The sequence below is a fragment of the Nicotiana attenuata genome, unplaced genomic scaffold, assembly GCF_001879085.1.
Source record: "Nicotiana attenuata strain UT unplaced genomic scaffold, NIATTr2, whole genome shotgun sequence".
Classification (NCBI taxonomy): domain Eukaryota; kingdom Viridiplantae; phylum Streptophyta; class Magnoliopsida; order Solanales; family Solanaceae; genus Nicotiana; species Nicotiana attenuata.
In genome coordinates this window covers 6163-78251 of record NW_017674500.1, presented here as the reverse complement: position 1 = coordinate 78251, position 72089 = coordinate 6163, and the positions used below count along the sequence as shown (strand labels likewise).

Genomic DNA, 72089 nt, shown 5'->3' with positions numbered 1-72089 from the left:
AAAGACAATCGGACTGAGAATGGTCAGATGTGGGCTGGTGGAGTAATGAGACTTGGTATTTGCGAGCGTGGTGGAGTGTTCTTCTATGATGAGGTGTCGTTGTCCTAATTGAATGTACTAAGTTCACCGGTGTTACGATCTTCTACAATTCGCCTTTGGGGTAAGATATCGTGTAATAGTATTGAAGATGCAGCAGTCAGATATCACGGGGTGCGGTGGTTCAGGATTGAATCGGTGTTTCTAATATCGACGGCTCGAGAAAGATGATCTACGGAAAGGTTTAAAGTTAGTAGCGATTTGTGGGTTCAAGTGCTACGAAGATAGATTTTATTTAAGGCAACAACTGAGCAGCAACGGACGAGGAAGGACATGTGGGGCCGTACGACCTCGGCATGAGTTGCGCATGTTTGAATTGCTTGTCTTGAGATCTATTGATATTTGTGATGACCCAACCCGTCGTCTCATGTATTACAGCCCCGTTTTCCCCATTTATTGCTCTTTCATGTTTTATTATCGGCAACGGGTGAGTTAGAGTTGAATTGAATTGGTTTGGGTAGGAAATGAGACACTTAGTCTCTTTAAGGAAGGTTTGGTTCGGAAAAGTCAACCGAACGTTGACTTATTAGTTAGAAGGCTCGGATGTGAATTCCGGTGATTCGGTTAGCTTCGGGAGGTGATTTTTGACTCAGGAGTGCGATCGGAAGTGATTTTGGAGGTCCGGAGTAGAATTAGGCTTGAACTGGCAAAGTTGGCATTTTGGCGAATTCCGGTGGATAGGTGAGATTTTGATCCGAGGGTCGGAATGGAATTCCTACAGTTGCAGTAGCTCCGTTAGGTGATTTTGGATATGTGTGCAAAATTTCAGGTCATTCGGAGGTGTTCTGGTCGGGTTTTTGATCGAATGCGTAATTCGGAAGTTTTTAAGAAACTTAGGCTTGAATTCGATGTGATTTGATGGTTTTAGCGTTGTTTGATGTGTTTTAAGGATGAGAACAAGTTTGAATGAGGTTTTAGGATGTATTGGTATTTTTGGTTGAGGTCCCGGGGGCCTCGGGGTGAATTCGGGTGGTTGAACGAGAGGTTTTGAGGTGTGTTGCAGGTCTGTTGCTGCTGTCATCTGGTATTTCCGCTTTTGCGGAAATGGACCGCAGAAGCGGTTCCGCAGAAGCGGGCTCGATCGCAGAAGCGGTCCTTGAGGGCTTGGCAATTTCCGCAGAAGCGGACGTGGATCCGCTAATGCGGCGACCGCAGAAGCGGTTCTAGACCGCATAAGCGGTCCGGAGAAATTTAAGTGAGATCGCAGAAGCGATCGTTTGGTCGCATATGCGGTGACCGCAGGTGCGGCATGACAACCGCAGAAGCGGAAAACAGTCTGGTTTTAAGTGAACAGTGTTTTCACGATTTTGAAAGAGAAGAAAAATATTTTGGACTTCGGCTTAGGCGGTTTCTTGGGCGATTTTGAAGAGAATTCGAAGGGACTTCATCAGCTATGAACTATTGGACTCGGATTATGTTTATATAGTGAAAAATCATGGATTGAACACTGAAATTTAAGGGATTAAATGCTAAAAATGGAGGTTAGGGCTTGAAACTTAAGAGAGCTTAAATTAATGATTTGAGGGGTCAAATGGACTCCGATTTTGGTGAATTTTATATGTATGGACTCGTGGCGAGACGAGGAATCCGGTGATGTGAATTTTGTAATTTTTCGAGCAGTGGGCCCGGGGCTCGGGTTTTGCCAACTTCGTGAATTTTGGTGTTTTTCGAGTCTTTTCGATTGGGTTATGTTTCTTTAGCCTATTGTAATGTATTCGTTGTGGTTTTAATCAGATTCGGCGTGCGAAGAGGTTGATTCTAAAGGCAAAGGCATAGCGAGCTAGACTTGTGGCCGGCTTGAGGTGAGTAATAGATGTAGATGATGACCTGAGGGTTTGAAACCCCGGTATATCACACTGTGACGCTATATCGAGGCGAGACACGTACTCTATGACGAGTGCAGGGTCGATTGTGATTGGGGATTGTGACCTAGTCCGTTCCGATTGATATTCGTACTGTGTTCTTGACTAGAAATTGTTTTGGTAATCATCCTACTTGGATTTTATGAATTTGTTTGGGGCTTTGTGCCTATCATGTGCATCCTTCAGGGATCCTTATCACTGTTTCCATGATGCTTAGCATATTTCATGATATCAGTCCTGAGTTAGACACTGCCTCGAAATGTTTAGTAAATAAATAAAGGTTTAAACACTTAGCTCTATAATTCTTAATAATTGAAACTAAAATGAACAATTTGACTGTGCCCGAGTGGCTTGCATGCATATATATCTAGACTGAGTGTGGATCGGGCTGCACGCCGCAGCGAATGTTACTATGATATTGCGCTTGGGCTGTAGGAGCCCCTCCGGAGTCTGAACCCCCACAGTGAGCGCGGGTACCCAAATGGATCGGGCTGCGCACCGCAACGGTCATGTGCATTGCATTGCATTCATGCATTTATATCTGTTGGTCTTAATTGTCATTGTCTGCTGTTGTTTCATCATTTAACGTGCTGAATCGTTGATTATAGCTTTATATTGTAATATTTTTCGGATTTTTTTACTTTCAGCCATTATATATGTTTATTACTCACTGAGTTGGAAGTACTCACTTTACTCCTTGCACCATGTGTCCAGATTCAGGTGCTATGGAGACTTAGTGGAGCTGTTTGCTGTTTTCGTGAAGTTTATTTTCAGGAGTTGTTGAGGTAGCCGCATGACGTCCGCAGGACCGGACTCCTCCCCTTTATTTCATTTATCTTTCCATATCCTAGACTTCTTTATTACTATGGATATATTACTCAGTTTCATCTAGAGGCTCTAGACTCGTGACTCCAGATCTATTGGGGACTGTTTGGATATTCGTTATTATTTTCCGTACTATTTTATTTAGATTCGGATTGGAACCTTGACATTTGATATTTTAATCGTATTATTTGTTAACGGATTGCGTATTTGGGTTGAGAGTATTTAATTGGTCGGGCTTGCCTAGCATTAGTGTTGGGTGCCATCACGATCGGGATTGGGGTCGTGACAATATTGTTGTCTGCTCTCCTGACTTGAGATAATTTTTAATTAATGGATTATGAATCCGGAGACTTTAAATAAAAAGGAACTTTCACCTGTTTAGTGCTCATTTAAATTTTACTGTTGTTCTTAATAAATCCGTGAGTCGTCGCATTAATAATATTATTACTGGACCTTTAGTGAGTGTCGAAGTTGCCATCTCGTCTCTACTTCTTCGAGATTAGGCGGGATACTTACTGAATACACGTTGTTTTTGTACTCATACTACACTTCTGTGCATTTTTGTTACACAGGCACATGCACCTCTAGTGGCCTAGTGGGCGTAGCAGCATGGTTGACATGGACACTAGGTGAGTGGTATTTCCTCGAGGCAACCCGCAGCTAGTATAGTCTCTCTCAGGATTCTATTTATTTTCTGTCCAATTGTATTCCGGACAGCTGTTGTACTTTATTCGATTTTTCTTAGAAATTGCTCATGCACTTGTGACACCGGGTTCTGGAATGGTTATGAAGTATTTTGTATTAATTGCTTATAATTTAATTTGAATTGAAGTGATTATCTTTTTTATTGGTAATTGTGAAGGAAAATCATAGATTTCAAGAGTATTAAAACGAAAATTTAATTAAGTATTTTTGGTTGGCTTGCTTCACAGTGGTGTCCGGCACCATCACGACCCTTAGTGGATTTGGGGTCGTGACAATGTGGTATCAGAGCACTAGGTTCCCGTAGAGTCATGAGCAAGTCCAGTAGAGTCTCGCAGATCGGTACGGAGACGTCTGTACTTATCTTCGGAAGGCTGCAGGACTGTTAGGAGTACTTCCCTTCTTGATTCCTCATCGTGCAATTTGATTCCTGGAGGTTGGTGCCCCTGATTCCTTCCTACTCAATCTTACGCGACGCAAACCGCCTGTTATAAATCGAGAATTGAAGAATTGTAATGGTACTACCGATGTGGTGCGGGATATTTCTCCCTGCATAGTTGTCTGGGCTATTATCTCCGCCTTGTGAAAGGGTATTCTGTCGTTCAGGCTCAGTAGCGGTGCTTCTAAGAGCTCGGAGGCTAGGCACAAGTTGCCATGATGCTATGAACGATTGTTCCGCAGTATTGATATGATGGTAGAATGTTTGCCTACGTGTCGGGGCAGTGAATGACTTGAAGGGAGGTTTACTCAGTGCGCGATCTAGAGGTTCCGTAATTTATTCCCGGCAGGGGAAGGGCAATCGGACTAAGAATGGTCAGATGTGGGCTGAGGGAGTAACGACACTTGGTATTGGCGAGCGTGGTGGAGTTTTCTTCTATGATGAGGTGTCGTTGTCCTAATTGAACGTACTAAGTTTGCCGGTGTTATGATCTTCTACAATTCGCCTTTGGGGGTATTTTGAAATAGTATTGAAGATGCGGGTGTCAGGTGTCGCGGGGTGCGGTAGTGCAGGATTTAATCAGTGTTCCTAATGTCGACAGTTCGAGGAAGATGATCTTCGGAAAGGTTTAAAGTTAGCAACAATTGTGGGTTCAAGTGCCACGAAGATAGATTTTATTTAAGGCAACAACTGAGCAGCAAAGGATGAGGAAGGACATGTGGGGAGTGTCAGGCGGTGGTTAAAATTTCTAGAAGGCCAGGTATAAGAAGCAAAGGTCGAGTAGTCGACTAAGGGGGTGAGTTTTGCCAAAGTGGGAGAGTTTGGAGTGATTTGAGAATTTTAGTGATTGGTGATTAGGGCCTACGGATTAATTTGGAGTATGGGCTATTAGGTAGCAGGAGATTTGATATAACGGAAAGGAGCTGCTAGAAATGGAGAAGGATACAACCTAACTTTAAATTGGAAGGATGTTGCCCCGCACTTAATTGATATCCACGAGGGGCGAATGGACTTGTGCAGCTAGAGAGTGAGCTCGGACTCAGGATGGGTCATTAATATCGTGGTGTTTGCACCCCGTGTAACACCGTTGGAAGACGTTGGCACGTAAATCCCACAGGTGGATTATCTCTAGTGAGCGGTGATCGAGGCCAACCCTGCACTACTATTGAGTAGCGAGAGAGGTCGAAGCAGCTTTTACCCGATTTAGGGTCGGGATCGATTTCCACAGGGAGCTAGATATTGGAGTTGGGTGTCTATCTAAAGTGGAGTTGTGTATTTGCTCCAAATTACACTTCTACACATTTTTGGTTTTAATTATGATTCTGATTTTATAAACTACAATGCTCAATTAGACTACTATAAGCTAGGATTAAACTATTGCGAGTTGTTCAAATGATTAAAAGGCACTAGGGTAGTGACTTTCGCCTAGGTGGTCAATTGACGGATTCTTGAGTCTAAAGCTAGATTGACACATTTGGGGAGTATGATATAACTATTGCTCGATTCTACTCACTCTATACCTCTCGGTAGTTCGAGTGATTTTGCCCGAATTGGCTTTCTCAAGACCAATTGGGTATGCAAATTTGCACAAGCAATTAAGGTTCAAGTCGGGTATTACGATCTCTTGGTTTAACCCTTTAATTGGGGCTATCAATTCTCTTGAGTACGCCCCAATTCCTTGTTAGACTAATTTTAGAGATTTAGGCTCTCTTTCTCAAGAAGAGCAAAAGTCAACTAAACACAAACTAGTGTTTGCAACCACTAATTTAGCAATAAAACATGAAATTAGCCCAAATATCGAACATCCATAGTCAATCAAGCCCTAAAATACAAGACTCATCAATTACCCACACTAGGGTCGAGCCACAACCTTAGCTGATGGGTCTAGCTACTCATAATTAGAGACCAAAACAAAGAAATAGATGAAGAAAAACTCATATTAATTAATTGCTAAATTAAACTTGAAGATTCAATGTTGAAAATGAAGCTTAAATTACTCAAAACAGCTAAAATATTCAAACCCACGAGCGCAACTTTCAGTACTAACTATCTGCTTAACCTAAAAATGGAAAAGAAGCTATTTATATTAAGCTGACAAATCTGGATAAAAATACCCCTGCGCAGTTAGTGCGGACCGCACAAAATCACGTGCGGCCGCACTAGGGCTTTGATTTGACAAAACTGCTCTCTGAACTTAGGCAATGCGGACCGCACAGAATCGAGTGCGGCCACGGTGGCTTCTAGTGCGGTCCGCATGAAATGGAGCGCGGACCGCATTGGTCTTAAACCCTGGACTTGGCAACTCTCTGAATTATCTCTCCGCGGACCGCACTAAATCGAGTGCGGCCGCATTGATCCTAGTGCAGACCGCACAAAACCTCGTGCGGCCGCATTGCCTTTTAGCCTGAATGTCAGCCTCTCTGAACCTCACTTGTGCCGACCGCACAGAATGGTGTGCGGCCGCACTGGCCCTGTTTTGCCTGAGCTTTGTCTTTGTCTTGGTACTTGTGCAAGTTTCACTCCTTTTTGAGAGACACCTTGTCACCTTGTTGATCAAACCTACAATCAAGCACAACTTGTGAGCCTTTTGGGACTATTTTGTACACATTTCTAATCAAAAATTGAGCATGAAGGAGTGTAAAATGCATCATATTCCCTAGTTATCAAGCGGATCGACGGTTGCATGGTTGGCGAAGCTTCTGCGGAAATTCTAGTGGCTATACAGCAAGAGAACGTGGTTGATCATTCAGAGTATAACAAGAAGGTTTTACAGAAAGATTCCGAGAATTTTGGCGGTTGATTGCGCAAGGTTATGTCAACAAGAGATAAAGGATCCCGGTGAATTCCAGAATTTGTGTTATAATGGCTTCAGGCTGGGAGAGTCCCACCGCCTATGATTAAGGATTGCCTATTTAACGAATTGCGAGGTTTTTGATATTTAGCATATTGATGGGTTATTCAGCTGCAGGAAAGGAACATAAGTGGTAAATTGAGCAAAAGAATTGTTAAAGGTGTACTATGGTTGGCCTTACTGGCCCATGTTCAGACTTGGGGAAGGATTCAGGATTTATGCCTTGTATAGATGTGGGTTTCAAGGGAAGTGATTCTGCCGGGTGCTTCGCCGAGAGGGTATTCATGTGCTAGAAGATTTATGGAGTTGATTATATTCGGGGCCAAGTCAGAGCGGGTGGCTCTCAACAACGGTCCTAGTTGATTCAGAGGGGTAAAGTGTGGTGCCTAATGGCTTCGAGCCTATAGATACAAATAAGAATCGAGCCTTGTAGCAGCTCATGAGGAGGTGCCTAGAAGGTTCTAGATGTTTTGACCTGCAGGGTAGCAATTAGGAGGTATGAAATGGGTCGTGATATTTGAGACAGCATGATCTCGTGAGTCAAGGTCACTCGAGATGAGTGCGGATGGAGTATGCTATGTGTTTAATGGAGTTATTATTATTATTTCTAAGGCAATCAAGGATAAATTGGAAGAGGATAGATTGACTAGCCATAGTAGAATTGGCATATTGGTGGCAGTGATCGGTCCCTTCAGCGTGATCAAGTTATGCAAGTGATTTGTAGCGGTACATGTGAGGCTTGTCAGCCGCCGTAATTGATGTTATTCAGAGTTATTCTACTGTTATGGCATGTCATGTGTAGGCGGGTCCCAGAAGGGCTATGGTGGCTTAATACCACTACTTAGAGATTTGGCGTATTCTACGGTTATGAGAATTTACCTGTGTGTCGCAATGGTTCTCCTGAAGTGAGTTAAGTGAAAAGTTTTTATATGATGAAGTGTTAATCTATTGGTGGTTCCGGAGTTATGATGAAAATCGTGTTCTGTCATATATTGGTGTGTTGGGTGCAGAAAATGGTATGGAATTTGAAGTGAAGATCAAGGTTACAATTCAGTGTTGACGGGAATGTCACGAGCTCGGATGAGCAGGAAAGTAGTTTCGATGTTTAAAGTAAGTTGGTATTGTCTTCAGCGTTACCTGGGATCGGCATTTGTGAAAGAGGTTTTGCATCCTGATTATGTATTCTTGATCGCTTTTTCAGCATTAGTGCAGCCGGTGGTATGGATATACAGACTTGTTATCTGTTATGAAAGGTCATGGGGGCGTGTTCTACGGGAAGATTGTACAAGTGTGGCATGTAGTCACTGATTGATTGGAGAATGAAACCAAGTATGGAGATTGTGGTGGTATCGTTAATTTGAGAAGTTATGCCTAGAGGGCACTCGGTTTATTGGGGTTGTGGACTATGGATGATTACTCCGGTTATGAAGGTTGTTCTTATGTGTTATGAGAGAAAGGGGAGTAATTATGGACCTTTGAAAGGTTATTAGCCTAGTTCGGTGCGATCAGAATCAGCTTGAGATCTATGGATGGATTTAAATGTGAATATGGGCTTTATATCATGCCAGACGTGTTCATTTCAGTAATGCGCTCCTTATGGAGGAGTAGTCAGGGTGTCATTTTGTCGTCAAATATTTCATGTAATGATACATTGCACCGTGTGAGTTGTGATACGGCTTGGGAAATGGCTTATGTGTTGAGGTTCTGGTAGAGATGATGTTATGTGAGCAGGAGGGCTCTCGAGATTCGGATCGTATGTCGCACCTCAGTTGTGCTTGAGTTTTGTAGCCTATGGCACTATATGTCTCCCCAGGGATGGTATTATGCACTTAGCGTGCTTGTGACCATTATTCAGTATCTTGTTGTAATGAGCAATTCAGCTCGATGTGTATCTCCTTACGTGAGTTTTATGTGCGGATCGGGTTGCACGCCGCAACAGTGTGATGATAACTAAAGTCCCTTATATTCTATTCTATGTGTTTTGTTTCTCCATTTTCTAAGGAAAGTTCATATTAGTTGCGTGATTTTAGTAGTCCCTTCCAGAGTTCATTTTCCTTATGTATCGCGTTCGAGTTGGTAGCCTATTGGCACGTTGTGGCATCATATGAGACTTTTGGTCATGTCAGGGGTGACTTGCTGCCTGAGCAGTTCGTACAGAGTAAGACAAGGTTACTGGATCTAGGTTCAGTGCGATCGGATTTATATGAAGTACATTAACGAGCTAAGGCCATTATTTGGTTCAAGATGAGGTGATGGTTCCTGGCAGGAGTATAGACCCAATTATTCGTTGGTTCGGCAATTGGTTATGAATTTCTATGCATCTCTTCCGTCGTGGCGGTATTGTAAGAGTTAGAGCAAGACCTATGTAGGTCATGAGGTGCAATGGGAGCATCAGATTCGTGGAATTTCGATTTATTTGATCAGAGAATGCTATTGTGGTCCTATGAGTAAAGTGGTGCAAGGTGTGAATTCAGCTAAGATATGCAGTCATGTTTTGGTGCTGCGTATAGTTATTGATACGGTGAGCGTATGTTAGAACAGGCCTGGCAGAGAATTTCGGATATTGAAACTGGGCTCCGAGGCTTGTTTGCCTAAATGAAAGAGGTTATCCTTAGATTTGATCGAGCTGATGTGCCCAACTGAGTTGTGGTAGCATGGGTAGGTGCATGAGGTATTAGCAGTGATTCCGGACAACCCCGGCACAGTTCCAAGCACATTCGAGGGCGAACGTATATTTAAGTCGGAGAGGATGTAACGAACCGGCCGGTCGTTTTGAGCCCTAGCGCGCCGTTCAGCAGTTCAAGGCCATGAGCAGCTTCAATTCATGCATTATGACTTGCACGCGTGGTCAGAATTAAATTTCGGGAAGTTCAGAGTTGACTTGGAGAGGAAATTCTCATTTCGGAAGCTTTAAGATGAGAGAATTGACTAGGATTGGATTTCAGAGTAAACGACATCGGAACCGGGATCTGAAGGTTCCAACAGGTTCATATGATGATTTCGGACTTGGGCATATGCCCGGATCGGGTTTTGGATGACCTGGGAGTGTTTTGGCGCCTATTGTGGAAGTTAGCATTTTGGAGGAAATTTCATAAGTTTGGTTTGTAGTGCATTTTAGTGTTATTGATGTCCGTTTGGGATTCCGAATCTGGGAGTAGCTCCGTATGGTTATTCTGGAGTTGGGAGCGCGATCGGAAGTGAATTCGGATGCCCGTGGGTCATTTTGGGGTCATTTGGCTAAAGATAGAAATTTGAATGTTTTTGAGAAGTTTGACCGGAGGTGGACTTTTTGATATCGGGGTCGGAATACGATTCCGAAGGTTAGAGTAGGTCCGTAATGTCGAATATGACTTGTGCGCAAAATTTGAAGTCAATCGGACGTGATTTGAAACGCTTAAACATTGAAAGTAGAAGTTTGAAATTCTAAAGTTCATAAAGCTGTGGAGGTCGTTTCGTGGTTTTAGCGTTGTTTGATATGATTTGAGGCCTCGAGCAAGTCCGTAATGTGTTTTGGGACTGTTCGGTATGATTGGTTGGGGTCCCGGGGGCCTCGGGTGGATTCCGGGTAGTTAACGGATTGAATTCAGAGTTTGAAGAAGAGCTGAAGTTGCTGGTTGCTGGTGTAACCACACCTGCGAGACTAGGGCCGCAGGTGCGGAGCCGCAGAAGCGGCCTTATGGTCGCAGATGTGGAATTTGGTGGAAGAGAGCTGGGACCGCAAATGCGGTCGTTTTGCCGCAGATGCGAGACCGCAGATGCGGAAGAGAGGGCGCAGATGCGGAATGGACTGAGGAGCCCCAGACCGCAGAAGCGGCAATTGATCTCGCACCTGCGGAACCGCATAAGCGGTCAAGTGACCGCAGGTGCGGAAAGTGCTGGAGGCAGAGTGTTTTAAAAATCGAGATTTGGCCATTTTCTCTCATATTTTCTTGGCTTGGGCGATTCTTGCAGGGTTTCAAGAGGGAATTTTCATCATCAACTATAAGGTAAGCTATCCCCACCTATCTTGAGTTAAATACATTGATTATGTATGGATTTTAGCATGTAAATTGGTAGAAGTTTGGGGGTTTGAGAAAAAAACCTAGAAAATTGATATTCTTGGAATTTGACCATGATTTTGGGTATGGACTTGAGAGTAAATTATATATTTGAGTTCGTGAGGCTATGGGTAAACTTATTCTTCAAAAATTTTGGAAATTCGGGCACGTGGGCCCGAGGGCGTTTTTGCCAACCTTTCGATTGGGGTTAGGAATTGTTATAAATTGGATTGTAATGAGTAATTGAGCATATATTAGTGGATTTGCATAATTATTGGCTGGTTTTGGAGCGTTGTGCATCAATTTGAGTTTTCGGAAGGGCGTGGAAGGCCGGTTATGGATCTTCGGAGCGAGGTGAGTCTCCTTTCTAACCTTGTATGAGGGAATTGTCCCCATAGGTGAAATAATTTGTTATGTGCTCCTATTTGTGGGGGCGCACGAGGTGACGAGAGTCCGTGCGTAGCTGCTAATATGTGTAAGTCTGGGTAGTCTAGGACCCAAAAAGCATGCTATACTTGGAATATCTATGATCTTATTGACAATTAATTTTCTTAAATCCTATCGAATTGGTAAATAAATTTCTAAGAGGATTAAACTTTATTTTCTTGAATTGTTAAAAGAGAATTTGGCTTTTCCTTGGATAATTGTTCCCTGATAAATTCATGATTGACTGATTGTCGTGTTTATTTATATTTGACCGCGTCGCATGTATGATTCGCGAGCGGGGTAATAGATGCATCTATGGTTCGGGCCGCTCGACCCTCGGCAGTGCACATTTTACATTTATGTTGGATCGGACCGTACGACCTCGGCATGAGTTGCGCATGTTTGAATTGCTTGTCTTGAGATCTATTGATATTGTTGTCTGCTCTCCCGACTTGAGATAATTGTTAATTAATGGATTATGAATCCGGAGACTTTAAATAAAAAGGAACTTTCACCTGTTTAGTGACTCATTTAAATTTTACTATTATTTTTAATAAATCCGTGAGTCATCGCATTAATAATATTATTACTGGACCTTTAGTAAGTGTCGAAGTTGCCATCTCGTCTCTACTTCTTCGAGATTAAGCGGGATACTTACTGAGTACACGTTGTATTTGTACTCATACTACACTTCTGTGCATTTTTGTTGCACTGGCACATGCACCTCTAGTGGCCTAGTGGGCGTAGCAGCATGGTTGACACGGAGACTAGGTGACCTCTATTTCCTCTAGGCGACCCGCAGCTAGTATAGTCTCTCTCAGGATTCTATTTATTTTCTGTCCAATTATATTCCGGCCAGCTGTTGTACTTTATTCGATTTTTCTTAGAAATTGCTCATGCACTTGTGACATCGGATTCTGGGATGGTTATGAAGTATTCTGTATTAATTGCTTATCATTTAATTTGAATTGAAGCGATTATCTTTTTAATTGGTAAATGTGAAGGAAAATCATAGATTTCAAGAGTATTAAAACGAAAATTTAATTAAGTATTTTTGGTTGGCTTGCCTGACAGTGGTGTCCGACGCCGTCACGACCCTTAGTGGATTTGGGGTCGTGACACGCGGACACTAACCATGCTAAATATTTGAGTTATTTGGATTATATATAAATGATCTTAAAATTTAAACCTTCTCGATAAATATAGATAATCATTGCATATTAATTAAGAAACACTACATAAAAATGATTAAACATTTAATTCTATTTTTCTTTTTTAGTACCATTCTTGCCAGTGTCACTGGATCCAAAAAATAGTCAGGAAGCAAAATAATAACTCATATTTATGGCAAAAGAATCAAAGGTTGAGACTATGAAGGACTCTTTGGATACGACTTGACTCTTTTACTGCTGGTTGAACTCTTATTTGGTGTGTTGATATTTTCTATAAATTATGTCTATTTTAAATTTTCAGTTTCTAAAACTTTATTTTTCAATAATAATTATTTCTATAACAATGTGAGTGAAAATACTATCCTTAATTCAAAACTTATTTTAGTCGGCTATTTAAAATTTAAATTTTTTTTTTGGCCAATGATTTTCTTTCTAGTATGACTCCATTTTGATATTTGACATTAACCATGTTAAGTATGTGAGTTATTTGAATTATATTTACATAATCTTAAAATTTAAACCTTATAGATAATTATAGATAATCATTTGATATTGATTAAGAAACACTACATGAAAAAGGCTAACATTTTCTCAAATCTCGTAGTGATAATTTTATTTTTGCACCATTCTTATTGGTGCCATTGGAACCTAAAATTAGTCACAAAGCGAAATAATAGCTCGTATTATGAGCTATGGCAAAGCACAATGTTGGCATAATATGAACGATTCTTTGGTTACGATGTGACTCTTTTACTACGACTTGAATTCTTTTTTGGTATGCTATTACGTTCAAAAAAATATTTCTATTTTGAAGTTTCAATTTCTACAACATTATATATATTTAAATAATGATTATCTTTATAATGATGCAAGTAAAGATATTATCCTTAATTTAAATCTAATTTAATCGGCTATCTAAGAATTTAAATGGTTCTTTGGCCGGTGAAATTTTATTTTAGTATGACTCCATTTTGAGTTTATCGATATCTCTAGCCACAGATTTTAAATTTTGAATACCCTACATACATATATAGATTTTTGTTCTTTGAATCATTAAATGTTAGATTAATTGCTTGTTATTATATAACATTGCATATATTGTCTTAATATTGTCAAGTAGTTTTTTCTCGACACCTTACTTGGCTTAACCACAATGCAAACTACTTAAATTACAATTAAATTCAAATTCAAATTCAGTTTGTTGGTAATAGTGATTTTCTTAAAAACGACACAATGTAAATAAAAAAAATATATTTTAAGATATCCTTATCTTATAATCTATGTATTTGAGTTGAAACAACATCTAAAATCGATGAGATCGGCTTCCAATTTTTTTTTTTCACTCAACAATGATGAAACAGAAGAAGAAATACATTGTCATCTCTTATTTCTGGTTTTCAGATTTTTCATACATTTTTTCTATATTTATTTTCTTTTATCTTATTATTATGTCTTTCTTTCTTTTGTTACACAAAATTAATTTATTTCGTAATAAAAGGATGAAGTTTAATAGAAATTGTCTACATAAGAACTTTATTTATATATTTAGTCTTTGGTTGAAATTCTGTCATTTTTTTTTTGGCTTTATCTTATCAACCTAAACAGGTGCTCACCCAAACACTTCAATTAAAAAATTGAGGATGTGCAATTTATATATAATTCATATATAACAGGTGTATAATCGTGTGTAATCGGTATATCATCTATGTATATTAGCTAGAAAAAGTAAACAATAAAGCTAGCCGGATATTTATGTAATAATCCATAAGATTTCGGTTTTTGATTTTATCCATGATGTGACTTCTATTATAATTATTTTAAAAACTCTCTACTAAAATTTAATAATATCTTATCTTTTGTTTAATAATTACATTATATTTTAAAAAATATTCTCATTTCGAAATAATTTGTTAACATTTTAAAAATAACTATTTCATGTTACACCAACTTTTAAATATACTTTATGTTATACTTGAATATCGCTACAAAAACTGCTAATTAGAAACCGATATCCCTCTTTTTGACTTCGAGAAAAAAATCTTTCACATAATTTAATGATTCAAAACTAATATTCTTCAATAAAAAAAATACTATACCCTTGCAATGTTGGTTTAACTGCAGCTAAATAAGAGGTTTCGGCTTATACCCTTCAATTGCTAGAACGTGTTAATAGAAATTAATGATAGAAATTATATAGCCAAAGTTTTGTTATTTGTTTGATCCATTTATATAAATTGACTTTTCAAACAAATATTTTTCAAAAACAAAAAAACAACTTGTGTTGAATATTGACTGATTTTTGTAATGTTTCTTTCTCCAGCATGTAGGTTTACTTTATTATACATGTAAGCAAATTTTTATCAACTTTTAAACTTTTTTTTTGTTCTCTTAATAAACATAGACGTGTACCCTATATATTTGTGATGACCCAAAAGGTCATCACTTGATTTACGAGTAAATTCTGTGTTTCAAGGCCTTAGAAGCCTCCTTTTTCCTCACCTCGATTTGCGTGCGCGGTCCGGACGTATATCCGGAACGCTTTTATCTGGAAATGTGATGATTATGTTAATTTGGCCATTAAAATTGAATTTAAGTTGACTTCGGTCAATATTTTGGGTAAACGGATCCGGACCTGTGATTTGATGGTCCCCGAGGGTCCGTAGGAAAATATGGGACTTGGGCGTATGCCCGGAATCGTATTCCGAGGTCCCAAGCCCGAGAAATGAATTTTTGAAAGAAATCGTTTTATTGAAAATATAAGAGTTTTTGGAATTTGATTATATTTGAAATTTATGGTATTGGACCCGTATTTTGGTTCAGGAGCCCGGTACAAGTCCAATATCACATTTAAGATGCGTCTGTGAAATTTTGTAAGAAACGGAAGTCGTTTGATGTGATTCGGACCCGTAGTTGTGAAATTTGATACTTTGAAAGTTTTGAGATTTTTCTTAGATTTCTATACTAAATTCGTTGTTTAAGATGTTATTTTGGCGATTTGATCGCACGAGAAAGTCCGTATGATATTTTTAGACTTGCGTGCATGTCTGGTTTATAGCCCCGAGGGCTCGGGTGAGTTTCGGATAGGCGCCGGGGCGATTCGAACTTAGAAAATCTGGTGTAGTTTGCTGGTGTCCAGGTTTTTGTTCTATGCGATTGCATAGGTAGGTTCGCAATCGCATAGTGTAGTCTTTGGGGGTCATCATTTGTTCTACGCGATTGCATAGGTAGATCCGCGATAGCATAGAGTTAATTCTGGGGGTCATCATTTGTTCTATGTGATTGCATAGGTAGGTCCGCGATAGCATAGAGTTAATTCTGGGGGTCACCATTTGTTCTATACGATCGCATAGGTACGTCCGCGATAGCATAGAGTTAATTCTGGGGGTCACCATTTGTTCTATGCGAACGCATCCAATCGTGGGCGAACGCATAGTTTCCCTGTCCAGTTATTTTAAAACAGTAGCAAAACGGGTAGAACTTCTTCTTCACCATATTTTCGAGGTTTACAGCCCTAAGAACGATTTTCTTCAACAATTATCATCCCCAAGTCATAGGTAATCAATTCTAAACTTTGTTCTTTCAATTCCTTACTGTTTTTCATCACTTTTAAATCAAAAATCAAGGGTTTTGATGGTAGAAATTAGTAATTTGGGTAGAGTTAGGGCTTTTTGAATAATTGGGATTTAGACCTCGATTTGCGGTCCGATTTCAAAATAAATTATATATTCGGGCTCGTGGGTGAATGAAAAATCGGGTTTTGGTCCGAACCTCGTGTTTTGACCAAGCGGGCCCGGGGTCGGTTTTTGGCTTTTTGGGGAAAATAATAGAAAACCTATAAATTAGCATTGGATTGAATTATTTAGCATTTATTGATGTTGTTAAATTAATTTGGACTAGATACAAGTAATTTGGAGGCGAATTCTACAGGAGAAACGGTGTTTGAGGCTTGAGTTGGCCATGGAAGTTTGAGGTAAGTGTTTGGTCTAATCTTAGCTTGAGGGATTATGAGTTGTGTCTTATTTTCTATGTGTTAGCTGTAGAGTACAACGTATAGGCATGGTGACAAGTATCTATACGTCGGTGTCAAGCATGCCCGTGAGTCTTGTATTGTAATTGTTATGACTCCGTTGTGGTTTATTCGTGCTTCATATGAGGATTATCATTATTGTTCCCTTGCCGGGATGTTGTTGCTATATTATTGTTCCCTTGCCGGGATGTTGTTGTTATGTAATTGTTCCCTTGCCGGGATGTTGTTGTTATGTTATTATTCCCTTGCCGGGATGTTGTTATTATATTATTGTTCCCTTGCCGGGATTCGTTTATGATTGGTGTTGATATGTGAAATGGGAGCGGGTTGCACGCCTGCAACGGTAATATATGAAATGGAAGCGGGTTGCACGCCTGCAACGGTAATACATGAAATGGGAGTGGGTTGCACGCCTGCAACGGTAATACATGAAATGGGAGCGGGTTGCACGCCCGCAATGGTAATATATGAAATGGGAGCGGGTTGGACGCCTGCAATGGTATTATATGAAATGGGAGCGGGTTGCACGCCTGCAACGGTACTATGTGATTTGGGATCGGGTTGCACACCTGCAATGGTATTACATGTACACTTGTTTCTTATTTCCTTATCTTTTGCTGGTATTTGATTTATGGCGTTCTTTATATTTTTCTACTATTATTCTGTTGTTACCTGTTACTCCCCGCAGCATGTTTCCCCCGCCCAACTTTAGTTGCAATTATTTAATTTTATTCCTGATGTATATGATTTAACTGTATAGGTTTATTTGATAGTCTGGTCCTAGCCTCGTCACTATTTCGCCGAGGTTAGGCTAGGCACTTACCAGCACATGGGGTCGGTTGTGCTGATACTACACTCTGCACTGTGTGCAGATACTGATACCGGAGCGTTTCGAACGCAGTGAGGGTGCTGTATTCAGTCCATTCCGGCGACCCCGAGGTAGTCCTGCAGTCGTCCGCAGGCCTTGGCGTCTCCTCCTATCATTTCCCTTTCTGTTTTTACTTATTTAGAGACAGATTCGTATATTTCTATTCAGACCTTATTTGTAGTATTCTTAGATAGTCCGTGACTTGTGACACTAAATTCTGGTAGAGTTGTATTTAGACTTCCGCAGTTTGTATTAAGTTAAATTATCAGATTCGTCTTCCGCTTGTTTAATGATATTATTATTTCTGCTATTATATATATATATATATATATATATATATATATATATATATATATATATATATATATTGTTTTTCGAAATTATAAGGACTAAAGGCTTGAAAAGGGTAATTAAATTAGAATGGTTGGCTTGCTTAGCTTTCACTAGTAGGCGCCATCACGACTCCCGAGGGTGGAAAATCCGGGTCGTGACAAGTTGGTATCAGAGCTCTAGGTTAATTCACGGACAAGCTTATTAGAGTCTGAGGGATCGGTACGGAGACGTTGTATTTATTCCCAGAGGGTACAGAGTTAGGGAAAAACTTCACATCTATTCTTTCCTGTCGTGCGTTTGGTTTCTCAATGCTAATTGAATTTCTACTCTGTTTTCCACGAATGGCGAGGTCACGTACCGCTTCTTCAGCCGAGCGGCAGCTCAGACCAGTGATGGATCAACTACATCTTCAGATGCCTTTGTGGAGGTTGGACAGGTTCACTAAGCTCTTCACTATCACTTTTTGCGGTGCATCTTTTGAGGATCCCCAGGATTATTTAGACAGCTGTCATGAGGTTCTCAGGAACATGGGGATAGTGGAGACCAGTGGGGTCGACTTTGCTACTTTTCGCTTATCCGGATCCGCCAAGACTTGGTGGAGGGATTATTTTGGCTAGACCAGTTGGGTCACCAGCTTTGACTTGGGACCAGTTTTCTCAGCTATTTCTGGAGAAGTTTCTTCCTATCACTCGGAGAGAATCTATCAGAGGCAGTTTGAGCGTCTCTAACAGGGTTCTATGATTGTTACTCAGTACGAGACCAGATTTATTGACTTGGCTCGTCATGCTCTTCTTATACTTCCCACTGAGAAGAGAGAGAGAGAGTGAGGAGGTTCATTGAGGGACTCATTCAGCCTATTCGACTTCAGATGGCTAAGGAGACGGGGAGTGAGATTTCCTTTCAGGATGCAGCCAATGTGGCCAGGAGGGTTGAGATGGTTCTATCACAGGGAGGTGGTTAGGGGTCTGACAAGAGGCCTCGTCATTCAAGCAGATTCAGTGGTGCCTCGTCTGGAGGCAGGGATTTATATGGTAGAGGCCATCCTCTTAGGCCTTTTCAGTCGGCACTTCAGGCTTCTCATGGTGCCCTAGGTGGCCGTGGTTCTCACATGCAGTATTCTGCTCAGCAGTCTTATAGTGCATCGCTAGCTCCTATCAATGCACCTCCGCTTCAGAGTTTTCAGGGTCGTCAGCCCCAGCAGCCGAGGGCTTGTTTTACTTATGGCGACACGAGGCACATTGCTAGATATTTCCCTCGAGCACCGAGCAGTTCTCAGCACCAGGGTTCCCGTGCCATGGTTCAGGCACCGAGTATTCCACCGCCCGCTCAGCCAGCTAGAGGTGGGGGTAGAGGTGCTAGAGGTGGAGGTAGAGGTATTAGAGGTGGAGGTCAGGCCGCTAGAGGTGGAGGCCAGCCAGCAGCAGGCCATCTCAGAGATGTAGTTCAGAGTGGTAAGGCCCAGCCCCGATGTTACGCTCTTCCAGCCAGGCCAGAGGCTGAGGCTTCCGATGCAGTTATCACAGGTATTGTTCTGGTTTGTAGTAGGGATGCTTCAGTTCTATTTGATCCAGGATCTACGTACTCCTATGTGTCATCTTATTTTGCACCATATCTGGTCATGCCTAGTGATTCCTTGAGTGCTCCTGTATATATGTCTACACCGGTGGGTGATTCTATTGTGGTAGATCGTGTCCATCGTTCTTGTATAGTTGTGATTGGGGGTCTTGAGACCCGAGTAGACTTATTACTTCTGGACATGGTTAATTTTGATGTCATATTGGGGACAGACTGGTTATCACCTTACCACGCGATCTTGGACTGTCATGCCAAGACTATGACCTTAGCCTTGTCAGGGTTGCCTCATTTAACGTGGATAGGGACTCCTGGTTATTATACCCGTAGTGTTATCTCATATATGAAGGCTCGGCGCATGGTCGAGAAGGGCTATTTGGCCTATTTGGTATATGTTCGTGATTCTAGTGCTGAGGTTCCTTATATGGATTCTCTGCCTGTTGTTCTTGAGTTACCTGAGGTATTTCCTTCAGACCTCCCGGGTATGCCACCCGACAGGGATATTGACTTCTGCATTGATTTGGCTCCGGGCACTCAGCCCATTTCTATCTCGTCGTATCGTATAGCCCCACCTAAGTTGAAAGAGTTGAAGGAGCAGTTGCAAGACTTGCTTGAAAAAGGCTTCATTAGACCTAGTGTCTCGCCTTGGGGTGCGTCGGTGTTGTTTGTTAAGAAGAAGGACGGATCAATGAGGATGTGTATAGATTACCGGCAGTTGAACAAGGTTAAAATCAAGAATAAGTATCATTGCCGAGGATTGATGATTTGTTTGATCAGCTTCAGGGTGCCAAGGTATTTTCAAAGATTGACTTGAGATCTGGCTACCATCAATTGAGGATTAGGGCATCGATGTCCCTAAGATAACTTTCCGCACTCGGTACGGGCATTATGAGTTCTTGGTGATGTCATTCGGATTGACAAATGCCCCAGCAGCTTTTATGGATTTGATGATATTTTGATTTATTCCAGCAGCTGGGAGGAGCATGAGCAGCATCTGAGAGTTGTTCTTCAGACTTAGAGAGATAGTTAGTTGTATGCTAAATTTTCGAAGTGCGAGTTTTGGTTAGGGTCAGTTGCTTTCTTGGGTCATGTTGTTTCAGCAGAGGGTATTCAGGTGGATCCAAAGAAGATAGAGGCAGTTAAGGATTGGCCTAGACCCGCATCAGCTACAGAGATCCGGAGTTTCCTGGGTTTGGCAGGCTATTATAGTCGATTTGTGGAGTGGTTTTCATCTATTCCAGCCCCGATGACCAGGTTGACCCAGAAGGGTGCCCAATTCAGGTGGTCGGGCGAGTGTGAGGCGAGTTTTCAGAAGCTCAAGACAGCTTTGGCTGCAGCACCGGTATTGGTGTTGCCCACAGGTTCAAGGACATATATGGTTTATTGTGATGTATCTCGTATTGGACTTGGTGCGTGTTGATGCAGGATGGCAAGGTCATTGCTTATGCTTCACGTCAGTTGAAGATTCATGTGAAGAACTATCCGGTCCATGATTTGGAGTTAGTAGCCATTGTTGACGCGCTGAAGATTTGGAGGCACTATTTATATGGTGTGTCATGTGCGGTGTTCACAGATCACAAGAGTTTGCAATACTTGTTCAAGCAGAAGGAGTTAAATTTGAGGTAGAGGAGGTAGTTGGAGATATTGAAAAACTATGATATCACCATCTTATATCATCCGGGGAAGGACAATGTGGTGGCCGATCTTTGAGTAGGAAGTCAACCAGTATGGGCAATCTTGCGTATATTCCGGTCGGTGAGAGGCCGCTTGCTTTGGATGTTCAGGCTTTGGCCAATCAGTTCGTGAGATTGGATGTTTCTGAGCCCAGCCGTGTATTAGCTTGCACAGTTGCTTGTTCTTCTTTATTGGAGCGTATCCGAGATCGGCAGTATGATGATCCTCATTTGTGTGTCCTTAGAGACACGGTGCAGCACGGTGGTGCCAAGCAGGTTACATTAGGAGATGATGGAGATTTGAGGCTTCAAGGTCGAGTTTGTGTGCCTAATGTGGATGGACTCCGAGAGTTGATTTTAGAGGAGGCCCATAGTTCCCGATACTCTATTCATCCGGGCGCCGCTAAGATGTATCAGGATTTGCGGCAGCATTATTGGTGGAGGAGGATGAAGAAAGATATTGTTGCGTATGTGGCTCGGTGTTTGAATTGTCAGCAGGTAAAGTACGAGCATCAGAGACCTGGTGGTTTGTTTCAGAGGATTGAGCTGCCCGAGTGGAAGTGGGAGCGTATTACTATGGACTTTGTTGTTGGACTCCCACGGACTCAGAAGGAGTTCAATGCAGTGTGGGTTATTCTTGATAGGCTGACCAAGTCAGCACATTTCATTCCTGTGGCAGTCTCCTATTCTTCTGAGAGGTTAGCTGAGATCTACATCCGGGAGATTATTCGTCTTCATGGTGTGCCCGTGTCTATCATTTCTGATCGAGGTACACAGTTTACCTCACATTTCTAGCGGGCAGTTCATCGTGAGTTGGGCACACGGGTCGAGTTGAGCACATCATTTCATCCTCAGACGGACGGGCAGTCTGAGCGTACTATTCGGATTTTGGAAGATATGCTCCGAGCTTGTGTTATTGACTTTGGAGGCTCGTGGGATCAGATTTTGCCTTTAGCGGAGTTTGCCTACAACAACAGTTACCAATCGAGCATTCAGATGGCTCCTTATGAGGCTTTACATGGTAGGCGGTGTCGGTCGCTGGTTGGATAGTTTGAGCCGGGAGAGGCTCGGTTGTTGGGTAAAGATCTAGTACATGATGCCTTGGACAAGGTCAGGATCATTCAGGATAGGCTTCATACAGCTCAGTCCAGGCAAAAGAGTTATGCCGACCGTAAGGTTCGTGATGTGGCATTCATGGTTGGCGAGCGGGTATTGCTTCGAGTCTTGCCTATGAAGGGCGTGATGAGATTTGGAAAGAAGGGCAAGCCTACCCCTAGGTTCATCGTGATGTGGCATTAATGGTTGGCGAGCGGGTATTGCTTCGAGTGTCGCCTATGAAGGGCGTGATGAGATTTGGAAAGAAGGGCAAGCCTACCCCTAGGTTCATTGGCCCGTTTGAGCTTCTTGATCGAGTGGGAGAGGTGGCTTACAGACTTGCGTTGCCGTCGAGTTTATCAGCCGTGCATCCAGTGTTTCATGTGTCCATGCTTCGAAATTATCACGGCGATCCATCCCACGTGTTAGACTTCAACACTGTCCAGTTGGACAAGGACATGTCATATGAGGAGGAGCCGGTAGCTATTCTAGACCGGGAGGTTCGTCAGTTGAGATCGAAGAGTTTCCCTTCTGTTCATGTTAAGTGGTGAGGTCAGCCTGTTGAGGCATCAACCTAGGAGTCCGAGTCCGATATGCGGAGCCGTTATCCCCATCTTTTCCCCGACTCAGGTACTTCCTTCTTATGTCCGTTCGAGGACGAACGGTTGTTTTAGAGGTGGAGGATGTGATGACCCAAAAGGTCATCACTTGATTTACGAGTAAATTCTGTGTTCCAAGACCTTAGAATCCTCCTTTTTCCTCACCTCGATTTGCGTGCGCGGTCCGAGCGTATATCCGAAACGCTTTTATGTATAAATGTGATGAAAATGTTAATTTGGCCTTTAAAATTAAATTTAAGTTGACTTCGGTCAATATTTTGGGTAAATGGACCCGGACCTGTGATTCGACGGTCCTGGAGGGTTCGTAGGAAAATATGGGACTTGGGCGTATGCCCGGAATCGAATTCCGAGGTCCCAAGCCCAAGAAATGAATTTTTGAAAGAAATTGGTTTACTAAAAATATAAGAGTTTTTGGAAATTTGATTATATTTAAAATTTATGGTATCGGGCCCGTATTTTGGTTCCGGAGCTCGGTACAGGTTCAATATCACATTTAAGATGCGTCTGTGAAATTTGGCAAGAAACGGAAGTCGTTTGATGTGATTCGGACCCGTAGTTGTGAAATTTGATACTTTGAAAGTTTTGAGATTTTTCTTAGATTTCTATGCTAAATTCGTTGTTTAAGATGTTATTTTGGCGATTTGATCGCATGAGCAAGTCCGTATGATATTTTTAGACTTGCGTGCATGTTTGGTTTAGAGCCTCGAGGGCTCGGGTGAGTTTCGAATAGGCGTCGGGGTGATTTGAACTTAGAAAATCTGGTGTAGTTTGCTGGTGTCCGGGTTTTTGTTCTACGCGATCACATAGGTACGTTCGCGATCGCATAGTGTAGTCTCTGGGGGTCATCATTTGTTCTACGCGATTGCATAGGTAGGTCCGCAATAGCATAGAGTTAATTCTGGGGGTCATCATTTGTTCTATGCGATTGCATAGGTAGGTCCGCGATAGCATAGAGTTAATTCTGGGGGTCACCATTTGTTCTATGCGAACACATCCAATCGTGTGCGAACACATATGTTCCCTGTCCAGTTATTTTAAAATAGTAGCAAAACGGACAGATCTTCTTCTTCACCATATTTTCGAGGTTTATAGCCCTAAGAACGATTTTCTTCAACAATTATCATGCCCAAGTCATAGGTAATCAATTCTAAACTTTGTTCTTTCAATTCCTTACTGTTTTTCATCACTTTTAAATAAAAAATCAGGGGGTTTCATGGTAGAAATTAGGAATTTGGGTAGAGTTAGGGCTTTTTGAATAATTGGGATTTGGACCTCGATTTGCGGTCCGATTTCAAAATAAATTATATATTCGGGCTCGTGGGTGAATGGGAGATCGGGTTTTGGTCCGAACCTTGTGTTTTGACCAAGCGGGCCCGGAGTCAGTTTTTGGCTTTTTGGGGAAAATGATAGAAAACCTATAATTTAGCATTGGGATTGAATTATTCAGCATTTATTGATGTTGTTAAATTAATTTGGACTAGATACAAGTAATTTGGAGGCGAATTCTAAAGGAAAAGCGGTGTTTGAGGCTTGAGTTGGCCGTGGAAGTTTGAGGTAAGTGTTTGGTCTAACCTTAGCTTGAGGGATTAGGAGTTGTGTCTTATTTGCTATGTGTTAGCTCTAGAGTACGACGTATAGGCATGATGATGAGTATCTATACGTCGGTGTCAAGCATGCTCGTGAGTCTTGTATTGTAATTGTTGTGGTTTATTCGTGCTTCATATGAGGATTATCATTATTGTTCCCTTGCCGGGATGTTGTTGCTATATTATTGTTCCCTTGCCGGGATGTTGTTGTTATGTAATTGTTCCCTTGTCGGGATATTGTTGTTATATTATTGTTTACTTGCCGGGATGTTGTTGTTATGTAATTGTTCTCTTACCGGGATGTTGTCGTTATGTTATTGTTCCCTTGCCGGAATTCTTTTATGATTGGTGTTGATATATAAAATGGGAGCGGGTTGCACGCCTGCAACGGTAATATATGAAATGGGAGCGGGTTGCACGCCTGCAACGGGACTATATGAAATGGGAGCGAGTTGCACGCCTGCAGCGGTAATACATGAAATGGGAGCGGGTTGCACGCCTGCAACGGTATGAAATGGGAGCGGGTTGCACGCCTGCAATGGTATTATATGAAATGGGAGCGGGTTGCACGCCTGTAACGGTACTATGTAATTTGAGATCGGGTTGCACGCCTGCAACGGTATTACATGTACACTTGTTTCTTATTTCCTTATCTTTTGCTGGTATATGATTTATGGCGTTCTTTTCATTTTCTACTGTTATTCTGTTGTTACCTGTTACTCCCCGCACCATGTTTCCCCCGCCTAACTTTAGTTGTAATTATTTGCTTTTATTTCCGTTGTATATGATTTAACTGCACAGGTTTATTTGGTAGTCTGTTCCTAGCCTCGTCACTACTTCGCCGAGGTTAGGCTAGCCACTTACCAACACATGGGGTAGGTTGTGCTGATACTACACTCTGCATTGTGTGCAGATACTAATACCGGAGCGTTTGGACCGCACCGGGGGTGCTGTCTTCAGTTCATTCAGGCGACCCGAGGTAGTCCTGCAGACGTCCGCAGGCCTTGGCGTCTCCTCCTATCATTTCCCTTTCTGTTTTTACTTATTCAGAGACAGATTTGTGTATTTCTGTTCAGACCTTATTTGTAGTATTCTTAGATAGTTCGTGACTTGTGACACTAAATTCTGGGTAGAGTTGTATTTAGACTTCCGCAGTTTGTATTAAGTTAAATTATCAAATTTGTCTTCCGTTGTTTAATGATATTATTATTTCCGCTGTTTTATATATATTGTTTCGAAATTATAAGGACTTAAAGACTTGAAAAGGGTAACTAAATTGGAATGGTTGGCTTGCCTAGCTTTCACTAGTAGGCGCCATCACGACTCCCGAGGGTGGGAAATCCGGGTCGTGACAATATTACATTTATTTTAAAAAAATTGCTTTATTCAAGTCTAGCTATAGTGTTTAAAGAACTATAATTATAGGATTTTAAACGTAAAAGAGTTTATAGTTATATGAAGTACTTTTTTTTTGCAAGAGGCGAAGCAGTATTTAAATAATTTGAATTAAGATAACAAAAGTTCCTGATATGATTACATAAGATCATTAACCGAATTAAGTATGATAACATGGTAACAAAAGATAAATTTCTTTTTTATTTTAATTCAAATTTATAAACTTTATCTATAAATTCAAAATTATCCTTTAGTATATATGATTTGTATTTGACTAACATAGTCAAATATAAAATAAAGTTACCATATACTATTGACATTTATTAGCTTGCCACTTGGCCTAACCATAATTTCAATTATATATGGTAACTTTATAGCTCTAATATATATATAGATTCCCCAATCAAAATCAAAAGAAAAGTGTGGGAAAGAGTTAAGGCTTTAAAAGGTTTTTGTCATTGCTTAAAATCAAAAGTACCAACTAGTCATATTTTTCTTCAAGGTTCATCCCTGCTATTTTATCTTGTTTTCTTCTTTTATTTTATTTGTTTGCCTTTCTTTTATCTTTTGATTTTTTAAGAAAATGTTACTTGATTTTAAATTTTTTGATTCCAAAGGTTGAATTTTTCATTTTGCTTTTTATATTTGTATTTGTCTGCATCCCGTTAAATTTTAGACCATCTCTTAAACTTTTCTCAGATTTGTCACGTGAATATGATTTGTGTATTAATTGGAGGGTCGACCATAGATTTGTTCTTTTTCATTTATAAATAATAATATTTATATATGTCTTCAAAAGTTTCACTGACAAACACTAAGTGATTTAAATCTTTAATTATTTTATTTTTATTTATTTTATTGTGCAAAATTAAATTAAAGTGAGATGTTCAATTTGTAACAGTTGACTACAAACTAGTTTTTTCAAAATAAAAAAAAATATTTTTATAGCAATATTTGTTTAGGCAAGAAAGGATGTGGCCATTAAGCCGGTGATGGAACTTTGCATCATCTGATAACCTTCTATTAGCAAATAGAAAAAAAGAAAAACAGAAAAGCTTTTCTATGCATCTAGTATTGATTATCTAGTGAACTTTGAAAACAAATATTCACGAGATATGGAAACTTGTTTATTTGTTTAAATTTGATATTTTTTTGGGTTACTGCAATGGTGGAAAGAACTTTTATTTTTATAAAATTTTGCATTGGTGATAACTGATAACTTTTTGAATGATTGTTTAGTTTGATATACATAGAATAAAATGTTGAAACTTAAAGACCTGCCTACTGATGTGATATTTTTTGTTTTTAAAACATGACGAGTCGTCAATTGCAATTATAATGATAATATTTATAGTCATATATTGTGTTAAGTGATCGTTACTTTTTATATATATATATATATATATATATATATATATATATATATTTCTTAGTATCACAATTGTGTATATTAGCTTGAGGTCGCGGTTCTGTCTTAAAATTCAGAACCCATACACTTAAAATCCTGGCTCCGCCTCTGCTTCTGCTGAAGTTTTTGAAAAAGCTTGATCCAGGACAAAAAAACTTCAGCTATTTAAGTGCTGAAGTTTTTACAAATGAGCTAAATAACTTCAACATCTTATCCAAGACAAAAAAACTTCAGCCCCGTATACTAGAATGCTGAAGTTTTGCGTGATTGCCTTTGCTACTTCAGCCCCATATGCTGAAGTTACGCGAAAAAGTGGGTACGCTGGCCATTTTTTTTGCAAAGCGAGCACAAGTTAAAACGTGACCCAAAAAGCGGGTATAGATGCAAACTCCCCAATCACGTTGGGCAATAACTAAAAGTCAAAACATGCTTCTGTAATTGAAGGTTTAATATCTTTAGTTAATAGCTCTTTTTATTTTCTATTTTAAACTACTACATATTTAAATTCAAATTAAATTAGTTTATTGGTCCACGGGCTGGCCCAGACCCAATCTTGGTCAAGCCCCAAGGGCTGCATGATGATTTGGGCCGGGTTTGTAAGCCTCATTTTTCAAGCGGGCTTGAAAAATTTTAGCCCAATCCTATCCAAGTAGCGGGCTGGTTGGGCTGGCTCACAGGCCAAGCCCATTTTGATGGCTCTACAGAGTCACGATGGAGAAAAAAAGAGAAAAATAACTTAAAATATGATAAATTAATTTTTATTTTTCAAAATGCCGGACCCAAAAATTCCACATGTCATATAATAAAGATAAAGCATGTGACATGGCATTTGTGTCAGAGCAATTGACGAACACGTTAAATACCAAGTGATTATTAGTAGTCACTTTCTCAAGCAGAGGTGTTAGAATAAGAAAATTATAAGTTTATTTATCGGGCGATAAGTGGGTGCAAGTTTAGGGGCTCGGAGGCCATTTTGCCTTTAAAGAAAAAAAAGTAGTACTCCTCCGTAATTCTCGACAAAGAAAGCGACGGCGCTGGTTGGGAAAGGTTTTATAGCCTTTCAAGTTTCAGGGCACCACAGACAGTACCATCTAGGGTTTTACAATCTTAAGGCGATAACGACTGAGAAGATATGGATTCTTTTTCGGCACCGTCCATTGGATCTTCGTCAAACAGTGATTTGATGGACCAGCTTAAAACTCAGCTTGCCCAGGCCTACGCTGAGCAATTTCTCGAGGTATTATTTCATCTCTCTGTCTTTTTCATCTCCCTATAGGTTTTGGCGTTGATTCGTGTTTTACTGTTCTTTGGCTTGTAAACGATGAAAAACCTGCTGATTATTGCTCGGTTATTGGCTATAAGTTAGTTGTCAAACTTAAATGTTCTAGAAATATATCTATTTTTCATGATTCATTTGTGGTTGCAATCTGCACGGAGAAGCAGTGACATCTATGATTTTCTGCAGAGGGGTTCGGAAATAGAATAAGGTAATGACAACCAATAGTATAGGCATTACCGATCATGACAATTAGGGAATTCTTAATCTAAATAGGGCAAAATTGCGAAAACAACAAAAAATAGGCTATCCAAACTAATTTGAACAAAAAAAGGCGAATTATATATTGCAAAGTAATTTATATTGAATGTATTCAGTTAATGCTTATTATTCCTGGTTAACCATGTATCGCAGAAATAGTATACATATAGTTTGAATAATCAATAAGATGATGTAGTAATCTTTTTGACAACCTTTCGGACTGGTTTTTAGAGCTTTGCATCTCAAATAAATAAATTTGTTCAGTATTGCAGTGCAATGCTTTCTATTAGATCTAGAATTTCTTCCCTCTCAAAAAAATTAGATCTAGAATTTCTGTCCTTTGATTGGTTTTAGAAACCTTATAAAGGGAATTCGTTGACATTTAATAATCAATGAGTTTATTACTACACCTGCTAAAGCACTTAGCATTTCTTCTTTTCTCTAGAATAGATTCCAATCATTGCTTCCGCATCTTTTAATTGATTTGACATTAAGTAGGTTTCTTTCTGTCAATAGATTTTTGAGCTTTCATGGATGATAAATGATATCTGATTTACTTAAGCCTGTTTTAAGTCATAAAAAAGGGAAGTGCTATTATCAAAATAATAATAGAAATGCTATTCCACTAAACTTTCATGGCAAGAATTTAGACAAATAATGTAAAAAGTTTAATATGTCCTTATTTTACTTTGGTTCCAAAAGCTACTCTTTTCCCTCCAATTAATTTTTCCTTTAAAATGTAATTATTACTTCTAAGCATGCTTAGCAATTTTACATCCCCAACACGTAGAGCCAAACTATAATCTTTATGCTTTCTTCTAATTTGGTTTCTCCGAAATGTTATGTATTATACCTACACCTACTAAAGCTCCGGTGAACCTAGAAATATTTCATCCGGTACTTGGTTTGGTTGACCTTATAGTTCTAGAAATTTTTTATTTGATAGTATATTTTTAGGTTTGCGGTATAGTTTTAGTAGGTGTAAATATACTATGTACAATGTCATAAAAAATCTATAGAACGTTTTTGAGGGAACTCAAAGTGAGGAAAAGCATGAACGATAAATACGATCGACCAACAATTAGAGCTGAACAAAAAATCTTCATGCTTCCCCCCACTTTGGTTTCTCTCCAAAACGTTCTATACATTATGTTTACACCTTCTAGATCTATATGGTGAACTTAGAAATAGTTAATCCTATAATTGATGGTTGACCTTATAGTTTTAGCAAATTTTTTATTTGGTAAACCATATATTCTTTGGTTCATCACATAGTTCTAGTATGTATAGGTATCATGTATACAATATTATAAGAGATGTACACAACGTTTTTGGATAGAATCTAAAGCGGGCGACGCATGAAATGTTTTTGTTAAGCTCTAGGTGATGGCAATGTAAAATTGTTAAGCATGGTTAGAAGTAATAACTACATTGTTTGAAGGGAAACAAGTGGAGAGAAAATAGTAGTTATTGGAGCAAAAGTAAAATAATGGCATATTAGATTTTTTGCACAGTTTGCTCAAATTTTGGCCGTAAAAGTTTGGTTGAATAACACATTCTATATTTTTATATTTTAAAATAGGCTTGTAAATTAAAGCTTCAAAAGACCAAAATCCATTGACTAAAAAAACTCATTGAAGTCAAATCAGTCTATTCTAGATAAAAGTTAAGTGCTTTAACATGTTTAATAATAAAACATGCAATTATTTCTCGAGAAAGTTGGTATAGAAAATGCTACGAAGAAAAGTTTTAGCCCATTATACTCCTTTGTAGAGAATGGATCATTTTCAATAAGCCATAACATTTGTGTGGCAGTAAAACTTTTGAAACTTGTGTTTGAAACCGGCCATAGTATTTATGTGGCTATAAATGCTTCCTATTAAGGAAATATTAAAAGATGACAATCTTTTTAAAATGGACTAATAATGAAATATCAATCTTTTTGAAACAGAGGGAGTAATTATATGATAATGGGTTTAAGGTGTAGGGCTTAGCTATTTAATATTATTAATGTGGGTAATTAGCTAATTTGTAGTTATCATTTAACAAATCATATATATCTTCGTATAAGTTAGTTAATGCTTTATCTTATTATATAGTTATATCAAAAACTTAATTTCCCAATTTTTTGAAATCAAAAGTAATTTGTTATCATATAGTTAATATGTTGTGTAATTATTTATTTCGTAAGGAAATATCTTGTGTTATTATATAGTTCAATTATAGTTAGATTATAGTTAACATATCATTAATTTTATCTTATCTTTATTTAAATTTAAATTAGTTAATGTCTTGTGTTTATGTATTAAATATTTTATCTATAGTATTTCTTTATATTTTCTTCTTTCCGAGCCGAGGGTCTATTGAAAATAGCCTCTCTACCTTCATTAGGTAGCGGTAAGGTCTGCGTACAGACTACCCTCCCCAAACCCCACCTGTTGGGAATATATTGGGTATGTTGTTGTGTTTTGTTGTTGTATTTATTTATATTTAACGTTGTTAGTGTGTCCCTCGAATTGGCTTGGTTGATCCATCGACTTTTAATAGTTGATGGATGAATTTAAGGCCATTTGAGGTACTCATTGTTGTTATTTGCCTAAGTTGATTCATCTATTCGCAGCAATCAGTTTGTTTTTCACATGAATAATGTTGTTAGTATAACTAGATGGATTAGGGGTGGCAAACGGGCAAGTCGGGTCGGATATGAGCGGGTTGAAAACGGGTAATGCAAAAAACGGATAAATATCCGACCCGACCCATAGTTAATACGGATAAAAAGTAGTGAACTTTGGAGACTTAGGAAAGTATGTTATCTTGGGAGTCTCTCCCTCCCACACATATTTTCTGAAAAAGTATTTTTTTCTTAGCATAAACCAAATGTAAACTATGATGTCTTAGTATCATCTTGTCTTTGCTCGTCAGCTGAATAAAAATAACGGAAGTTATGCATGTCTAATTCTTGACCCATCTTACTCCCTCTGATGTTCCTTTCATTAGGTTAGCACAGAAGAATAGTTTCTCTTGATTAATCAACTTTGGAACCACCATGTTGGTTAGGATTTTTCTTAAGAAGGTACGTTGGGGAGTTACAAATGGAAACATCGAATAACTGCTGTTCTAGTCCTACCTTAAATCCCTCCTTTTGTGAAGCCATCCATGTTTGTTTTTCACCATTGTGCTCTATGTTGATTCTCTGTTATTCTTTTGGTATTGTGAACTAGTATGGTTCAGCAACTGCCAATTGATTAATGAGGTTATGTGGGTGTGGTTGTGGACGTAACCTCAGTATTTTACTAATGAGCATGATCCCGCTTAGCTCGATGAATTTTTTTTATGCCACTGATTTATTATTTCTCTCTCTGTCTGATCACGATATTATTTAATTACTGCTGCTATGAGCAGATTTATTTGGTTTTCATGATACAGTTGTGCTTCTGACAATGTGATAAATGAGGACATCTAGATGCTATTAATGTATCATATGAAAATTCTAAATATATTTAAGAATTATTTGAATTGTTTTTCTGGAAAACAACATGATGAAACTTCTGATTTCTATTTCCAGTGCAAGTTTTAGTGTTACTGCTGTCTAAATGCCTTTTTGGTGTGTTCTCTTACACTGCTCTTTTTGAATGTTTCAGACAGTGAGGGAGAAATGCTTTGACAAGTGCATTACAAAACCAGGGAGTAGTCTGAGTGGCAGTGAGGGTAGTTGTATCTCCAGGTGTGTTGATCGATATATTGAGGCCACTGATATAATTAGCAAAGCGCTCTTTAGTCAACGCTGAAACAGTAGCTGAGCAGATCCTGAGGTTTTGTTGCGAATTTTTTTTGAGTATATTTATTTCACGATTGTATACTTTAATATCTTTCCCATTTCTTATTGTTATTAACGATATTACAAGTGAATGTTTTCATACACCTTAAGATCAATTACGAGAACAGTATTAGCGGTAAGACGTTTTTTGTGCATTGAGCGCTTGATAACCTTGTGTGTGAAGAGAAATTTGAGGATACTCTCTTAATTCTTTAAGGTAATGAAACGAGTAACATTGTAAAGTATTTTAAAAGGCAGAATACCTCGGGACCTCTTGAACTTGACATCATCGTTTATTCAGAGCACATTTAAAATTACGGAAAAGGGCCTAAAATGCCCTTTTACTTTATGAAATAGGACATGTTAGCCCTCCGTTAAAAGTTGGTCTCTATTATGGCATTGCCGTCAACAAATTGGCTCATATATGACCTCCATCACTAACGGAAGACTCATAAAGCCACGTGGAATATATGTGAGGGCAAGTTAGACCTAGTTCGAATTGTACAAGGGCATATATGAGTCAGTTATAATAGTCATTTCTCAAACACTTCACCACCCTTATCAGTTTACTTTGACACCTATTTGACAACACCAAACTAATTATCACAGCAAATAAACTAAGTCATAGATAAAAACATTCAAATGAACAACAATGACTTCATTAAATCCTAGTAGCTCAAAGGGGTCGAATCATAACAAAAGACAACAAATAACAATGTCGGAATGTTCTAGTAGCTCAAATGGGTCGAATAGGAGGTGTCATTACAAACTTACTGCCAATTATTTCATGGCATGGGAACGTTTAAATGCTAGGATAAGGGTTTTCAAGTGCCCGAAGCATGAGGTAAGTAAATTTTTTGATGGGTTCTTTTAATTATTTCGATTTGCTTGTAAATTTGTTTTATTTATTTTTGATTTTTAGGATGAAAAATATTCCTATTGGGAATGGCAAGATGAAGAGCTTCCTCCTAGAGTTTCAAATCTCATATGCACTTTAAAGAAAGAGAAGGAAGCTCTAATCCGTGAAAGAAATGCTCTCCAAAGGAAAATTTGATCTTGAGAGTGTTATGATGCTCGTCGATCATGGAGGAATAGAAGCCTTGGAATTGGAAAGAAATGTTCTAATGAAGAAAATGAATGATTTAGAGTACTCAGTTGTGCTTGATTCTAAACTTCGGAAGAAGATGTGAATTTTCATGTGTGTGATATTGGGATGTCTTGTTATGTTCTTTGGATCATTGCGAAATGATATGTAATGTTAGTGTTATTGTGGCTTAATTGTTGTCTTTTATTATGTAATGAAGCTTTATGTTTTTATACAAGGATTTAATAAAGTCATTGCCGTTCATTTGTTGTGTCTATGACTGAGTTTTTATTTGCTATGATAATTAGTTTAGTGTTGTCAAATAGGTGTCTAAGTAAACTGGTATGGAGTTGTGAAGTGTTTGAGAAATGACTTTTATAACTGACTCATATATGCCCCTGTACAATTCGAACTAGGTCTAATTTGCCCTCACATATATTCCACGTGGCTTCATGAGTCTTCCGTTAGTGATGGAGGGCATATACGAGCTCATTTGTTGACGGCAAGGCAGAATAGAGACCAACTTTTAACGGAGGGCTAGCCTGTCCTATTTCATATAGTAAAAGGGCATTTTAGGCCCTTTTCCGTTAAAATTATTTTCAGTCTTAATTATCTTTCATGAACTTGATAGTTTGATAGGCTCAACCCCTGAATTCTAGTGTGGCAAAGAGTGTGGATACATTTGTCACAGGCTGCATAGTAATATACAATGATTTATTTGTTTCAATTGTGTATTTCTTCTTGATTCTTCTAATGTGGCATGACAATCTCGGGATATATCAACAAAATAACAAAGATGCCCCTCTGTAAATCCCCTTTTCCAGAAGTCTAATGCTAAAATTTAAAATAAAAGTCTAAGTTTATCTTGTATAAAACCAAACACATGTAACGTATATCCTATTTTTTAGTTGAATAAACCTAGCATCTATCTATAAAAATTTACCTACTAAATAATTCTGTCGTTATCTAATCCGTATAATCTTCACATTATAGTCTCAGTATAAATTTGTTCACGTTTGATTACATTGAATTGATAAGAAAGATGGATATGAGATGACTTGGCTATTTATTAGAAGACAACAAGAATGTATAAACATGATGGTTCCGGGGCGGAGCGAGGAATTTTCACATATAAAGAAGTAAACAACTAAGGGTAATCAGCATATAGTATATATATGCATAAAATAAGAAGGGTCTTAGCTGCTCGTATGGTCTACATGTTCGAAACGCCGTCTCAAGTAATAATAACACTAGTAAGTAGCTTCTTTTTAAGTAAGTAAGAGATAAAGTATGTTCAGAGAAACACAAACACCAACGTTGAAGGGTTCGAAGTTAGAGACTATGAAATAGAGCTGGAGCTGGATTTTAGCTAGTGAAGTTCTCCGAAATACAGAGGAAGGGATACACCAATGCTGAATTCATGCCAACATAATAAAAACAGTACAACTTTAGTTTTCAGAGCAGTAGGGGATAGGATCTTTGCTAAATCATAATATCACAGCCCCAAGAAAAGAAGAAAGAAAAAGAAATCGATAAGGTAGTAAATCTTTTAAATGACTCGTACAAGACACTCTTCACTTCCCATTGTACCGAAAGATAGATACTCTGTTATTATGCTCCTCAGGAGAATCAATTACTTCCTCAAGGTGTGTAATATGTATTCGGCATATAGGTCCCTGCACAAACGTAACAATAATGCAAGGGTCAGCATCTTAACTTAAAGCATAAAACATTTGCTCAAGTCATTATAATATCATGAAAACAAACATATGGCAAAAATATAGAAACAAATGACAGAGCTATATCATACATGGAGTATTGAATGGCGTCGACAGCAGTAATTGGAGGCAGAAACTCGTCAACAGCAACCTCTTTGTTTTCATTCTTCTTGTCTGAAGACAGAGTTAAGGAAATTCCTCGTAGAGAACTTTCTACAGATTCATATGTGGGAGTTAATTAAAAGATTAAATTAAGAGGATACAATCTTCAAAAAAGCGGCGAATTTCAGCCAGGCGATGAGGAGGAAGCTGGTTTATATTAGTGTAGTGGCGATATTCTGGATCATCAGCGCACACTGCTATGATCTTATCATCTTTCTCTCCCTGAATTTAATTGATGAAAAATTTGTCATTACAAATCACTTCTATAAAGAGGAAGTAATACTAATTAGTTTCAATCCATGGCATAAAATAGGAATGCACCTGATCAATCATAGGCATCAGACCAATTGCCCTAGCTCGAAGGAAACAACCTGGGAGGACAGGTTCCTGTTGGAAAATAAGGCAATTTCTGTTCAATCAGTCCTCTATAAATACTTCTTAATTGAATTTCACAATGGGCTAGTCAGTAATGCAATAGATGTTTTGCTGTTTCCCTGTATTGTACATTCATTTACCAAGTGAAGTTTACATACCTGCATGAGGACTAAAACATCCATGGGGTCGTTATCTTCACATAGTGTTCGAGGAATGAAGCCATAGTTCTGAGGGTAAACCACTGAAGAATATAGGACACGATCAACCTGCTCATGCCGGAAAAGGCTTAGAAGGGAGATTATCAATGCTGCTATCAGATAAAACAACTACGTATTCAACCAAAGCAAAGTTTGTCAGGTAATAATACCCTCATCCGTTAAAGCTACCTTAATTTAGATCATTGTGTCATACCTTAATGAGACCAGTTTTCTTGTCCAGCTCGTATTTGACTTTACTTCCCTTTGTTATCTCGATGACCTGTACGAAGAATGCATTGTAGAGATCACAGGCACCACCAAATTAGAGTTTCTATACAGACAGAGATAATATAGTATTCTCATTTTTCTAATCTATTTACATGAAAGACTTAACGGTCCAAATAAAGCAAAATCCCCCATAATCAAGATTAAAGAAGAAGAGGCTCTCAATTTCCTCCGCAGGACAAAGATTATCATAAACAATTAATCAAGAATTTGAGGAGTTTGGAACATTAATGACGTATCGGACAGAAAATTGCGCTAATGCCAATTTTCTACTTCTATACTGACAAGTGTCTGCGTTCTGCACAACTAGTTAGGATGTTCTTACTTTCATCATGTAATGAGTGGTACGAAAATTGCACGTTACACAGATATTCCATGTAAGTTACAATTCTGGTTTTCCAACTTCAAAAAAAAGATGTGCCTAGGCTATACTGGAGATTCCAGTTAGCTGCACATCTGTTCTGAGGCTTGACAAAATTAAGACTAGATAATAAACAGAATGATTTTACTATACTTACAGCATTGAAAACGCTTGGAGCTTCAGGTCCTACAAATAAAAGCAGCATAAATATAAGGAATGATCAGATATGGGTGCCGCTAAATTTGTGAAATTATGAATAATGAAAACTGTAGCGCTGTACAGCTACCTATTTCGAGGTCGTGCCAAGGATGGGCAGCAACAGACCTCCTGGACAAAGATGACAGGATCCTCTCATTCAAACGAGGGGCACGCCTTTGTGAAGACGCTTCATCACAATTATCATTGCTCATTTTTTCCCCTTGTAAATCTGAATGAAAGAAAATGGACAATGGATCTTTAGGTGCAGATACAAAGGCGGATGCAGCCTGACACGTACCTAGTATTTTTGACACAGGACATAGATATATATGTGAAAAACTACAAAAATTTGAACTAATATTGACTTCTGAATCCATAATTTCAAAAGTAGGATGAGCTCAGTATAAGAATTTTTAAAAGTTGAACCCATCAAATTTAGGACCCCTTTGTCCATAGATTTTTTTTTTCCTTTTTTTTCGATTTTAGAAAGGAAAAAAAACGTGTTTGCCCATGAAATTTTGTATGTATTTGGATTTTGTTTTTTAAAATGAGTTTTTCAAAAACTTTTTCTCTACTCAAAAAACTGCAATATTTTATTAAGTGAAATGTGTGTCGAAACATAATTTAAAATTCCAAATACTATTTTTCAACTAAACTCCAAAAACTATTTTTTTCCAAAAATTACAATATTTATGCCCAAACGCCTACTTAAACGCCTACTTAAAATCCGGGATCCGCCTATGTGCAGATATAGTGCCAAATTGAATGCATATTTTAATGTAATGTCAAGCTCTACCACCTCAATCATATTTAACTACAGGACACGAATGATCCTATGGCGGAGCAATAATCACATAACTAAATCAAAACATAAAACTACCAATTCTGGAACAAACGTAAGGAAAATGAATATCAGAGGAAAATACTTTGATGGTATGAATGGTGTAGGTAACAGATAATTATCAAATGGAATTATTGAGAAACGATCAAATGAAAGGAGATGGCGATGATGAGGTTTCTTTTCTTACCTTGGATTCAACGGAATAAGATGAAAAAAGAGATTGCAGGAGATGGAGCGAGAGAGAAAAGGTCAATGAAAAGGTTATTATTATTACATTACATACTCGTGTCGTATATAGAGAAGTTGGGAATTTGGTGAAAGTGGGCTCCCTTCCACGTGTAATGGAGATTATGATAATATGCCCGATTCCTTTTGCCTTGAACCCTTCAACTTTCAATTTAATGCGTCCGTTTCCTGCTTTTAATGTGATTCCTCCATTGTTTTTCGGTCTGCGTGTTGTGTGTGTGTGAAACCGAGAGTCCAAAACTTAAATAGTGCCTTTTGGCGCAAAATACCTTTCTACTGTTAAAAAAAAAAAAAAAGTTACACAACTACATATTTTGCGGTATTATACTGCGAATTACTTTAACGGAAAGTTAGCAATTATTAAAAAAATAATTTTTTTGGCAAAACTTAGTACCATACTGCGATCAACCAATTCGCAGTATTATATTGCGTTTCGCTATAATAAAATATAGCCCCTTCTTCTTCCCTAAGATACCGGCAGTGAATTCCCCCATTTTTAAACTCCATCACTGCTGGTCACCCCTCCCCCCCCTCCGCGAAATTATAAAAAAAAAAAAATTTGGGCCCCACCCGTCACCCAAAAAGCGAAGAGTGTAGGTCCCGCACATAGCACAAGCCTTAGATTCCTTCTTTCGGGTTCAAAAAATCGATTTGGATCTTTTTCAAAAAACTTAAATCGAGGTATTTCGATTTTGTTTATGTCGAAACTCGTAGAGTATATGCATATTTATTTTGTTGAATGTGTTTTCATATGAATTTGTGTTATGTTTGTGTTTAAATTTGTATCTTATTTATACCCGGATTGATTTATTAGCTTTGGGACAAAAAATAGTTAAAAATTGATAAATAATTTTTATTGTTAATGTTATATTTTTATTTTCTTAAATAATAAATAAATATTATTTATTTAGTTTGTTGTTCATATGTATGTTATGTTTGTTGTTTTTTATATTGTTAAGCAGTGCCTGATTTAGCCGTAGTAAAATTGGATCTAGACCTTTTAGCGTATATTAAAAGTAGAGCACTTTTAGCGCAGTAAAAAACTTAGAGCCTTTTCAGTATAATACTAGTAGTAAAAGTTATGGAGACTTTATAACGATTTAGTAAATGCTAGCAGTCCGTTACTAGTCGTAAAACATAATTAGAACCTTTTAGTGTAGTATAATATAAGAGCCTTTTTAGCGTATAGTCTTTGTAGTATAAGTATTAACTTAACTACAAAATCTATTCCAATTACACTCTACACAATTAATTCATTTAATTATAAAATAAACTTAACAAAACTAACAATATTAATATACATTGTCAAATTAACTCAAATTATACGAGCCTGGAACCCATAGATAATTACTCAGTCCAGATTATAAAAATAATTATTTAATTTATTAAACTAACACAAATTCTAAAAATGTGAAATTTGACACACATAATTAATTAAGGATACACTTGTGCTCAGGGCTCAAATATCGAGCCCGGAAACCTCATTAGATAATACCTCAGAGTCTCAATCAATTAATATAAAATGAGCATTATTTAATTTATTAGTAAAGTAACAAATTTCTAACAAAGATGTTGAAATTGACACATTTAATAATTAAGGATAACTTGGTGCTACCGGGCCTCAAATATCGAGCCTGGAACCCATAGATAATTACTCAGTCTAGCTGGAAAAATAATTATTTAATTCATTAAACTAACAAAATTCTAAAAATGTTGAAATTGACACACATAATAATTAAGGATAACTTGGTGCTACCGGGCCTCAAATATCGAGCCTGGAACCCATAGATAATTACTCAGCCCAGCTGGGGAAACAATTATTTAATTCATTAAACTAACAAATTTCTAAAAATGTTGAAATTGACACACATAATAATTAAGGATAACTTGGTGCTACCGGGCTACAAATATCGAGCCTGGAACCCATAGATAATTACTCAGTCCAGCTGAGGAAACAATTATTTAATTCATTAAACTAACACACACAAATAATTTTGTTTAAATTATAGTAAACGACATGGACTTGCCGCCCGCGCATCCTGGACCAGCCGAGGATCAGCTATTAGTGTTGCAGAGCGACCATAGGTCCTCCTTTGTATGGGATGGACAACTATCGGACCAGCCTCTCCGCCCCAGGAGACCTGACGATTTATGGGAGTTCTTGAGGCAGCATCATTTCCATGCCCGCGTAGTCGCGCGCCTATAGGCTACGGGCTTCTTTACGATTTTGCAGATTGGGCGGATACAGCTTGATTGGTCTCTCATCACGGCCTTGGTAGAGCGGTGGCGACCGGAGACGCACACTTTTCACTTGCCCACTAGAGAGGCCACCATCACGCTTGAGGATGTTCAGGTTTTGTATGGGCTGCGCGTAGATGGACGGGCCATTGCACTGCCCTAGTACATGAGATCCATGACGCGTGCCCAGTATTTGGATTTGATGGGGCAGTATACTGGTTACAGACCTCAGGGTGACGCTGTACAGAGAGGGGGCAGTCGCGTTTCTTTGTCAGCTATCAGAGACCATATGGCGTTTTTGCTCCCAGACATTACCGGCGAGACAGAGGATCTCCATATTGAGCGGTACACGAGGTTGGCGCTGCTCCTGCTTTTGGGGGGTGTCTTGTTCCCGAACACTTCGGGAAGTAAAGTGAGTATGCGCTTTCTGCATCATCTGCAGCAGCTAGATGATTTACCCCTGTACAGCTGGGGTGCTGCTGTTCTAGCATACCTGTACCGGAGTATGTGCCGGGCGAGCATGCTTTGCCAGGTGGACATATGTGGTTTTCTGCCCTTCTACAGGTGAAAATATTTTCGAATACTCTGTTCATTACTCCGAATTCTATATGGTCGAAATGACTCTTAAATTTTATATCGAACTTTTATCTTAGGTTTGGGCCTGGTAGCGGATCATGCCGTTGCAGCCACCTCTGCCACCACTTGAGCCGGGTGAGGCTTATCCGTTTCAACCTCTAGTTACTAGGTGGGTTCTCCGGCGTGGGAACTACCGAGGCTCTGATGCTCATCATAATCTCCCCCTTATCAGGGATGTCTTAGATATGCTGGTGGCCGGACAGGTAAATATGTACCTACACTTACTTGTTATAAATTGAGTTGTGTTGCACATACTCACTTTTATGTTATTATTTGGTAGTTCATCTGGATGCCATATAGCGACGAGTTGCTAGCTCAGCTGCCCGATTATTGCTCAGTCGATCGACTGCTTTGGAGCACCTCCGTCCCGATGATCTTCTTCGATGTGGTTGAGTATCATGCCACAGAGCGTATGCTTCGCCAGTTTCACCGTCCCCAGCCTATACCGGGGGAGCCTGCATGGGTGCCTACACACTATCAGCGGGATGACCGTACCAGGGTGGACGATATATTTATGGGATGGCTAGAGCAGCAGGTCCATATTTGGGAGCAGCGACGGTACCGTATTCCGCCACCACCTTCATTTACCTAGGAGGCCACTATTCAGCTGTATACATCATGGTACCGCCGTCACACCCGACTGATGATCGGGAACCCCATTCATGTACTTGGCAAGCGCTACAGACCATACGCCGGGAGGCACGAGGCACTGGTATGTTTTTGTGGCTTATTAATATCTTATAATTGTGATATAGCGTTATTTAATTAATATTTTTAAATATTTCACAGGCTATTGGGCATCACTTGATCTACCAGTTGGGACAGGAGATGCAGCATCATGGCGATAGTGCTGCAATCGTTGAGTATGGCCGGCGGGTAGCAGAGCTGGCTCGTCGGACCCTGTTTCAAGCGAGAGATGGTGCAAGGTTGGATCACGAGGCTCAGTATGTGGCGCTAGAGGACTACCATCGGGGTAGGGCTGTCCCACGAGGCAGGGTTAGGGCACGAGGAAGGGGTGCCCCACGAGGCAGGGGTGCCCACGGGGTCGCGGGGGACGGCGAGGAGGTTCTCCCCAGCAAGGGAGCGTTGAGGCACCTGTCGACCCACCTGTTGAGGGACATGGTGAGGATTTTGGAGATGAGGATCTTGGAGATGATCAGCCGGGTTATATCCCTCGGGTAGATGAGCCTTCCAGCAGCATGCCGTCGTACAACCTTCAGCTATCTCTGCCAGCATCGCAGGACACCTCGTCAGGAGCATTGTTGATCACGAGTACATTCGACGGGGATGTAGACCAGTTCTTTGCAGGCCCATATACCGCAGCTGAGCATCGGCCGACCCGGGACGTGGATGGCGGGCGCAGGTTGAGTTATGCCTCATCCCCGGCGGTTGATGCGGATCTACCACAGGCGCAGGTATGTTTTGTATTACTGTGAAATTTCAATTTGTTTTCTTTTCCTTAATGATTTCCCATGAATTAATTTTTAATTTTCTTATTAAGGCTTTGTCCCAGCCCATCACGGAGGCCACTGTATGCGCTGATAAGGATACCACGAGGCCGACGAGACCATGGTGAGAAAATGGCTTTGACTTAACACGTACAATACTAATATACATTTTTCACATGCTAAGCTTAGTACTTGTTTTGTAGGTTGCTGACGGCCCGACGGCCTTTTCTACCGATCCTGCCAGCTGTACTGTCGATGCTGCTGCGCATCCTCACATAAAGAGGCGACTTGATGATGATGATCCCGATAGTGTACCCGGGCGACAGGGGATGCGACTCAGGCCAGCAGCAGCACTGAAGCACACAGGTTGCGGGACTCATTGATTTACTTTTGTTTGTACTTTGTAAAAATACTACATTATGTAAGTAATGGCAACAATTATATTTTAACAACAATTTTGTTTTAACTGCGGTTGAACAACAACTTTATTTTAACAGTACAACACAAACACAAACAACAATTTTATTTTTACATGACAACACAAACACAAAACGAGCGCACATGACAACACAAACACAAAACGAGCGCACCTAAACATACACATAACAAAAAACAAACAGTACAACTAATGAAAACACTTGACAAGGGAAACATAAAGATACGTTACTACGCTCAACAAGTACATGTCATTATTTAGTCATCACCGCCTAGTATTCTCCGCTCCAACCACTTGAACTGGTCTTCCAGCTTTTTTTTTCTCTTCTTCCACCTCCTTGAGTTTTGCCTTTAACTCCACAATTTCTTGCTTGGATTGATGCTGTCTTTCCCACTGCCTCTTACACACATCATGAAGATGATACAATTTGTCTTTGTAGTATTCCTGCTCACATGGTTCATCAATCCATACCTTAAAATTGCATGTAGGTACGTCGGGTTGCCTATAAAAGGTGTTCATACACGCCCAGTAGCGGCATCCAGCTTCTTCCCAACAATCGTACATCATGCTTTTGTTTCCGCAGTCGCACCTTGGGACTTTAAGGGGTTGTTGAGACATTTCTTAAAGATAAACTTTGGTTTTACGTAAATATTTTCTATAGGTTGTTGTTAAGCGCAGAAAATAACTAGAATGCGCTCATTATTTATAGGCAAGATTTCACATAAAACGTAGTATTATACCACGCTGTAGATATTAAATTTATCTGAAACAAAACAGCTTTTTTCACATGGCTTTCAACTTTTTTAGAGCGATAAGACAACTCAAAAAAATGTAATATTATATTGCGCTTTACATATTATTTTTTTCTGCAACAAAACAGCTTTTTCTGCAGTCATTTCAGCTTTTTTGAGAACGATGAGACAACTACAAATAAGTTGAATATTTGAACAATTCTATGAAGAAAATACTACATTATGTAAATAATGGCAATAATTATATTTTAACAACATTTTTACTGTAGCAGAATTTGAACAACAACTTTATTTTTACATGACAACACAAACACAAAAGGAGCGCACCTAAACATACACATAACAAAAAACAAACAGTACAACTAATGAAAACACTTGACAAGGGAAACATAAAGATATACTACTACACTCAACACATACAAGCCACTGTTTAGTCACGACCGCCTAGTATTCTCTGCTCCAACCACTTGAGTTGGTCTTCCAGCTTTTTTTTTCTTCTTCCACCTCCTTGAGTTTCCCCTTCAACTCCTCAATTTCTTGGTTGGTTCGGCACTCTCTTTCCCATTGCCTTGTACACAAATTATGAAGAGAATAAATTCTCTCTTTGTAGTATTTATGCTCACATGGTTCATCCATCCATACCTCAAAATCACATTTACGCTCGTCGGGTTGACTATCAAATTTTTTCATACACGCCCAGTAGCGGCGTCCACCTTCTTCCCACCAATTGTACATACTGCATTTTTCTCCGCAATAGCACCTTGGGACATAAAGGGGTTGTTGAGGCATTCCTTAAAGAGAAACTTTGGTTTTATGGAAATATTTGCTATTGGTTATTGTTAAGCGTAGAAAATAACTAGAATGCGCCCGTTATTTATAGGCAAGATTTCACATAAAACGTAGTATTATAGCACGCTTTAGATTAACTGATAAAACGTAGTATTGTACCACGCTTTAATATTAAAGTTTTTCTTAAACGAAACAGCTTTTTCACATGGTTTTCAGCTTTTTCAGAACGATAAGACAACTAAAAAAAACGTAGTATTATAGCACGCTTTACATATTAAATTTTTCTGCAACAAAACAGCTTTTTCACATGGTTTTCAGCTTTTTCAGAACGACAAGACAACTCAAAGAAACGTAGTATTATACCGCGCTTTACATATTAAAATTTTCTGCAACAAAACAGCTTTTTCACATGGTTTTCAGCCTTTTCAGAACGACAAGACAACTCAAAGAAACGTAGTATTATAGCACGCTTTACATATTAAATTTTTCTGCAACAAAACAACTTTTTCACATGGTTTTCAGCTTTTTCAGAACGACAAGACAACTCAAAGAAATGTAGTATTATACCACGCTTTACATATTAAATTTTTCTGCAACAAAACAGCTTTTTCACATGGTTTTCAGCTTTTTGAGAACGACAAGACAACTCAAAGAAACGTAGTATTATACCACGCTTTACATATTAAATTTTTCTGCAACAAAACAACTTTTTCACATGGTTTTCAGTTTTTCAGAACAACACAATCTTTTTCAGTACCACGCTTTACATATTAAATTTATTTTTTAATATGTCATTTTTTTTGTCCACAATCTTGGTCTTCTTTACACAATCTTGGTCTTATTTACAAACACCAATATGTTTAATATTTGAACAACCATATCAAAACGCGCGAGGTTAAAAAATAAGATGTAACAAGATTATGGAACATAATTTTATTTGATAAATATTGCAACATACACAAGGACCGACATGTATTACAAAAAAACAATACGAAAACAAAAGACTAAGGGTATCCTTGATAGTTGGGTACATTCGACGAACTTGCACCAGGAGCTGAAGGGCATTTATGACGGTCGTGTCCTGTTTGCGAGCATATGCCACATTTATGCGCATAAATGGTGTCACCAACATCCATTTGGTTCCGTATACGCGTTCTCTTTTGCACTTGCAGCTTGCGCAAACAGTCCTTGTTACACATCATCTTAAAAGGTTCCGATGGCCAATAATGCTCAGCACCTAATGGCTGCAACTGCCCACTATACGTGTCTACGTATGCAGCAACACTGTATTGCCTATCAATATAGTTGGTTGCCCCTAAACCAACTTGTTGAAAGCACTTCAAGGCATGTGCGCACGGCATGTGGTAGATGGTCCATTTCCCACATGAACACAACCTTCTGGCTTCATTCACCGTCTGTAGATTATTCCCACGGTGTCCGCGGATAGCGGTCTTAACTTCAAAAACACCCCGGTCGTGATCGTACTGTAAAAATGAATGCCAATATGTTCGCCTCCTGTACCTTTCAAATCTTCTCATCGGTATTGGCATAAATTGAACACCCCTGTCCATCAATGCCGATGCAGCTCCATGCCTTTGAACTAACCTCTCCGCACTCTGTTTGAATGTCATGCGGACCATGGCAGTGACAGGCAATCCACGGGTAGACTTCAACAAGCCGTTGAATGACTCCGACACATTTGTAGTCAGGGCTCCCCATCGTCTGCCGCCATCAGCATGCAATGTCCACATGTGAAGCTCATGTCCCATCGGCCAAGTATATGCTCGTTGATCAATCTGCCGGATCGCTTCCATGCGCCTCATGAATTTGCACTGCTGGTGCTCAGTTGCGGCCATCCACATTAAGTCATGCAAGGCCTTGTCAAGATATTTCTTCTGGAAATTGGCCTTCAGGTGCCTCACACAGTAACGGTGGTATGCATAGGGTTCCTGCCATTCAAGCAAGTGCCGCACAGAACTTAAAATACCACCATGTCGATCAGATATTAGACAAATACCTGAACGCTGTTTAACAACGTGCTGCTTCAAGTGGTTCAAAAAAAGCATCCACGTCTCTTCGCTTTCGTTGGCACAAATGGCAAAGGCTAGTGAAAATATTTGTTCGTTGGCATCTACTGCAACTGCAATCAAAAGCTTAATATCATACTTTCCATAGACGTGAGTTCTGTCTATGGAAATTACAGGACGACAATGCACAAAACCATCAATTGCTGGTTTAAATGACCAGAACACATAGTTGAAAATATATTCGGGTCTGTCCGAACTCCGCTCACGCCTCCATTCAACAACAGTCCCGGGGTTAAAGTGTTGCAGTGCAGCCATGTACCTGGGTAGAGATGAAAAAGACTTATCCCAGTCGCCATAAATAAGTTCAAAGGCACGTTTGCGACCGAGATATGCCTTTCTTTTGGTTATAGTACAACCATACTCCTGGTGGACGGCTGTAATACACTCTTTAATCTTGAACCTAATGGACACTTCTAAATATGGAATAAAGACAAGAGAAATCAAGTCTACATCCAAGTTGAAGTGATTCTCATTGAATGTGTCCATTTCACATCTGTGGGTGCTAATAAATTTACCCACTTTCCACAACCCCGATTTCTTCTCGCTGGCACGCAACATCCAGTGACAACCCATAAAGTATCTACGACATACAGCCTTAAATACCTCCGTAGTTGACTCGCTTACCGTCATCTCACGACACTCTCTTACGCTGTAGATTTTTACAGCCCTGATTAGGCAAGCTTTATCGGGGAAATACATGCCCTTTGTCAGCACCGCTGGTCTAGACTCATCCCACATCGCTGACCGAATTTTGTCATCATCCCCTTGTGAGGGCATCCACGTCCGGCATACTTGGCAAATTATCAAGGTAGGGAATATTCCGCTCATGAAATGGCACGTGGGACTCGTACACTCTTGGTCTAGCGGGAGGTGGAGGAACATGCTCCCTCGTCAGCTCAGGTTCAACATTCACTTCCTCCTCATCATCACCCTCAACATGGAAGGGTGTGTTATCTCCAGACTCATCCGCATTATTGTCATAATCACTATCATCTTCCTGACTCTGTGCATCTGCCAAATCACGAGTCAATACGTCGTCTGTGGCCAACTGTGTGAGGTCAGGAGCATCAAGATGCTCCTTTTCACTGCACAAAAAGAACAAAATAATAAGCTACCCAACTAGATAAATACCTTACATATAGCTATATCACTTTACTTACAAGTCGTACTGTCTTGACGTTTCATGATGGATATTTTCTTGTTGGTGATGACTCCCGGATGGACCACCGTGGTCCAATACGCCAGAACTACGCATATTCCAACTAGGGGCGGGGTCATAACATGTAAAATTCATATCCGGACGGTACCCCCTATGAAAAATATGAGTGTTAATACAAACCAACTAAAACATAAAATAAACATCGCTAAAGCATAGAAAAATTGAACTTTACCAGTCGTCTTGTGGATTATATAAAGACGAAAAATTATTTTGTGGCTGCTCATTCGCCGGTGGTGACAAGTTTAAATCAAGGCAAGCTCTTTCATCAGCAATCTGTCCCGCAAAAACTGCTCCAGAATAACCACCCGATGACTGGGGGTTATCCCTACTATGCATGCCCTCATTATTGGAAACGTCTTCAACCTTGACGTACATTTCCAACAATTTTATTACAATAAATTCCCAGTATTCATCCGGAATCCGCAAAAAATCTCTAAGAGTTTCATCATCTTCGATGTTAAACTCATAATAATAAGCAAACCCATGCGGAGTCACTGAATACGGAAATCAACCGGTTACTTTAAGGTTCACCGAACGTTTCCTCACACTCATTTTTTTACATAACAACGATACCAATTTATCGTACTCCATTGTAAGCGGCAATTTAACATGACACTGTGGAGGTGAGCTATACCTCACAGAGTTATTCTCCAGCACAACTTCACCCCCTCAATATAATGAAACCCTTATTTTTGGCTCTTCAGACATTATAAAAAAAATGATTGATAAGAAGAAGAGAGAAGTATGAACGGAAGTTTGAAGGAGAGTTTTGAATGAATTTTCATAAAAATCAAACGCCTTTAAATAAGGCAAGTCCGAGCTTGGTATGCGGAATTTTTAAATATAAATCACAGTACAATACTGAGTTTTATCAATTTGAATTATTGTTATGTCAGTTATCCGCAGAGCACTTATTGGTGGGCCCAAATTTAAAAGCGAAACGCAGTATAATACTGCGAATTGGTTGATCGCAGCATGGTACTGAGTTTTCCCAAAAAAAATTATTTTTTTAATAATTCGCAGTATAATACTGTGAAGCACTTTAACGGCTAACTTTCTGTTAAATTAATTCGCAGTATAATATTGCGAAGTATGTAGTTGTGTAACTTTTTTTTTAGCAGTAAAAAGGTATTTTGTGCCCAAAAAGGGACTATTTAAGTTTTGGACTCGGGCTTTTGCATCTATACCAGGTTTTGGGGTCACAATTGAACCTCTACCCACTTTGCAAAAGAATTTGCAAGCGTACCCACTTTGAAACATAGCCTCCAAATATCATCAGGAACAAACCCCAATCATCAATTTGTCAAAACGACAATAAATCTAATGAACCCATTTTGCAATTAAGAAAAAAAAAAGAAGAAACCCTAAACAATAGTAAAAAATAAAACATCATAACATCTCACCATTGTAAAACATCATAAACAACATTAAAATATGTTCACAACCACCATATAAAATCATTATCACCCAAAGAAGAAGAAGAAGAAGTAGAAGAAGAAGAAGAAGGAGGAGAAGAAGAAGAAGAAGAAGAAGAAGAAGAAGAAGAAGAAGAAGAAGAAGAAGAAGAAAATGAAGGAGGAGGAGGAGGAGGAGGAGAAAGATGCCTGAAGTTGTTTAAAAAGTGGGCACAGGTTAAAACTTTTTTAAAAAGTGGGTATAGGTTAAATGTGGGCGACCAAATAAGGCGCCCCGTGCAATTTTTACACTGAAGTGAGAGGCTACAAGGAATCCCCAATTTTGTTCAAAAATGTATTAACAATTGGGCCATTGAATAGAATTTGAACTTTAAAACATATGACCCAATTTGAATTTAAAACCTTCTGAATTTATGTTAATTTAATTAGGGCTCCCTAACGTGAATAATTTATAAAACATATTTATATAATTTTATAACTATAAAAATAATAATATATACATATGCATGTATATTAAAAGTCTAAAAATATATAATTGTGTCAAAGTTATGCAAATAACAAGGTGACTAATTAAGTAAAAAATATAATGGTGATTACAATTATGCTAATATACCAAAAGTCAAATTTTATTAATTTAACAATAAATAAGACCCAAAATCGATCAAACGTAGTTTATTAAGCTAAATATTGTAAATATTTTAAATAATTATTTAAAAATAGGTCAAGTTTTTTTATTAAATTATTATTGACTAGAAGCTTAGAAAAATTAATTGAGAAAAGGGAGGGCCAAAATTGATCGTCAATAGCTACCTAGTGTGCCCGTCACAGGTTAGTCCTTCTGTGTGGAGGAAAGTGGCTTGTCTTCGGCGTTTGTGCCAGGAGATGGGAGAGGAGCTAACCCTAGCTCGGTTAATGAATCTCTATTCCCCTAAGATTTTTCGCAGCGGGAATGATAAATTTCAGCAAACGTGGCCACCATGCTCTACTGGCCAGCATGGATGATAACAACGACCGTGGATGGATGGAATGATTTGTTGCAGTTGCCACCAAGGATATTATTCCGGCCACGGCTTCATCCTTTCAGTTGTGGAACCGTGCTCGTAAGTCCACCTTTTATCCCTTCTTCTAGTTAAAGATCATCCCATGCTGTCACTGATTCCTTTTCTTTTACATGTTTCAGCAACTCGGCGGTTTCCATCGCTGGTTGAAGGTTTAACCAGTAGGTCCAAAAGATTTTGGATGTTACTACACTAGAAACTCGTACATGGAAGGAATTAGCCCTCCAATACGGATGGAACGCCAAAAATCATGGTAAGTGAAACTCGTCTCGTTTTTCCCTTTCATGTAGGAAAGCTGTTTACCCCTTTTTTCCTTTGTTGGATTCAGGTCTACCCCAGAGCTCAGTTGTTATCCCTCGGGAGAACGTTTTGGCTGATCCTACTGATGCGATGAGGCTGCTACAGAAAGACTTTATGCTAACGGGTGTCTCCAGGACTGCTTCTGGTGCAAGTGCTTCTTCTCGGAGTCCCCAGCCGGAGAACAAGTAACAAAAAAAGAGACGCTGATCTGCGGCCGGGGAAGCAAATAAAAAGGCAAAGAGTGCAGCACCCGAGTCATCTTCGAATGTTGTGGTGATAAGCACCGCGCCCGAGCCGGTCCAAGAAACCGTGGTGATCGATGATGATGGAGAAGCCAATGATGATGGGGCTTCTCTATATAGAAGACGATGACCTTCATCAACTCAACGGAATGCTCAATCTGTTGAGTAAGCTATGCCAACCGGAGACGATGCCTCGTTACTCTGGGGGGAGTTTGATGTCGTAGAAGATGCCAACTCGCGCTTTCGAGTCCCAACTGTCGCGCTCGGTACTATAGGGCTAAGCACCGGGCCTCTTCCATCTTCGGTTGACGAGCAACCATCAACCAGCACTGCACATGTCGCCGCTGCTTCTCGCCCTACAATGCCATCTGCTTCATCTCCCTCTTCTCCAACTCATCATTCGCCACCAGCAGCTGCTATATCATTTCTGCCGGTCGTGGCTGCCTCAGAGAAGGATGTCCCTCTTCCCCAGTCCCCAATTTATGGGAACCCGTGACAAAATTATGCTGCCCCTTCAGAAGATTCCCAAAGGAAGAGGAGTGCCACCCTTTTGGTTTCCACCGGATATAATCTGTTGTCCCAGTCGGTGGAAATTGCTAACTATCTGAAGCCCCTGGCTTCAGAGAAAGATTGGGAAAAGATACAAACTCTCTCGGGAGAATGTTTGTTGAACAATGCCATTCACAATGCAGCGGCGGTATAGTTTTTCTTCTATTGTTTCTTCTATTTGTGTTATGGCAAAGTTTTGAATTTGCATTCTCGTTTTGCAGGCCAACTTCCTTGCCTCCTAGGGCATTCAAAGGTTGATTCGTGATAAGGAGGAACTTACCTCCCAGCGGGATTAACTTTTGGCCGAGAGGGGCCAAATTGTTGCTTGCCTCTCAGAACAAGAAGCTCGAGCTGCTCTAGCTGTTGAATTGGAGGCTCGGTTGCAGTGAAGCGAGTAGGAAGAAATGACCGTTAGCCAAGAGGTTGTCCCGTTAAGGGCATAATATGAAGAAACTAAGGCCAAATGGGTTGAAGTCCACAATGTCGTCCTTGCTGCATCTGATCGTGAGGCTGACTCTACTGAAAGAAAGCATAATTTGGAGGCAGCCTTAAACTCCAAGGCTGAAGAACTTGCTGTTGCCGAGGAAAAGCATGCCCGGTTAGAGGAGAAATATAAGAAAACCTTAGAGCATAATAAAATTTATGGCTCCACTGTCCGTGATTTTGAAGCCAGCCTCCGATCCATGAGATTCGCGCGAGACAACCTCTCTGCTGAGGTCAGCCAGCTTAAAGGTGAACTTCAGCGCCGAGAAGCTTCCCTCATTGTTGAAAAACATATTCTACGTACAGTGTTGCGCCCCCTTTTTCCCTCCGCGGAGAGGATTCCGGGTTTCGACATTCATGGAGGTGTAATGACTCATTTCCCTTTGGGAATTGGGTATTGTATTTTTGAATTAGGGCACCTACAGGGTTTATCTACAACTACGTTTGATAACCAGAGATAGGGTAAGGGCTTGAAATTATACTAAGGGGAAGGTGTTAGGCAGCCCTCAAGATCCACTAGTGTGGTTCCCGGCCAGACAGGTTTTGTGAATTTGTGCAATTAGCAAATAGATAAGTAAGGCTCACATAGCAGGGATTTAGGTTAAAATACACAAGCGTTTGAAAACGATTAATAAAAAAAAGCAAGGTTTTGAAAAAGAGTTATAATCTAAGCATGCTTATGAATGTAAAAGGGGTCCTAGGTTTGTTTGTAATATGGATCACATCAGTAAAATGCCCGGTAATCACTCCTTAGAAAGGGGCTACGCGTGGCATTAGCGCACCGGTCATCATATCCATATCTAACCTTTCCCACCCCGTGAAGGTAATTAAAGCGAGGGTTGGTTTCGATTCTTATTGCATGCTGTTACCCGTCCCTTCCTATCAGTCCTGGAGGTTAGGACTCTTATCCTATAAGAAGGAGGTTCTAGGCAGACCCTCAGGTTTAAAGGCAAAATACTAAGGCGACATACAAAATAGGTAGGACTGCATTTAAAGGGGGAAAACACAGAAAACGAGTAGAAGGTTCAAATATACCTCCATAGATAATGCACATAGACAGCATGACTTATACACAATTAACGTTTGAATTTAAAATCCAAAAGTAGGGTGTTTGAGTGATAACATCAGAACCAGATTTATCACATGACTCAGAAAAGAAGTCCGAATCAGGTTTGCCTACTGATTTTAACAGTTGATAATTAAACAAAGGCAGTTCCAGTTTTATTAAAGTTATTACCTAAGGCTTGCCTAGGCGTAAAGCGATATACAACAGTTATCCCAAGTTATTAAGAGCAGTTTGGAGATTATTTTACCCTAAGAGCATGTTGTTCTAGTTGCAGAGATGGTTACCAATTTTATTCAGAAGCATCACAATATGAAAATTATTACTTTACTACCTTCTCATGAATCAGTAATTAACTAGGCGTTTTTAAGCAAAATGCAAACAGGATCCTAGAACATGGTATCTAATATGCAAATTGCAAGGTTGTGAAAAAACAGAATCCCTAAGGCATGATTTCTAAATGTACATAAGAGTTGCAGGATTTTGAAATAACAGCCTTTTAACCAGTGTTGTTATTGCCCTAGGAGCAGGATTACTAAGTGATAAAGCATGGACTAGTGAATGAAGTGCTGAAGCGAGAAACAAAGGTCCTAAGAGCATGATTTCTAATGCATAATGAATCCTAAACATGGTTTCTATTGCACAATTAGGAATATAAACCTAATGACGTGATTTCTACCCTTTAACAACTATAGCATGCATATTTCCCCATCCCTTTTTACTAGCGACCCCAGTACTTGTTTACAAACTATGTGATTGAATTACATAAGCAGAAATAAATAAATAAAAAGAAGAACTTACAACTATAGGAAGCCTGATTCTGACTTCCTCTCTGAGTTACGTAATAAACCACCTCAAATGCTAATATTGTTCCAAAGCTTTCCCTCATACCTAGGTGTGTCAAAGTTTCCTAAGGACCTCAAGGGATCCCGGGCAGTGCTCACACCCAGATTGCATAACCAAGAGTAGGTGCAGTGTGGAAGGGCCAGCCCTTATGTGTCCAGGTTCAGAGGGAGCTCAAGGGTCCCCAAAGCAAGGCTCACACAAGAGGGGCAGAACCTAATGATCTAATAGTGCATGTGAGAGTGCTTGAAATAGTTTTAAAAAAAACATGTGTGAGATAAGTTTGTAGAACTGCAGAAGAGTTTTGAAAGGGAGCAAGGGATAGGAGCAACAAAACCACAGAACAAGTTCAGGGAGGGGTACATGCTTCAGCAGTTACAAACAGGGAGTAGGGGGTTGGGGACATAGAAGACCCAAAATTGAAACACATAATTAGTCATGAATCAAGTACATTAGAACACATGCTAGTTGAGGGGCACAAGCAGGAACAAGTAAACATATTTGAACAAAAGAGGGCAGAATTTTAAGCATGTTGAGTAAAGCAGTAAACAAAAGTGCAACAGCATGAGCCATTAAGTCAGTGCNAACACAAACACAAAACGAGACGCACCTAAACATACACATAACAAAAACAAACAGTACAACTAATGAAAACACTTGACAAGGGAAACATAAAGATACGTTACTACGCTCAACAAGTACATGTCATTATTTAGTCATCACCGCCTAGTATTCTCCGCTCCAACCACTTGAACTGGTCTTCCAGCTTTTTTTTTCTCTTCTTCCACCTCCTTGAGTTTTGCCTTTAACTCCACAATTTCTTGCTTGGATTGATGCTGTCTTTCCCACTGCCTCTTACACACATCATGAAGATGATACAATTTGTCTTTGTAGTATTCCTGCTCACATGGTTCATCAATCCATACCTTAAAATTGCATGTAGGTACGTCGGGTTGCCTATAAAAGGTGTTCATACACGCCCAGTAGCGGCATCCAGCTTCTTCCCAACAATCGTACATCATGCTTTTGTTTCCGCAGTCGCACCTTGGGACTTTAAGGGGTTGTTGAGACATTTCTTAAAGATAAACTTTGGTTTTACGTAAATATTTTCTATAGGTTGTTGTTAAGCGCAGAAAATAACTAGAATGCGCTCATTATTTATAGGCAAGATTTCACATAAAACGTAGTATTATACCACGCTGTAGATATTAAATTTATCTGAAACAAAACAGCTTTTTTCACATGGCTTTCAACTTTTTTAGAGCGATAAGACAACTCAAAAAAATGTAATATTATATTGCGCTTTACATATTATTTTTTTCTGCAACAAAACAGCTTTTTCTGCAGTCATTTTAGCTTTTTTGAGAACGATGAGACAACTCACAAATAAGTTGAATATTTGAACAATTCTATGAAGAAAATACTACATTATGTAAATAATGGCAATAATTATATTTTAACAACATTTTTACTGTAGCAGAATTTGAACAACAACTTTATTTTTACATGACAACACAAACACAAAAGGAGCGCACCTAAACATACACATAACAAAAAACAAACAGTACAACTAATGAAAACACTTGACAAGGGAAACATAAAGATATACTACTACACTCAACACATACAAGCCACTGTTTAGTCACGACCGCCTAGTATTTCTTGCTTCCAACCACTTGAGTTGGTCTTCCAGCTTTTTGTTTTCTTCTTCCACCTCCTTGAGTTTCCCCTTCAACTCCTCAATTTCTTGGTTGGTTCGGCACTCTCTTTCCCATTGCCTTGTACACAAATTATGAAGAGAATAAATTCTCTCTTGTAGTATTTATGCTCACATGTTCATCCATCCATACCTCAAAATCACATTTATGCTCGTCGGGTTGACATCAAACTTTTTCATACACGCCCAGTAGCGGCGCTCCACCTTCTTCCCACCAATTATACATACTGCATTTTTCTCCGCAATAGTACCTTGGGACATAAAGGGGTTGTTTGAGACATTCCTTAAAGAGAAACTTTGGTTTTATGGAAATATTTGCTATTGGTTATTGTTAAGCGTAGAAAATAACTAGAATGCGCCCGTTATTTATAGGCAAGATTTCACATAAAACGTAGTATTTAACACGCTAGATTAATCTGATAAAAACGTAGTATTATACCACGCTTTACATATTAAATTTTTCTGCAACAAAACAGCTTTTTCACATGGTTTTCAGCTTTTTCAGAACGACAAGACAACTTAAAAAAACGTAGTATTATACCACGCTTTACATATTAAATTTTTCTGCAACAAAACAGCTTTTTCACATGGTTTTCAGCTTTTTCAGAACGACAAGACAACTCAAAGTAACGTAGTATTATACCACGCTTTACATATTAAATTTTTCTGCAACAAAACAGTTTTTTCACATGGTTTTCAGCTTTTCCAGAACGACAAGACAACTCAAAGAAACGTAGTATTATACCACGCTTTACATATTAAATTTTTCTGCAACAGAATAACTTTTTCACATGGTTTTCAGCTTTTCAGAACGACAAGACAACTGAAAGAAACGTAGTATTATACTACGCTTTACATATTAAATTTTTCTGCAACAAAACAACTTTTTCACATGGTTTTCAGCTTTTTCGGAACGACAAGACAACTCAAAGAAACGTAGTATTATACCACGCTTTACATATTAAATTTTTCTGCAACAAAACAGCTTTTTCACATGGTTTTCAGCTTTTCAGTACGACAACACAATCTTTTTCAGTACCACGCTTTACATGTTAAATTTATTTTTTAATATGTCATTTTTTTTGTCCACAATCTTGGTCTTCTTTACACAATCTTGGTCTTATTTACAAACACCAATATGTTTAATATTTGAACAACCATATCAAAAGGCGCGAGGTTAAAAAATAAGATGTACCAAGATTATGGAACATAATTTTATTTGATAAATATTGCAACATACACAAGGACCGACACGTATTACAAAAAAAACAATACTAAAACAAAAGACTAAGAGTATCCTTGATAGTTGGGTACATTCGACGAACTTGCACCATGAGCTGAAGGGCATTTACCACGGTCGTGTCCTGTTTGCGAGCATATGCCACATTTACGCGCATAAACGGTGTCACCAACATCCATTTGGTTCCGTATACGCGTTCTCTTTTGCACTTGCAGCTTGCGCAAATAGTCCTTGTTACACACCATCTTAAAAGGTTCCGGTGGCCAATAATGCTCAGCACCTAATGGCTGTAACTGCCCACTATACGTGTCTATGTATGCAGTAACACTGTATTGCCTATCAATATAGTTGGTTGCCCCTAAACCAACTTGTTGAAAGCACTTCAAGGCATGTGCGCACGGCATGTGGTAGATGGTCCATTTCCCACATGAACACAACCTTCTGGCTTCATTCACCGTTTGTAGGTTATTCCCACGATGTCCGCGGATAGCGGTCTTAACTTCAAAAACACCCCGGTCGTGATCGTACTGTGAAAATGAATGCCAATGTGCTCGCCTCCTGTACCTTTCAAATCTTTTCATCGGTATTGGCATAAATTGAACACCCCTGTCCATCAGTGCCGATGCAGCTCCATGCCTTTGAACTAACCTCTCTGCACTCTGTTTGAATGTCATGCGGACCATGGCAGTGACAGGCAATCCACGGGCAGACTTCAACAAGCCGTTGAATGACTCCGACACATTTGTAGTCAGGGCTCCCCATCGTCTGCCGCCATTAGCATGCAATGTCCATATGTGAAGCTCATGTCCCATCAGCCAAGTATATGCTCGTTGATCAATCTTCCGGATCGCTTCCATGCGCCTCATGAATTTGCACTGCTAGTGCTCAGTTGCGGCTATCTACATTAAGTCATGCAAGGCCTTGTCAGGATATTTCATCTGGAAATTGGCCTTCAGGTGCCTCACACAGTAACGGTGGTATGCATAGGGTTCCTGCCATTAAGGCAAGTGCCGCACAGAACTTAAAATATCACCATGTCGATCAGATATTAGACAAATACTTGAACGTTGTTTAACAACGTGCTGCTTCAAGTGGTTCAGAAAAAGCGTCCACGTCTCTTCGCTTTCGTTGGCACAAATGTCAAAGGCTAGTGGAAATATTTGTCCGTTGGCATCTACTGTAACTGTAATCAAAAGCTTAATATCATACTTTTCATAGACGTGAGTATCGTCTATGGAAATTACAGGACGACAATGCACAAAACCATCAATTGCTGGTTTAAATGACCAGAACACATAGTTGAAATATATTCGGGTCTGTCCGGACTCCGCTCACGCCTCCATTCAACAACAGTCCCGGGGTTAAAGTGTTGCAGTGCAGCCATGTACCTGGGCAGAGATGAAAAAGACTTATCCCAGTCGCCATAAATAAGTTCAAAGGCATGTTTGCGATTGAGATATGCCTTTCTTTTGGTTATAGTACAACCATACTCCTGGTGGACGTCTGTAATACACTCTTTAGTCTTGAACCTAGTGGACACTTCTAAATATGAAATCAAGACAAGAGAAATCAAGTCTTCATCCAAGTTGAGTGATTCTCATTGAATGTGTCCATTTCACATCTGTGGGTGCTAATAAATTTACCCACTTTCCACAACCCTGATTTCTTCTTGCTGGCACGCAACATCCAGTGACAACCTATAAAGTATCTACGGCATACAGCCTTAAATACCTCCGTAGTTGACTCGCTTACCGTCATCTCACGACACTCTCTTACGCTATAGATTTTTACAGCCCTGATTAGGCAAGCTTTATCGGGGAAATACATGCCCTTTGTCAGCACCGCTGGTCTAGACTCATCCCACATCGCAGACCGAATTTCGTCATCATCCCTTGTGAGGGCATCCGCGTCCGGCATACTTGACAAATTATCAAGGTAGGGAATATTCCGCTCATAAAATGGCACGTGGGACTCGTACACTCTTGGTCTAGCGGGAGGTGGAGGAACATGCTCCCTCGTCAACTCAGGTTCAACATTCACTTCCTCCTCATCATCACCCTCATCATGGAAGGGTGTGTCATCTCCAGACTCATCCGCATTGTTTTCATAATCACTATCATCTTCCTGACTCTGCGCATCTGCCAAATCACGAGTCAATACGTCGTCAATGGCCAACTGTGTGAGGTCAGGAGCATCAAGATGCTCGTTTTCACTGCACAAAAAGAACAAAATGATAAGCTACCCAACTAGATAAATACCTTACATATAGCTATATCACTTTACTTACAAGTTGTACTGTCTTGACGTTTCATGATGGATGTCTTCTTGTTGGTGATGACTCTCGGATGGACCACCGTGGTCCAATACGCCAGAACTACGCATATTCCAACTAGGGGCGGGGTCATAACTTGTAAAATTCATATCCGGACGGTACCCCCTATGAAAAATATGATTGCTAATACAAACCAATTAAAACATAAAATAAACATCGCTAAAGCATAGAAAAATTAAAGTTTACCAGTCGTCTTGTGGATTATATAAAGACGAAAAATTATTTTGTGGCTGCTCATTTGCCGGTGGTGACAAGTTTAAATCAAGGCAAGCTCTTTCATCAGCAATCTGTCCCGTAAAAATTGCTCCAGAATAACCACCCGATGACTGGGGTTATCCCTACTATGCACGCCCTCATTATTGGAAACGTCTTCAACCTTGACGTACATTTCCAACAATTTTATTACAATAAATCCCCTGTATTCATCCGGAATCCGCAAAAAATCTCTAAGAGTTTCATCATCTTCGATGTTAAACTCAGAATAATAAGCAAACCCCTGCGGAGTCACTGAATACGGAAATCTATCGGTTACTTTAAGGTTCACCGAACGTTTTCTCACACTCATTTTTTTACATAACAACGATACCAATTTATCGTACTCCATTGTAAGCGGCAATTTAACATGACACTGTGGAGGTGAGCTATACCTCACAGAGTTATTCTCCAGCACAACTTCACCCCCCAATATAATGAAACCCTTATTTTTGGCTCTTCAGACATTATAAAAAAAAATGATTGATAAGAAGAAGAGAGAAGTATGAACGGAAGTTTGAAGGAGAGTTTTGAATGAATTTTCATAAAATTCAAACGCCTTTAAATAAGGCAAGTCCGAACTTGGTATGCAGAATTTTTAAATATAAATCGCAGTATAATACTAAGTTTTATCAATTTGAATTATTGTTATGTCAGTTATCCGCAGAGCACTTATTGGTGGGCCCAAATTTAAAAGTGAAACGTAGTATAATACTGCGAATTGGTTGATCGCAGTATGGTACTGAGTTTTGCCAAAAAAATTATTTTTTTAATAATTCGCAGTATAATACTGCGAATCACTTTAACGGCTAACTTTCCGTTAAAGCAATTCACAGTACAATACTGCAAAGTATGTAGTTGTGTAACTTTTTTTTTAACAGTAAAAAAGTATTTTGTGCCCAAAAAGGCACTATTTAAGTTTTGAACTCGTGAAACCGATCACATTTTCTGTTCTGCCTGCGTACGTGCTTGTGTAACTTTTCATTTCTTTACGAGTACGGATAAACCAACATGGATACTGGTTGAGGGAAAACGCGCCCATGGTTTTCCTCTTTGGATTTAATAGCATCTTAGACCAAAGCTTTTGGCAAAACCAAAAAGGTTTTTGTCTTCTTATATGATATTAGTCATTTTTTATTGAGAAATTTTCATAAAACACTATCTTTTAGTAGTAATTAGTCATCTATAGATATCATTTGCTATATTACGGAATATAGATACCTTTTCTGTGGTTATAAGATGTATTTGATGTATTTAAGCTATTGTATTCATGAATACAGTAGCAAAAATAGACGTGAATCAGAGAAGTCCAGCTAATCAGTTGTTGTATTCGAGTGTATTCGACTGTAATCATGGAGTGAAATATGGGATTACGGCTGGACAGATTATTGTATTCGACTGTATTCACGGCATGAAATAGGAGATTACACTGTTTTTAAAACGAAAAGTGAATCAATTAACATAATAGACTCCTAATATAACTCAACAAACTCAATTATAACACACAAATTTTGTATTTTTTAGTTATAAAAAAGATTTTCAACCGCAAAATACAATGAATAGATAGAATACAGAGGGATACATTGAAATACAATGAGAAAAAAGACACTGAATACAATAAAATACATGGAATACAACGAGATACATTGAATTACAATGAAAAAAAGATAGTGAATACAATGAAATACATAGAGCTACAGCGAGATACATTGAAATGCTCTTAAAAAAAAGGTAACAAAATCTTCAAATTGCTCAACCCCAAACTTTTGACGACCTATTTTAGTCGACAATTTTCCGACGACCCATCGGATTCCGACCATGATTCCATAAGCAGCGATGAGAGAAAATTCCAAATTAATAAAGCCTACAGTCTACATGAACTCGGCAGAGTCGTATAGAGGTGCCTCTGTCTCCGCCACTTGAGAATTGTTTGCGCAACCTTGCAAAGTCGCAGAAAATAGTTTTAGGGCCTTTTTGGCGATGCCTAAGAACTAAAGCTGAAGGCAAATAAAAAAGTAAATTACCTTGTCCTATCCCGCAAAAATAAGGAAAGAACGATTTATTTAAGGTAAATTGAGAGAAGGAAGATGCCTCCTCTGTCGTTGGAAAAAATCGGCAAAGTATTGTCCTTCTCCAGGCTGTGTTCCTGCTTTAGAGTCCTTGTCGCTAGATGGGAAATTTTAATGGGACGGGGGAAGAGAATGAGATGTATCAAAGTAGAGAGAGAAAGAAAAAAGTGTAACTGATTAGCGTATTTGTGGCTTAGGGCTAGGAAGTAACCAAAATTAAATATTTTGCTATAAAACTTAAAAGGTATCTATAGAATATAATTTTTTTAAATGATATTTATTAAAAATAAATAAGGTGTTAACCTTTGCTATAGGAGGTAAAAATTCCTTTTTTATTTCATGAGCTAAGTTTTAAGGTTGTATTAGGTCCACACTCCATTCCTTTATCATAGTATTAGAGACAAACACATCCCAAAAGATATTGGGCCCCCATTTTATATTGCCCACACTCTAAATGTCTAGTCCTAGGTTGCAGGGGAGGAGGAGGGTATGAGTCTTACATCGGTGGGATATATTTTTTTGATTTTCTTATATGGTCCTCACCCCATGAGCTAACTTTTAAGGTTAAATTAGACTCAAACGTTCATTCCTTTATTTAAAGTGCCTATATAAAAAATTTGGAGTGTTTGACCAAATTTTTAGGAAAAAAGAAGTGTGTTTGAGTAGTAGTAGAAAATTTTCTTTATAGAAAGTTAACAAAAGTAGTTTTTTCTCGAAAGTACTTTTGGAACCTTGCCAATTGTTGCTCTAATATTGGCAAAATTGCTCATTTGTTATAAATAGAATTTTATTTATGGTGAATGTCTATATTTAGAGAGATTCTAGGTTTATTACTTGGTGGCTAAGTCACCCTCTCCCTATAAATAGAGGGGTCCTATTCCATTGTAAATCATCCCAAATCAATAAGAATTCTCTCCCTCTACTTTTCTCTGCAATACTCCTCTTGTTCTTTTATTATTGTTTCATAACACGTTATCAGCACGAGACCTAACCAATTGAGTAGAAGCTTTTGGATTGATCATAATGATTGTCAATTGTTCTATGAATTTCCTTCATGCTTAAATTCTGGATTTAAGGTAAGTATCTTACCGTATTTTTCTCTTTTATTCTATAATTTGATTTTAAATACAAGCAAAGACAATAAATTTTGATTACAACTCTAATGGAGTTTGTAAGAAATATAACCACCCGAAGTGGTAAAATTTCTATGTCTTGCCATGATCAAAGTCATGTATGATCGTGAGCACAAGAAGTAAAAACCTGTCCTATTGAATTTGCTCCATTCTCATTCCCTTAAGAGAATGTGATAGCAATATGTGATAAGTCTGAAAGAAGACAAAATTATTACCGTAAAGGTATCAATGGATGTGGACGTGGCAATACACGAAATTATAATCGTCATCATTGTGATAATGAGAATAATAAGGATTCTCAAGATAATCTTTCGCTCTGTGACAGTAATATTTGTCATCGATTTGACATGAGATTTTATAAAGCACATATAGATGATTATGGTCCATTCATGATGTGAATGTGACAACATCTTATTTATGAATACATATTCATTGTTGGAAGAATATGAACGTGCTAGTGGTAGTGAATATACCACACTCACCTCTAGAAGGAGGTTTGAGATGATATAAGAAAATAATGTCATTATTATGGCATGAATGGTCATTGGTCACGTACTTATTGTATGCCAAAATATTTTGGCATTGTGATTATTAAAAGACAACAGTAATGCAAGAAACAGATCTTACATATAATTTTGACCATAACCATAATGGTATAACTTTCTCTTTAAAAGAGATATTCACCATATGGATGTTGATGAATATGTGGTAGTACCAAATTAATTGAGAGCTCTGGAAGAGCCAATTATTACTATTTTAGAGAAACACAATTGATTACCAATAAGGTATTGTGTTATAGTAAGTCTCAAAGAAACTTATTCAGTTTCCAAAGTATACGCGAAAGCGGTTGATTATATTGAGACTATAAATAAAGGAAAGATTTAATATCTTCTATTACTACAACTTGTAGCTGGGTAATATGTATGTGAAAAGCTACCCGCTTTATTCTCCTGTTTGTACTACACAAATAAAAGAATACCACAATAAAGTGGATATTTATTGATATAAAAACTCATATCATAATAAACTTGGAGTTTATTGATAATTGCACACGTCATGGCGTAAATCTGAAGTTTATCAATATTGATAATTCATTCAGTTGGCATAATTGGTTTACCCATATTACTTTAAGTATGATGTGCAAAAATAAAAGAGAATTCACATGGGTAAATATTAACGAACGAGAAAGTTCTTTACGAATTCTTTTATGTTGCATGTTCTCATTAATTAATATACCAACTAAAATTGGGATTGAATCTCATGAATGCTGGAAATATCAAAGGTGAATATAGGCTCATTCACCTGCCATGTATACCACATAAGATGCATCTATGATATGGTTACATGTGCGATTATTATTAACCCGCAACATGATGTTTGCGAGGTAACTTGCTCAATAATTTAATTTCGAGCATAATTTTCAGATTTTTTTTCAAGATGTTCATCTTGATAAGTTGGTTTACATCACAGTTAGTTTAGCAAAATAATTTATTAAGTGCCTCTACTTAATAGCTAAATAATTGCTTATGAGAACAAAGTTATCTATATCAGTTTGATATACGTTATATACCAAAGTATATTATTTTCTCCCCTCACAAGTGGTTCAGGGTCAGGAACCAAATAATTTCATCTTATTATTATTGATGTGCGGTGTATATTTTAATTAACACCATAACGCACAAAGATGAGTTCTTAAAGTTGAGGAAACAAGTTAGTTTTTCTAACATGAGGGGGAGACATGATAAACAGTTGAGAAAAAGTTACGTGGAATGAATTATCATGTGCATATCTAGATCCTCGAATAAAATAATATGAACTTGAAGTTCATAAAAGGATAATTCATGTGCAATATATTGCAAAGCATGCCAGACGCATTTGCTGACCCAAAGAAAGTAACTATATTCTCATTGAAAATGCTCTTATTAAGTCCTAGAAGGACAACGTCTATGGTACGCTTAAAGCATATAGACAAATCGGTTTCAAATAAACTTCTTAATATAGAAAATGAGCAAATGATCAAAATGATCATAATAAGGAGGCAAGTGATCTAGAAGATCACATGACATAACACTTCATTAAATCTCAGGAGAGATTCAGGTACCTGAAAATATGAATGAAGAGATCTCTATATCATGTCTTTATGAAAATAAAGCTGGAACCGATATAAAATGTTCGTCGACGACATCTATGTTAGCGCTAAGTATAGAGGAGGATCTTAAGTATGTCGAATATAGACACAAAAATACTGGCCAAATGAAAGAGACACAATTCGAATATAATTTGTTTCATATGAAAGACATATAGTTTTGGACCTTCAGTTCAAACACTTGAAAGTATGAAGCCGATGATATGTGCAATTAGTTTTCGATATCTTATTTGTCTAGCATGACATGAAAACTTGATATGCATCTAATTAAAGTCTATTATATGACTTATATGACAATCCTTGAAGGATTTAAATCGCTTGAAGCATATATATACAATTCTTTCTTGATCTTGAAGTACCACTTCCTCAGTGCAATTTGTGCACAAATGTATCTTGCTATAACTATAGGCATGATAATATGATACCAAGAGTTTTCACCCCTATGTGAAGATACTGAACTGACGATTCCAACAAGATCATATGAAGACAATTCATCTTTATCAAGAATGATGATTTCAAGGTGCAATATATTCATTCAAGTTAATATGGCTGATTTGTTCATCAAATCTCTACCAAAGATTTTTTGAAGATGCTGCACAAGATTGGAATGCAAATGCTTAAAGATGTGAATTGATGCTCTCATCAGGGGGAGTTAATACGCGTTGTACTCTTTTTTCCTTACAAGGTTTTGTCCCACTGGGTTTTCCTTGCAAGGTTTTTAACGAGGCAACCAAAAGGCGTATTGTAGATATGTGTACTCTTTTTCCTTCTCTAGAATTTTTTTCCCGCTGGGTTTTATTTTAGTTAAGGTTTTAACGAGACACATTATCTGTTGAATAGACATTCAAGGGGGAGTGTTATAAATAGAATTTTATTTATGGTGAATGTCTACATTTAGAGAGATTCTAGGGTTTATTACTTGGTGGCTAAGTGTAACGACCCGGCCGGTCGTTTTTGGAAATTACGCCCTGATCCCCCATTAACTGTTTCCCCTAAGTTCATTTCTGCTATTTTGGTTTGCCGGGACGTTCGGTGTTGAGTTTTGGAGAGTCTTGGGACACTTAGTCCCTAAATGGGAGCTTAAGAGTTGAAAGATGGTCCGTAATCAGAACAGTGTGAAGACGACCTCGGAATGGAAATCCGATGGTTCCGTTAGCTCCGTTAGGTGATTTCGGGGTTGGGAGCGTGTTCAGAATGTATTTTGGAGGCTCGTAGCTCATTTAGGCTTGAAATGCCGAAGTTTGAATTTTTGAAGTTTCCGGTCCGATAGCGAGTTTTTGATCCGAGGGTCGAATTGGAATTCCGGAAGTTGCAGTAGTTCCGTCATGTCATTTGGGATGTGTGTGCAAAATTTCAGGTCATTCGGACGAGGTTCGGGTAGGTTTTTGATCGAAAGCGTGTTTGGTTGGAATTTGAAGTTCTTAGGCTTGAATCCTTGATTAATTCGTGTTTCCGGCGTTGTTTTAGGTGGTTTAAGGATTGGTACAAGTTTGAATGATGTTATGGGATATGTCCGTAGGTTTGGTTGAGGTCCCGGGGGCCTCGGGTGTGTTCCGGGTGCTCAACGGAGCACTTTGGAGTTGGAAAATATTGCAGAAAACTGAACTCAGCTGTTGCAGACTTTTCCTCTTCGCGATCGCGGCCTCCCTCTCGCGTTCGCATAGTGTAATCTTGGAGGGAGGCCAGTTTCTTCATCGCGTTCGCATAAACTTCACCGCGTTCGCGTACCTATGCCAGTCAGTTCTTCGCGTTCGCGAACCCTGGCACGCGTTCGCATAGAACAACTTCTGGACCTCAGCATTTTTCCTTAATCGCGATCACGTTACAGGCCACAAGTTCGCGTAGCTTTAAAAATCCCAGGCCTTCGCGTTCGCATCCTACTCCTCGCGATCGCGAAGAGCATATTTGACATCTTCCATCTTTCTTCTCCGCGAACGCGATCTAATCTCCGCGTTCGCGATGCATTGAGTGTCTGGACAGTATTTAACATTTCAAAAACGAGGGTTAGCCATTTTTAACAAAACTCAAGCTAGAGAGCTCGGATTTGGGATAAATTTCGAGGGGTTTTCAAGAGCAACGATTGGATAATGATTCTCTACTCTCTTATGCTTAATACCCACTAATCTAATCACGAATTCATCATTAATTTCAGATTTTTGAATGAAAAATGGGTAAAACTTCATAGACTAAACTATTGAGTTTTGAGTGGGTGTTTGACCTCTGATTTGGGAGATTTTCATATGGTTAGACTCGTGAGAGTACGAGGGTTCTGAAAATGTGAAAATTATTCGATTCCGAGACGTTGGCTTGAAGGGCATTTTGGTCATTTCACCTAATTTCACGCCGTAGCCTTGAATTAAATAGCAAAACCAGTTGTTTGCGATGTTATTTATGATATGTAAATGTATTGAATAGATTTGGGCCATTTGGAGTCGGATACTCGCGGCAAAGGCGTGGTTTCTAGTTGATTTTGAGCCGGTTCGAGGTAAGTTGCTTGTCTAACCTTGTTTGGGGGACCTTTTCCCTTTGGATATGATCTTGAATATTTGAATGCCCCGTACGTGAGGTGACGAGCGCGTACTTGAGCTAATTGCTGTAAATCCGTTTCTACTTGAAGTATTTAAATTGAGCTTTCTTGTTTACTTGTTCATTTTAACTGTGAGTTTGTACCTGTGCTAGCTTAGAGACTCATGTTTAGCTGGCTTACCTGCTTATTTACTTTAACTGTGCTATTTGTACTCTGCGAAGCATGTTAGGCTATAAGTTACTGCTTCGTGTCCTGATTTTTAGCATTGTTCCGAGATTTAGGAATCGTTGTTGTTGTGTGTTTAATTTGGGACTACGAGATGGCTTTCCGGGAGATCTCCTGTACGTGAGATATTCTGGACTGAGGGTGCGGGATACCAAGAGATCCCTGGCACATGTGTTTCTATATATATATTGGGATACCAAGAGATCCCCGACTTACTTATTGAGGATACTAAGAGATCCTCGGGATACCGAGAGATCCCTAGTGTTGATGATGAGGATACCAAGAGATCCTCGGGATACCAAGAGATCCCCCGGCTACTATTCCTTGTGAGGGCAGTTTTCCGTGTATTGTTACCTTTGCTTTCTATTACTGTTCTTCCTTATTTACCTGGTTTAGATTCTCGCTGTAGACTTTATTTAAACTATTTCTGTTATCTCATTATTTATTATGTTATCTCAATAGGGCCCTGACCTTCCTCATCACTACCCAACCGAGGTTAGGCTTGGCACTTACTGAGTACCGCTGTGGTGTACTCATGCCCTTCCTGCGCATGTTTTTCATGTGCAGATCCAAGTACTTCCTCCCAGACGTATCATCCTCGTGGTGGAGAGTCCTAGCTGAGACTTGAGGTATATCTGCTACGTTCGCAGACCAGGAGTCTCTACTCTATTCCGGCTTTAGCAGATAGTTCCTTTTCTTTCCTTTCATGTTGTTTAGACATTTTGGTGTAGAGCGGTTTACTACATTCTATTAGCCTGTGTTCCCCGTGAGTTTTCGGGTTTTGGGATTTAGTTGCAGAGTTCCGCATATTTTGAGTTGTATTGGCTGAGTGGCCTTGTATACAGTTGTTATTTCCGTATGTCCAGTTTTAATTTATTATTCAGCAAATGTTAATTTGTTATTCCGCACTATTAGGCTTACTTAGTTGTAGGAACTAGGTGCCATCACGACATGTTTCATGGAGGGTGAACTGGGGTCGTGACACTAAGTCACCCTCTCCCTATAAATAGAGGGGTCCTATTCCATTGTAAATCATCCCAAATCAATAAGAATTCTCTCCCTCTACTTTTCTCTGCAATACTCCTCTTGTTCTTTTATTATTGTTTCATAACATCATCAAATTAATTAGCCAACACAAATTGTCATTTTTAAAAAGTGTTTTTTCCCGAAAAGTACTTTTGACAAAACATATTTTTAAAGTAAGCAGATTTTGAAAGTTTGACCAAACGTATTGTAAGTAATAGTAGTAATATATAATCATAGTGTAAAATTCTTTTTAAGCTATCAATATATTTTAACCTATTATATCAGGTTACTCATTATACTCATAGGTAATCAATTACTATTATTTATCACAATATTTATATAAAATTACCTTATAAATAATCTGATGTATAAATATTTTTTATACTATCTATCTATATAAATATATAAAAGAATGACATAGAAGTCTGACGTGGCACATCCCATAGATGAGTATTCCTATTTATCTTTTTTTCCTGTTTTTTCGCATTTTCCCAATTTTTTCCTGCAATTTTGTTCTTTATTGTGATTTAAAAGCTCAAGAGTTGTGTTCTTCCAATAAAGATGGAACGGTTGCGTTCTTCCAATAAACATGGAACGGTTGCAACAGTTACTAAAAATAACGGTTGCAACAGTTACTAAAAATAACGGTAGCAATTTCAAAGGATGTCATAATGAGTAAATTACATAACGAATATAGTGGTGGTAATTAATACACCACTCTTCCTCATAATAACCAACCTTTCACCCAGTTTATTATTTATAAAACTTAATACAAAGAACATATATACATCGACCAAAAAAAAAAAAAAACGAAAAATATATTTGGCCAAGCCAAGAATGGCCCAAATGTCCAAAATGGGGTATAATGGTAACTTCGCACGACTTTTAAGGGCATAATGGATATTTGTGCATTTTCGTTTTCCATATATATATCCTCTGGCAGATTTTTCGTTTTAATTTAATTTTTTTCAACAATTCTCTCTCACTAATTTAATTGTCTTACCTTCCCAAGATGCATGCTTCATCATTTTCCATAAAGCACATATACATATACTATACTAATTAAACAAAATACACTAAAATATACATATACTACGAAATACACTAAAATATACAGATAATATATTAGAGGAAATACGTATAAAAATTAAACTACTGGTATTTATGATTAAAGTGGTCACTTTCTAACCCTAAACACTTAATATATTTGGCCAAACCTAAAAAGCTTTTCCAGCCCCCATTTTTCTATCTTTGTTTTCTCCTTCTTCATCTCTTATCTTTCTTAGGGTTAGATTAAGGAATGGACCACGGAAAGAGGAATAATGCTTCAAAAGTTTATGTAGTGTTTCGTGGTAAGAGGCTTGGATTGTACAACTCTTGGCATCGGTGTGCTCCTATGGTTATTGGTGTCAAGGGCAGCATCTTCAAGGCCTTCAAAACGTATGATGAAGCCATAACAGCTTTTAATAAGTTTAGAAATGGATCTCAAGCTGATAATATATCGGCATCGAAGGTGTATGTGGTATTTCGTGGTAAAAACCCAAGATTATAAAACTCTTGGTGTGAGTGTGCTCCTATGGTTATAGGTTTCAAAGGAAGCATCTTCAAGTCTTACAAATCTTATGATGAAGCAGTAGCAGCATTTAATGAATTCCAAAAAGAAAATGTTTACAGTGAAGAACAATCTTCAAGTTCGTGTGTTGATGAAAGTGATGTTGGAGCAAGTGCTATGTCATCTGTGTTGTTAGCTGGAATGTTTGTAGGGACGAAGATTTCAAAAAATTGTTCAATTTGATTGTTGATAAGAGTATTTTGTTCAGCCTTTGATTATTATTTAGTTTGGTTATTATCAGTTTGATTGTTTAGTTTGATGTGTTACTGGTTGCCGCATTCAACCTCTGTAGAATAGAGTATTTAGGATGCCAAAGCCTTTGTTTTTTGTACTCCATGTTGGAATGAAATAAAATATGTCTATTGAATTTTTTTTTTAACTGAGCTGAACGTTTTAATTTGTCTATATTGTTGGAACCTTGTAAGTGCCAAAGTGTTATCATTTTGCACTTGTTTTAATCCGTACTACATTGATTCATAAGCACTCAACTATCTTCAAGTACTCATCAACTATCTTCATAAGTTCAGTATGTGCTATATTTTCCATCTTGAAGTACTAAACTATCTTCATATTTATTGACAATACATTTTTCTATTGTCCAATGTTGGTGTCATAAGTTGAATGTGCTATATTAATTTGGAAAATAAATTGACCAATTTTAGAGGACTTAATTAATCCTTACAAATGTTACTATTAGTACTTTCATTTCATTAGGCATCAAACGAACAATTGCAATATTGAAGACAATATGACTGTTTTGTTAACTTGAATCAAACGATCATTATGCCTCACTATTTTTTGAAGGGCTTTCTATACCTTTGTGTTGTGTCATCAAACTCTATTTTTGCTAATACATGACCCCAGGTAATCTGGAAAAAGTTCATAAAAAAATTAAAAAAAAAAAGATTCAAAACATAATAATAATTTCATTCATTAATATTAGATTGCATGATAACATCACCAAAACATAACAAGATAAATAAAAACATCACCATAAGGGGTAGACAACTTCATAGACTATTAGAAAAATATCACCATAAGCAAAAAAACAACTTGAGATGAAACTTCATAATGCATGGACTACTCAATATTCTGGTTCACGGAAAGAGACTTTGTGGTCTTGGAAGCGGATTCGGTATCACTAGTGATAACAATGATAGAATTGCTCTTAGCTCCATTCTGGACGGATGGTGTGGGCATATCATCAAGCATAGTATAAAGTGAAGTTAGAGGATGCTCCTCCGCATCACACTTTTTAGGTTATCAATGCTTGAATCACAAACCACCCTCTCAATCAATTCATTAACCTCACGCTTCAGCTTGCTATAGTCACGCTTCGGATCTTGGTACAAAATATTATGATTAACCGATGAACCATGGATTGGTTGTTCAACAGCTTTCTTGGTCGGAGTCCTATCCATCGTTATGCTTAGTTGTAGTAGTATTTTCAGTTTGATTATTTTATGTAGGTCTAGCATATTTTCCGAAAAAATATATAGGGAGGATTATAATCTCTCAATTATAATAGCTATTCCACTTTCCAGTAGGAACTAAAGTCTCTTTGTAGAGACCCTATGCAACCATTACACTTCCCAATAGCCATATCCGCTCCTCTATGCCGACATTACACATCCTAGCAGCCCCTCCCAATCGTCCATGCATCCATTGCACAACCCAGTAGCCCCTTCCACTCCTTCATGCAACCATTACACTTTCCAGTAGTCTATTTCACTCCTCTATGCACCATTACACTCCTCTATGCAACCATTACTGTCCTCCATGACTACAATTAATTATAGAAGCTTGTCTTTAATTTATCCATCCCCTATACAGATGTTGGATTTTTTTAAAAAAAAAAAACTTCTGCCATATAGTGGCATGCACTTCACAGATTTTGGATTTTTTTTAAACTTCTGCCATATAGTTGTATTGGGGAAAATTGTATTTATATATAAATGGTGACATGTCATGACACGTAGACTGGTCAAACAGTCAAAGAATTAAGGTTGGTTAACAGATACGAGCAACAACAGATACGAGCAACAAGTTAAATAGAGAAGGCACGAGCAGTCATACAAGTAATTCAACGCTCGTACCTATTCAAGACATTTAAAGGTCAAAGATCGTGAAGAGTCAAAGGAATGAATCTGACAGCAAAAAAGAGTCCAGATACAACATTTAATGAGTATTAAATACTGGAAACGTTAGAGAATATGTATTTAATGTATATGATTGCATAACGTAACATTTAAAGTCATTAATTGCCCATAATTGTCTTATTATGACAAAGGTAAAATTTGTATTCCCGAAATAGCTATAAAAGGGAAAGTCACAAACAACTGTAAACACGGAAAAATCACTATTGGAATATACTTTGATTTACTTGCTTTCTGATTATATTATTCACAAATTTCTTTCTTTATATACTCTTTTCCGATTATCAG

The 72089-nt window shown here is 38.6% G+C and overlaps 3 protein-coding genes across 4 annotated transcripts; 2 read left to right on the top strand and 1 right to left on the bottom strand.

The window, feature by feature from the left end:
• Positions 1–27947: 27947 nt before the first annotated feature.
• LOC109218784 (mitochondrial import inner membrane translocase subunit Tim13-like) lies at positions 27948–32483 on the top strand. The gene is made up of 2 exons (XM_019383170.1): positions 27948–28224; positions 32166–32483. Exons 1-2 carry the CDS (start codon positions 28120–28122, stop codon positions 32310–32312), a joined length of 252 nt encoding a protein of 83 aa, XP_019238715.1. The 5' UTR covers positions 27948–28119; the 3' UTR covers positions 32313–32483.
• Positions 32484–32583: 100 nt separating this feature from the next.
• On the top strand, positions 32584–33613 carry LOC109218783. The gene is made up of 2 exons (XM_019383169.1): positions 32584–33185; positions 33264–33613. Exons 1-2 carry the CDS (start codon positions 32994–32996, stop codon positions 33393–33395), a joined length of 324 nt encoding a protein of 107 aa, XP_019238714.1. The 5' UTR covers positions 32584–32993; the 3' UTR covers positions 33396–33613.
• Positions 33614–34742: 1129 nt separating this feature from the next.
• On the bottom strand, positions 34743–37857 carry LOC109218782 (soluble inorganic pyrophosphatase PPA1). 2 transcript variants are annotated; one of them, XM_019383167.1, is made up of 9 exons: positions 37750–37857; positions 36810–36950; positions 36681–36709; positions 36092–36157; positions 35839–35946; positions 35627–35692; positions 35407–35527; positions 35236–35317; positions 34743–35101 (listed from the first exon to the last, which is right to left on the bottom strand). In XM_019383167.1, the coding sequence occupies exons 2-9, from the start codon at positions 36931–36933 to the stop codon at positions 35059–35061; spliced, it is 639 nt and encodes a 212-aa protein (XP_019238712.1). In that variant the 5' UTR covers positions 36934–36950; positions 37750–37857; the 3' UTR covers positions 34743–35058. The 2 variants fall into 2 exon arrangements, with proteins under 2 accessions (XP_019238712.1, XP_019238713.1); XM_019383168.1 differs by lacking the exon at positions 37750–37857 and adding an exon at positions 37648–37721.
• Positions 37858–72089: the final 34232 nt, after the last annotated feature.

Excerpts from the sequence above, each read along its gene's own strand:
- LOC109218784 (XM_019383170.1), top strand. The coding sequence starts at position 28,120 with ATGGATTCTTTTTCGGCACCGTCCATTGGATCTTCGTCAAACAGTGAT. Across the intron at positions 28,225-32,165 it reads ACGCTGAGCAATTTCTCGAG|ACAGTGAGGGAGAAATGCTT; the intron begins GTATTATTTCAT and ends TGAATGTTTCAG.
- LOC109218783 (XM_019383169.1), top strand. The coding sequence starts at position 32,994 with ATGACTTCATTAAATCCTAGTAGCTCAAAGGGGTCGAATCATAACAAA. Across the intron at positions 33,186-33,263 it reads TCAAGTGCCCGAAGCATGAG|GATGAAAAATATTCCTATTG; the intron begins GTAAGTAAATTT and ends TTTGATTTTTAG.
- LOC109218782 (XM_019383167.1), bottom strand. The coding sequence starts at position 36,933 with ATGAGCAATGATAATTGTGATGAAGCGTCTTCACAAAGGCGTGCCCCT. Across the intron at positions 36,710-36,809 it reads TTGGCACGACCTCGAAATAG|GACCTGAAGCTCCAAGCGTT; the intron begins GTAGCTGTACAG and ends TTTTATTTGTAG. Across the intron at positions 36,158-36,680 it reads CTCCAAGCGTTTTCAATGCT|GTCATCGAGATAACAAAGGG; the intron begins GTAAGTATAGTA and ends TTCTTCGTACAG.